Below are 72,089 nucleotides of genomic sequence, written 5' to 3'. Positions count from 1 at the left end.
ATGTCATTAAATAACTGACTTGCACGATTGTGTGTGCCAACAATATTTCGGCAGTAAACACATTTTCAGTGTGTCATACAGGTGCATGTGATTGAACAGACACGTTAGAAGCTGTATACAGAGAACGCCGAGATCATTTTAAGCAATGCATAAAATAGTTCAGAAGACATAATGTTCCTTTACACCAACGTTTCTAATTACTTTGATCTCGGCGTGAAACTCTGTTGTCCATTCTTTCCTTTAGCGCTGACAGAAATTGAATCTGAAGTGGAAATAACTCTCAAGGCAGAAAGAGTTATGCCGTCACCTAATACGGTCCGGAAAACTTTCAACAGTTCATCAGGACGCACGTCAGCCGGTACGAGGTGATAGCCGGCGAGGTTTCTCGGAAGCAGGCGGGCCTCGCTTATGACGTTCTCCGTTAGCTGTCGCCTCGGCCCTCCGCGCACAATTGGCGCCGTGAGTAAAAGAAGGATGACCGGGGCGCCGCCGGTGACGGAGACAAATTCTCCTTTGTGCGCATGCGCATTAGCGCGCGACGCCAGCGCCGCGCTCAAATTACGGGCAGCGGCAGGACTCTCGACGCCGGGGCCCGCGCCAGGACCTCGTTATCCTGCGGACGGCTGACGCAGCACTGCCGGGCCGCGAGGTACCATCAATCCTGCCGCACTCACCACTCGATGTCCTCTCACGTCCGTCAGCGCCGGATTACCTCTCTGCTCTCGCCGACACCTCACCGATTCCGTCCTCCCGTGTCGCTACTTCCGGCTTCGTTGTAACACAAAGACAGTAGGTGACACTCGGCCAGACGGTTCCCGATCGGGAGGGAACCGTTTTACATCCCAGACAGTGTGATGGGAACCGCTGGTTACATTCTGAACAGGGTATGAATGACGCCTGGGGAAACATCATGTAACAACAGAAAAAAAAGATTTAATGAAAATTTGACCAGTATATGGGGCTGGAGGCGTCACAAATAGGCTCACCAACAGACGGGCGGCACACGGCTGTTGATTAATTTGCGTCCGAGACGCCCAAAATGACTCTCTACGCCGGCCGGAGAGGCCGTGCGGTTCTAGGCGCTACGGTCGCAGGTTCGAATCCTGCCTCGGGCATGGATGTGTGTGATGTCCTTAGGTTAGTCAGGTTTAATTAGTTCTAAGTTCTCGGCGACTGATGACCTCAGAAGTTAAGTCGCATAGTGCTCAGAGCCGTTTGAACCATTTTGACTCTCCACGAACATCGAGCTGCTGGTAAGGCTCTTTCACAAGAACGGCGAATGTGTGCCTGTAGCCCTGAATGACCGAAAGAACAGACACAATTGGTGATCTTGCAGCTCTCGAAAAATGAAATTACAATGAAATCCAGACCTTTAGATAATTACAGGCGTGGATAAATATCAACGGGGGCAGTTGAAAACGTGTGCCCCTCACCGAGACTCGAACCTGGGAATTCCTGCATGCATAGCAGACGTTCTATCCGTCTGAGCCACCGAGCACACGGAGGATAGTGCGACTGCAGAGACTTATCTCTGGGACGCTCCCCGTCAAACCCACATTCCCAACTTACTGTCCACTCAAGGCGTTGGTCTGATGCCTGCTGAGGGTCTGGAGAAAATGATTACAACGTTCTGAAAGACAGGTTCTTGTGTATGCAAAGGAAGGAAAGTTGGTTATACGTCTGTCAAATACACTCCTGGAAATTGAAATAAGAACACCGTGAATTCATTGTCCCAGGAAGGGGAAACTTTATTGACACATTCCTGGGTCAGATATATCACATGATCACACTGACAGAACCACAGGCACATAGACACAGGCAACAGAGCATGCACAATGTCGGCACTAGTACAGTGTATATCCACCTTTCGCAGCAATGCAGGCTGCTATTCTCCCATGGAGACGATCGTAGAGATGCTGGATGTAGTCCTGTGGAACGGCTTGCCATGCCATTTCCACCTGGCGCCTCAGTTGGACCAGCGTTCTTGCTGGACGTGCAGACCGCGTGAGACGACGCTTCATCCAGTCCCAAACATGCTCAATGGGGGACAGATCCGGAGATCTTGCTGGCCAGGGTAGTTGACTTACACCTTCTAGAGCACGTTGGGTGGCACGGGATACATGCGGACGTGCATTGTCCTGTTCGAACAGCAAGTTCCCTTGCCGGTCTAGGAATGGTAGAACGATGGGTTCGATGACGGTTTGGATGTACCGTGCACTATTCAGTGTCCCCTCGACGATCACCAGAGGTGTACGGCCAGTGTAGGAGATCGCTCCCCACACCATGATGCCGGGTGTTGGCCCTGTGTGCCTCGGTCGTATGCAGTCCTGATTGTGGCGCTCACCTGCACGGCGCCAAACACGCATACGACCATCATTGGCACCAAGGCAGAAGCGACTCTCATCGCTGAAGACGACACGTCTCCATTCGTCCCTCCATTCACGCCTGTCGCCGATACCCCAGGAGCAATAGTGTTCCTAATTTGCTGGGAAGTGGCGGTGCGGTCCCCTACGGCACTGCGTAGGATCCTACGGTCTTGGCGTGCATCCGTGTGTCGCTGCGGTCCAGTCCCAGGTCGACGGGCACGTGCACCTTCCGCCGACCACTGGCGACAACATCGATGTACTGTGGAGACCTCACGCCCCACGTGTTGAGCAATTCGGCGGTACGTCCACCCGGCCTCCCGCATGCCCACTATACGTCCTCGCTCAAAGTCCGTCAACTGCACATACGGTTCACGTCCACGCTGTCGCGGCATTCTACCAGTGTTAAAGACAGCGATGGAGCTCCGTATGCCACGGCAAACTGGCTGACACTGACAGCGGCGGTGCACAAATGCTGCGCAGCTAGCGCCATTCGACGGCCAACACCGTGGTTCATGGTGTGTCCGCTGTGCCGTGCGTGTGATCATTGCTTGTACAGCCCTCTCGCAGTGTCCGGAGCAAGTATGGTGGGTCTGACACACCGGTGTCAATGTGTTCTTTTTTCCATTTCCAGGAGTGTATGTGGTCACAGAAGGGGTCGAGCAGTGGTGTGCAGACGTGTGGTCCACAGGGAATTGCAAAACATTTTTACAAATAAATCATTCAACATACACCTATATCGCCGGCCATGTGGCCGAGCGGTTCCAGGCGCTTCAGTCCGGATCCGCGCTGCTGCTACAGTCGCAGGTTCGAATCCTGGTTACGGCATGGATGTGTGTGATGTCCTTCGGTTAGATGGGTTTAAGTAGTTCTAAGTTCTAGGGGACTGATGACCTCAGATGTTATGTTCCATAGTGCTCAGAGCCATTTCAACGTATACCTATAACACAGTGTAATTATTCACCTGTATTTTAATTTATTATTAAGGAATTGCATGTGATGAAGTAATATAAAGAGGCAATAAGTGAAAGTCTTTATGAGATTAAAATAAAATCTCAGAAATGTTGTAATTCTGTACCACATGGTTCTATTTTTCGATTTTTAACCCTCCCCCGCCTCCCTCCCGACACAAACACACACACACACACACACACACACACACACACACACACACACACACACACACACTCACTCATACACTTCCCCCAGATACTAAACTGGTGATACCTTGACGTCTCAGAACATATCCAACAAGTCGAATCCTATCTTCTAGTCAGGTTGGCCACATATGTCTTTGTTCCCAAATTCTGTTCAGTACATCCTCATTACGTACTTGATCTGGCCATCTATTCTTCAGCATTCTTCTGTAGCATCACATTTCAAAAGCTTCTATTCTCTTCTTGTCTAAACTGTTTATTGCCCATGTTTCACTTCCACATATGGTTAATCTCCATACCTATACTTTGAAAAGAGATTTCCTGACACTTAAATCTACTCTTATATTCTATAGTAACAAATTTCTCTGCTTCAGAAATTCTTCTCTTGGCATTATCAGTCTACGTTTTAAAAGGCTGTCATCAGTTATTTTGCTGCCCAAATAGCCAAACTCAACTACTATTTTAAGTGTCTCGTTTCCTAATCTAATTCCCTCAGCATCACCTGATTTAATTCACCTAGCTTTTGTTGACGTTCATCTTACATGGTCCTTTCAAAACACTGCCTATTCCAAGTTCAGGTGCTTTTCCTAGTCCTCTGCTGTCTCTGACAGAACTACAATGTCACCGGCAAACATCAAAGTTTTTATTTCTCCTCCCTGGACTTTAATATCTACTCCAAATTTTCTTTTGATTCCTTTACTGCTTGCTCAATATTCATATTGAATAACATGAGGGATAGGCTGCAACCCTGTCTCACTCCTTTCTCAACAATTGCATCCCTTTCAGGCCTGTCGCCTTTTATAACTGCCGTCTGTTTTCTGTACAAGTTGTAAATAATCTTTCGCTCTCTCTATTTTACTACTGCTATCTTAAGAATGTCGAAGAGAGAATTCCAGTCAACACTGTCAAAAGCTTTCCATAAGCCTGCAAATACTACAAACGTAGGTTTGCATTTTCATAACCTACACTCCTGGAAGTGGAAAAAAGAACACATTGACACCGGTGTGTCAGACCCACCATATTTGCTCCGGACACTGCGAGAGGGCTGTACAAGCAATGATCACACACACGGCACAGCGGACACACCAGGAACCGCGGTGTTGGCCGTCGAATGCCACTAGCTGCGCAGCATTTGTGCACCGCCGCCGTCAGTGTCAGCCAGTTTGCCGTAGCATACGGAGCTCCATCGCAGTCTTTAACACTGGTAGCATGCCGCGACAGCGTGGACGTGAACCGTATGTGCAGTTGACGGACTTTGAGCGAGGGTGTATAGTGGGCATGCGGGAGGCCGGGTGGACGTACCGCCGAATTGCTCAACACGTGGGGCGTGAGGTCTCCACAGTACATCGATGACATCGCCAGTGGTCGGCGGAAGGTGCAAGTGCCCGTCGACCTGGGACCGGACCGCAGCGACGCACGGATGCACGCCAAGACCGTAGGATCCTACGCAGTGCCGTAGGGGACCGCACCGCCACTTCCCTGCAAATTAGGATCACTGTTGCTCCTGGGGTATCGGCGAGGACCATTCGCAACCGTCTCCATGAAGCTGGGCTACGGTCCCGCACACTGTTAGGCCGTCTTCCGCTCACGCCCCAACATCGTGCAGACCGCTTCCAGTGGTGTCACGACAGGCGTGAATGGAGGGACGAATGGAGATGTGTCGTCTTCAGCGATGAGAGTCGCTTCTGCCTTGGTGCCAATGATGGTCGTATGCGTGTTTGGCGCCGTGCAGGTGAGCGCCACAATCAGGACTGCATACGACCGAGGCACACAGGGCCAACACCCGGCATCATGGTGTGGGGCGCGATCTCCTACACTGGCCGTACACCTCTGGTGATCGTCGAGGGGGACTGAATAGTGCGCGGTACATCCAAACCGTCATCGAACCCATCGTTCTACCATTCCTAGACCGGTAAGGGAACTTGCTGTTCCAACAGGACAATGCACGTCCGCATGTATCCCGTGCCACCCAACGTGCTCTAGAAGGTGTAAGTCAACTACCCTGGCCAGCAAGATCTCCGGATCTGTCCCCCATTGAGCATGTTTGGGACTGGATGAAGCGTCGTCTCACGCGGTCTGCACGTCCAGCACGAACGCTGGTCCAACTGAGGCGCCAGGTGGTAATGGCGTGGCAAGCCGTTCCACAGGACTACATCCAGCATCTCTACGATCGTCTCAATGGGAGAATAGCAGCCTGCATTGCTGCGAAAGGTGGATATACACTGTACTAGTGCCGACATTGTGCATGATCTGTTGCCTGTGTCTATGTGGCTGTGGTTCTGTCAGTGTGATCATGTGATGTATCTGACCCCAGGAATGTGTCAATAAAGTTTCCCCTTCCTGGGACAATGAATTCACGGTGTTCTTATTTCAATTTCCAGGAGTGTATATTGTCTGAGAAACCATAGGTCAGTGTTGCCTCACCTGTTCCTGCATTTCTGTCGAACCCAATCAGATCTTTTCCCCAGGGTCAGTTTCTACCAGTTTTTCCATTCTTGTGTAAGGAATTTGTGTTAATATTTTGCACCCGTGAATTATTAAACTAATAGTTCGGTTATATTCGCACCTGTCAGCACCTACTTTCTTTGGAATTTGAATTATTACATTCTTCTTGAAATCTGAGCTATTTCGCCTGACTCATACGTCTCGCTCACCAGGTGAAAATGTTTTGTCATGGCTGCCTCTCCAAAGGCTGTCACTAGTTCTAACGCAATTTCGTCTAATCCCGGGGCCTTGATTCAACTTAGGTCCTTCAGCGCTCAGTCAAAATGTTCTTCTCCTATCACATCCCCCATCTAATATTCATCTAGCCCTCTTCCATTGCTATAATATTGACCTCAATCACATTGCCTTGTACACACCCTCTATACAGTCCTTGCACCTTTCAGCTTTGCCTTCTTCGCTTAGGACTGGTTTTCCATCTCAGCTCTTGATATTCATACGGATGATTCTCTTTTTCCAAAGCCCTCCATAATTTTCCTGTACGCAGTATCTGCGCTATGTGATCAAAAGTATCCGGACGCCTGGCTGAAAATGACTTTCTAGGTCGGGGCGCCCTCCGTCGGTAATAATGGAATTCAGTATGGTGTTGGCCCACCCTTAGCCCTGATGACAGCTTCCCCTCTTGCACGCATACGTTCAATCAGGTGGTGGAACTTTTCCAGACCACCCTTCACGCAGCGCTGCACTGAGGAAAGGAATCGATGTCGGTCAGAGAGGCCTGGCACGAAGTCGGCGTTCCAATCTTCATCTAGCCCTCTTCCATTGCTATAATATTGACCTCAATCACATCTCCCTTGTACACACCCTCTATACAGTCCTTGCACCTTTCAGGTTTGCCTTCTTCGCTTAGGACTGGTTTTCCATCTGAGCTCTTGATATTCATACGGATGAATCTCTTTTTCCAAAGCCCTCCATAATTTTCCTGTAGGCAGTATCTGCGCTATGTGATCAAAAGTATCCGGACGCCTGGCTGAAAATGACTTTCAAGGTCGTGGCTCCCTCCGTCGGTAATAATGGAATTCAGTATGGTGTTGGCCCACCCTTAGCCCTGATGACAGCTTCCCCTCTTGCACGCATACGTTCAATCAGGTGGTGGAACTTTTCCAGACCACCCTTCACGCAGCGCTGCACTGAGGAAAGGAATCGATGTCGGTCAGAGAGGCCTGGCACGAAGTCGGCGTTCCAATCTTCATCAAGCCCTCTTCCATTGCTATAACATTGACCTCAATCACATCTCCCTTGTACACACCCTCTATACAGTCCTTGCACCTTTCAGGTTTGCCTTCTTCGCTTAGGACTGGTTTTCTATCTGAGCTCTTGATATTGATACGGATGATTCTCTTTTTCCAAAGCCCTCCATAATTTTCCTGTAGGCAGTATCTACGCTGTGTGATCAAAAGTATCCGGACGCCTGGCTGAAAATGACTTTCAAGGTCGTGGCTCCCTCCGTCGGTAATAATGGAATTCAGTATGGTGTTGGCCCACCCTTAGCCCTGATGACAGCTTCCCCTCTTGCACGCATACGTTCAATCAGGTGGTGGAACTTTTCCAGACCACCCTTCACGCAGCGCTGCACTGAGGAAAGGAATCGATGTCGGTCAGAGAGGCCTGGCACGAAGTCGGCGTTCCAATCTTCATCAAGCCCTCTTCCATTGCTATAACATTGACCTCAATCACATCTCCCTTGTACACACCCTCTATACAGTCCTTGCACCTTTCAGGTTTGCCTTCTTCGCTTAGGACTGGTTTTCTATCTGAGCTCTTGATATTGATACGGATGATTCTCTTTTTCCAAAGCCCTCCATAATTTTCCTGTAGGCAGTATCTACGCTGTGTGATCAAAAGTATCCGGACGCCTGGCTGAAAATGACTTTCAAGGTCGTGGCTCCCTCCGTCGGTAATAATGGAATTCAGTATGGTGTTGGCCCACCCTTAGCCCTGATGACAGCTTCCCCTCTTGCACGCATACGTTCAATCAGGTGGTGGAACTTTTCCAGACCACCCTTCACGCAGCGCTGCACTGAGGAAAGGAATTGATGTCGGTCAGAGAGGCCTGGCACGAAGTCGGCGTTCCAATCTTCATCTAGCCCTCTTCCATTGCTATAATATTGACCTCAATCACATCTCCCTTGTACACACCCTCTATACAGTCCTTGCACCTTTCAGGTTTGCCTTCTTCGCTTAGGACTGGTTTTCCATCTGAGCTCTTGATATTGATACGGATGATTCTCTTTTTCCAAAGCCCTCCATAATTTTCCTGTAGGCAGTATCTACGCTGTGTGATCAAAAGTATCCGGACGCCTGGCTGAAAATGACTTTCAAGGTCGTGGCTCCCTCCGTCGGTAATGATGGAATTCAGTATGGTGTTGGCCCACCCTTAGCCCTGATGACAGCTTCCCCTCTTGCACGCATACGTTCAATCAGGTGGTGGAGCTTTTCCAGACCACCCTTCAAGCAGCGCTGCACTGAGGAAAGGAATCGATGTCGGTCAGAGAGGCCTGGCACGAAGTCGGCGTTCCAATCTTCATCTAGCCCTCTTCCATTGCTATAATATTGACCTCAATCACATCTCCCTTGTACACACCCTCTATACAGTCCTTGCACCTTTCAGGTTTGCCTTCTTCGCTTAGGACTGGTTTTCCATCTGAGCTCTTGATATTCATACGGATGAATCTCTTTTTCCAAAGCCCTCCATAATTTTCCTGTAGGCAGTATCTGTGCTGTGTGATCAAAAGTATCCGGACGCCTGGCTGAAAATGACTTTCAAGGTCGTGGCTACCTCCGTCGGTAATAATGGAATTCAGTATGGTGTTGGCCCACCCTTAGCCCTGATGACAGCTTCCCCTCTTGCACGCATACGTTCAATCAGGTGGTGGAACTTTTCCAGACCACCCTTCACGCAGCGCTGCACTGAGGAAAGGAATCGATGTCGGTCAGAGAGGCCTGGCACGAAGTCGGCGTTCCAATCTTCATCAAGCCCTCTTCCATTGCTATAACATTGACCTCAATCACATCTCCCTTGTACACACCCTCTATACAGTCCTTGCACCTTTCAGGTTTGCCTTCTTCGCTTAGGACTGGTTTTCCATCTGAGCTCTTGATATTGATACGGATGATTCTCTTTTTCCAAAGCCCTCCATAATTTTCCTGTAGGCAGTATCTACGCTGTGTGATCAAAAGTATCCGGACGCCTGGCTGAAAATGACTTTCAAGGTCGTGGCTCCCTCAGTCGGTAATGATGGAATTCAGTATGGTGTTGGCCCACCCTTAGCCCTGATGACAGCTTCCCCTCTTGCACGCATACGTTCAATCAGGTGGTGGAACTTTTCCAGACCACCCTTCAAGCAGCGCTGCACTGAGGAAAGGAATCGATGTCGGTCAGAGAGGCCTGGCACGAAGTCGGCGTTCCAATCTTCATCTAGCCCTCTTCCATTGCTATAATATTGACCTCAATCACATCTCCCTTGTACACACCCTCTATACAGTCCTTGCACCTTTCAGGTTTGCCTTCTTCGCTTAGGACTGGTTTTCCATCTGAGCTCTTGATATTGATAAGGATGATACTCTTTTTCCAAAGCCCTCCATAATTTTCCTGTAGGCAGTATCTACGCTGTGTGATCAAAAGTATCCGGACACCTGGCTGAAAATGACTTTCAAGGTCGTGGCTCCCTCCGTCGGTAATAATGGAATTCAGTATGGTGTTGGCCCACCCTTAGCCCTGATGACAGCTTCCCCTCTTGCACGCATACGTTCAATCAGGTGGTGGAACTTTTCCAGACCACCCTTCACGCAGCGCTGCACTGAGGAAAGGAATCGATGTCGGTCAGAGAGGCCTGGCACGAAGTCGGCGTTCCAATCTTCATCTAGCCCTCTTCCATTGCTATAATATTGACCTCAATCACATCTCCCTTGTACACACCCTCTATACAGTCCTTGCACCTTTCAGGTTTGCCTTCTTCGCTTAGGACTGGTTTTCCATCTGAGCTCTTGATATTCATACGGATGAATCTCTTTTTCCAAAGCCCTCCATAATTTTCCTGTAGGCAGTATCTGCGCTATAGGATCAAAAGTATCCGGACGCCTGGCTGAAAATGACTTTCAAGGTCGTGGCTCCCTCCGTCGGTAATAATGGAATTCAGTATGGTGTTGTCCCACCCTTAGCCCTGATGACAGCTTCCACTCTTGCACGCATACGTTCAATCAGGTGGTGGAACTTTTCCAGACCACCCTTCACGCAGCGCTGCACTGAGGAAAGGAATCGATGTCGGTCAGAGAGGCCTGGCACGAAGTCGGCGTTCCAATCTTCATCAAGCCCTCTTCCATTGCTATAATATTGACCTCAATCACATCTCCCTTGTACACACCCTCTATACAGTCCTTGCACCTTTCAGGTTTGCCTTCTTCGCTTAGGACTGGTTTTCCATCTGAGCTCTTGATATTGATACGGATGATTCTCTTTTTCCAAAGCCCTCCATAATTTTCCTGTAGGCAGTATCTACGCTGTGTGATCAAAAGTATCCGGACACCTGGCTGAAAATGACTTTCAAGGTCGTGGCTCCCTCCGTCGGTAATAATGGAATTCAGTATGGTGTTGGCCCACCCTTAGCCCTGATGACAGCTTCCCCTCTTGCACGCATACGTTCAATCAGGTGGTGGAACTTTTCCAGACCACCCTTCACGCAGCGCTGCACTGAGGAAAGGAATCGATGTCGGTCAGAGAGGCCTGGCACGAAGTCGGCGTTCCAATCTTCATCTAGCCCTCTTCCATTGCTATAATATTGACCTCAATCACATCTCCCTTGTACACACCCTCTATACAGTCCTTGCACCTTTCAGGTTTGCCTTCTTCGCTTAGGACTGGTTTTCCATCTGAGCTCTTGATATTCATACGGATGAATCTCTTTTTCCAAAGCCCTCCATAATTTTCCTGTAGGCAGTATCTGCGCTATAGGATCAAAAGTATCCGGACGCCTGGCTGAAAATGACTTTCAAGGTCGTGGCTCCCTCCGTCGGTAATAATGGAATTCAGTATGGTGTTGGCCCACCCTTAGCCCTGATGACAGCTTCCCCTCTTGCACGCATACGTTCAATCAGGTGGTGGAACTTTTCCAGACCACCCTTCACGCAGCGCTGCACTGAGGAAAGGAATCGATGTCGGTCAGAGAGGCCTGGCACGAAGTCGGCGTTCCAATCTTCATCAAGCCCTCTTCCATTGCTATAATATTGACCTCAATCACATCTCCCTTGTACACACCCTCTATACAGTCCTTGCACCTTTCAGGTTTGCCTTCTTCACTTAGGACTGGTTTTCCATCTGAGCTCTTGATATTCATACGGATGATTCTCTTTTCCCAAAGCCCTCCATAATTTTCCTGTAGGCAGTATCTGCGCTATAGGATCAAAAGTATCCGGACGCCTGGCTGAAAATGACTTTCAAGGTCGTGGCTCCCTCCGTCGGTAATAATGGAATTCAGTATGGTGTTGGCCCACCCTTAGCCCTGATGACAGCTTCCCCTCTTGCACGCATACGTTCAATCAGGTGGTGGAACTTTTCCAGACCACCCTTCACGCAGCGCTGCACTGAGGAAAGGAATCGATGTCGGTCAGAGAGGCCTGGCACGAAGTCGGCGTTCCAATCTTCATCAAGCCCTCTTCCATTGCTATAATATTGACCTCAATCACATCTCCCTTGTACACACCCTCTATACAGTCCTTGCACCTTTCAGGTTTGCCTTCTTCGCTTAGGACTGGTTTTCCATCTGAGCTCTTGATATTCATACGGATGAATCTCTTTTTCCAAAGCCCTCCATAATTTTCCTGTAGGCAGTATCTGCGCTATAGGATCAAAAGTATCCGGACGCCTGGCTGAAAATGCCTTTCAAGGTCGTGGCTCCCTCCGTCGGTAATAATGGAATTCAGTATGGTGTTGGCCCACCCTTAGCCCTGATGACAGCTTCCCCTCTTGCACGCATACGTTCAATCAGGTGGTGGAACTTTTCCAGACCACCCTTCACGCAGCGCTGCACTGAGGAAAGGAATCGATGTCGGTCAGAGAGGCCTGGCACGAAGTCGGCGTTCCAATCTTCATCAAGCCCTCTTCCATTGCTATAATATTGACCTCAATCACATCTCCCTTGTACACACCCTCTATACAGTCCTTGCACCTTTCAGGTTTGCCTTCTTCGCTTAGGACTGGTTTTCCATCTGAGCTCTTGATATTCATACGGATGAATCTCTTTTTCCAAAGCCCTCCATAATTTTCCTGTAGGCAGTATCTGCGCTATAGGATCAAAAGTATCCGGACGCCTGGCTGAAAATGACTTTCAAGGTCGTGGCTCCCTCCGTCGGTAATAATGGAATTCAGTATGGTGTTGGCCCACCCTTAGCCCTGATGACAGCTTCCCCTCTTGCACGCATACGTTCAATCAGGTGGTGGAACTTTTCCAGACCACCCTTCACGCAGCGCTGCACTGAGGAAAGGAATCGATGTCGGTCAGAGAGGCCTGGCACGAAGTCGGCGTTCCAATCTTCATCAAGCCCTCTTCCATTGCTATAATATTGACCTCAATCACATCTCCCTTGTACACACCCTCTATACAGTCCTTGCACCTTTCAGGTTTGCCTTCTTCGCTTAGGACTGGTTTTCCATCTGAGCTCTTGATATTGATACGGATGATTCTCTTTTTCCAAAGCCCTCCATAATTTTCCTGTAGGCAGTATCTACGCTGTGTGATCAAAAGTATCCGGACACCTGGCTGAAAATGACTTTCAAGGTCGTGGCTCCCTCCGTCGGTAATAATGGAATTCAGTATGGTGTTGGCCCACCCTTAGCCCTGATGACAGCTTCCCCTCTTGCACGCATACGTTCAATCAGGTGGTGGAACTTTTCCAGACCACCCTTCACGCAGCGCTGCACTGAGGAAAGGAATCGATGTCGGTCAGAGAGGCCTGGCACGAAGTCGGCGTTCCAATCTTCATCTAGCCCTCTTCCATTGCTATAATATTGACCTCAATCACATCTCCCTTGTACACACCCTCTATACAGTCCTTGCACCTTTCAGGTTTGCCTTCTTCGCTTAGGACTGGTTTTCCATCTGAGCTCTTGATATTCATACGGATGAATCTCTTTTTCCAAAGCCCTCCATAATTTTCCTGTAGGCAGTATCTGCGCTATAGGATCAAAAGTATCCGGACGCCTGGCTGAAAATGACTTTCAAGGTCGTGGCTCCCTCCGTCGGTAATAATGGAATTTAGTATGGTGTTGGCCCACTCTTAGCCCTGATGACATCTTCGCCTCTTGCACGCATACGTTCAATCGGGTGGTGGAACTTTTCCAGACCACCCTTCACGCAGCGCTGCACTGAGGAGAGGTATCGATGTCGGTCAGAGAGGCCTTGCACGAAGTCGGCGTTCCAAAACATCCCAAAGGTGTTCTATAGGATTCAGGTCAGGACTCTGTGCAGGCCAGTGCATTACGGTGATGTTGTTGTCATGCTACCACTCCGTCACGGGCCATGCATTATGGCGCTAGATCGTGCTGAAAGATGCACTCGTCATCCCCGAATTGCTCTTCAACAGTGGGAAGCAAGAATGAGCTTAAAACATCATTGTAGGCCTCTGCAGTGATAGTGCGACAAGGGCTGCAAGCCCCCTCCCTGAAAGACACGCACACCATAACACCAACGCCTCGGCTTTTTACTGTTGCCACTACACACGTTGGCAGATGACGTTCACTGGGCATTCGCCATACCCACACCCTGCCACCGTATTGTCACACTGTGTACCGTGATTCGTCACTCCAGACAACCTTTTCTTCCACTGTTCAATCGTCCAATGTTTACGCTCCTTACACCAAGCGAGGCTTAGTTTCGCGTTTACCGGCGAGATGTGTGGCATTTGAGCATCCGCTCGAACGTTAAATCCAAGTATTCTCACCTCCCGCCTGGCTGCCACAGTACTTGCAGTGGATCCTGATGGAGTTTAGAATTCCTGTGTGATGGTCTAGATAGATGGTTGCCTATTACAGATTACAGCCCTCTTCAATGCCGGCTGTCTCTGTGAGTCAACAGACGATGTCGGCCTGTACGCTTTTTTGCTGTACGTGTCCCTTCGAGTTTCAACTTCACTATCACATCGGAAACAGTGGACCTAGCGATGTTTAGAAGTGTTTAAATCACGCGTACACATGTATGACACAAGTGACTTCCAATCACCTGACCATGTTCGAAGTCCGGAAGTTCCACGGAGCGCCCCATTCTGCTCTCTCACGATGTCTAATGACTACTCAGGTCGCTGATATGGAGTATCTGGCAGCAGGTGGCAGCGCAATGCACCTCATATGAAAAACGTATATTTTTGGCTGTTTCCGGATACTTTTGATCACATAGTGTGAAAGGTCTCTGTTGGATTCCTTTCATGTTAATTTCTTAAATCTGTTGTCATTTACGACATACATTCCACTTCTAAATTTACTATGGTGTTTCTGACTATCTGAGAGGAGACTGAGCAGTGAAACGTGTTACTTTTACACATAAACAATAACGATCTGTCACACTACTACACTTTAAAACACAGTTTATATGTAATTCATGTCACACAGTCTCATACGGAACCTACATCCGCTTTCTTTTAGATACTGTATATGATAAGATACTGTCATCCCCCTTCCCTTCTGTGTGAAAGGATGAATGAAAAAATGTATTTCTAGTTGCATGCTTCATAGTAGCAGACAAGCCTGTCTGCTAGAGAACAGTAGGACCAACGTCGGAACAGGTAGCTACGCTTTCTAAAAGCAAAGAGGTTTCTGTTCTTAGTATGGTCCTGTCCGCCCATTTGTCGTGTTGGTATAGGGAGGTGCCTCTCTGGTCACTTCTGTTTGTATCTGTGAAGCACCATCCGTAAGACCCCAGGTCAGTCTGTCCATGGAGAGCGTCTGAAGTGGTAAGATCTCCGGCTAAGCGCGTGTCTCGCTAAGATCAGCCTAACTGAAAATTTAATCACCTTTATTTCAGTTTTAGCTCTAAAACATCTAATGTTACCTTAAATTGCAACGCAGTGTAATTCGAGTGTGAAGTTCAGAATATATTCCGGTAGTTGCTTTGTCACTACTTTGTGAGTAAAGTGGAACCACGTGTTGATCAGTAACTCTAACTAAGATCATCCATCTTAAATGCGAATGTACGTGAGATTATAACGTCTCGTCTTGACAATAGTTTTCAATATAGCGACTTTTCTTTATGTGGGGTGTACTTTGTGAGACCAGTACCACGTGCTTATACAATTGTTTCACCCATCAGGTTAATAGTAAGACGATAGTAACCAGTTCGAGATTTTTCTTCCGTAAATTGCGTTTCGATCTAATCTATTTTAATTATCAAAATTATTGTGGAGTTACACTATTTTTGTAAACCAAGTTGACCACGTGAAGCTTGCAGTGTAATCATCAAAGTAGCCCTCAGCTATTCTTTTCGGGAAGATTTCACAGAGAGTTAGTATGACTTTAGTATACCAGTGTGTGGTAATTACATGACGGACAGGATTGCTCTACGAACCCAACTTCTGTGGGTGAAAATTGAATCGGTTGGTTGTGGTTAATTTCCTCTTGCATATGTTTCAACGTTCTTCGTGTGTTATTTTATGAATGCAGTGTTGTGTGCAGTCTCCCAATCTTGGCTCCCTATTTGATGTGTTCCATAAGATTACAAACTCACATTTTCACAATCCTAAATAAGGCACCAGTTTAGTTATGAATCAAGTTTAATATGCTGAAATTTCAATGATCAATGTTAAAATAAATTTCCAAATATAAACTGATTTATTTCTTCTTATTTAAATTCTCTTATATATATATATATATATATATATATATATATATATATATATATATATATATATATATATATAAGAGATTTATAAAAAGGAGAAACATATGCAGATTTTCCAAAATCCTTACTAGCCAATTCAGAAATATGGTAAGTGCGAAAGGCAATAATGTCTCTGTCAACAAAACTTTCAAGTCCAGGAACATTTGGTACTCCTGTACCACCACGAACAATGGCTACGGTAAACCATCCGTTACCATGACCAAACGAATCGTTTATATCTAAACTAAAATTAAGTTTGCAACCGACGAAAACAGCAGGACCATCCAGCAGAGCTCGTGCAGCGACAGACTTCACTGGAATACGATTCTTCTTGTCTCCAGCTATTGTAGCAAATTCGATGTTCTCGATGATCTTGTAGACTGTTTGTTTAGAACGGCGGCGATATCTTCTGTACGGCATCTTTAAATAAAAAGAAATAAATCAGTTTATATTTGGAAATTTATATATATATATATATATCACCGGTTTTCGTATGACTATTAAAAGATTATAATTAATGTTAGTCTGGTTGGGAATTTGGTAAGCTAGACTGGATACCTGGTGAAACAGTTGCGCAGTAATGCAAGGTTAACTTCCTCAGAGAGCTCACAGCTTTTAACCCTCTTTTATTGTCTATCAGCACCGCTTTCAGAATAAATTACTGCAACAACGTTACAAATGTATCTGTACCCTAATGATATGTGCTTCTAAATTCTTACAGTTTTCATCTAACGATTCCTGCTTAGCCGTTTTGAACTTCCTGTCAATTTCATTTTTTAGACGTTTTTGTACCCTTTTGCCTGCTTCATTTACTGCATTTTTATATTTTCTCCTTTCATCAAGAAATTCAGTATTTGTTCTGTTACTGAAGGATTTCCACTAGCCCTCGTCTTTTTACCTACTTGATCCTCTGTTGTCTTCACTATTTCATCTCTCAAAGCTACCATTTCTTCTTCTATTGTATTCTTTTCCCCTGTTCTTATCAACCGTCCCTAATGCTCCGTCTGAAACTCTCAACAACGTTTGGTTCTTTTAGTTTATCCTGGCCCTGTCTCCTTAATTACCTATCTGTTTGCAATTTCTGATTCTTATTAACGTTTTAAAAATCCGTAGTGATGTAGATAGTGCTAATTTAAGAAACATGGGGCAGCAAATGTCGGGATGTACCCCAAAAATGTTAACACATGATGTCACATCCAAAATACAGAGGGTATTTTTCCACTCCGTGCGTGAAGGAATGACTGTGCGACGCTATACTTGCATTCTCTTCATAAATGTAGAAGCTACAAAATTATTGTACTTGCTGTAACAAACGAAAGCTGCTTTTAATTTGTGTTCCTTTCATTTTATTTCTTCTGTTTTTGTTTACAGATATTACTTACTAAGGAAACATATGTTATTTACTGGTAATGACGGAATTTGGAAGCTTATACTCATTTACTTGTCAAGCAATAAGGTAGGTTTGTTTTTCAGTGAACGAGGGTCACTCCGAAAGAAATGCACACTATTTTGTTTAAATCCGGTTTTTAATTTTACATGTTTGAAAGTTTTGTAGTGTTAAAATACATCCTTTAGGAAAAATATTTTCATTTCTCCACATAATTTCCATCCCTCTCAACTGCCTTACGCCATCTTGGAACCAGCACCTGTATACCAGCACTGTAAAATTCTGAACCAACCTGTTGCAGCCACTAATTGGCAGCGTGCACAAGGGAGCCATCATCTTCAAACTTTGTTCCACGAAGAGAATCTTTCCGTTTCCCAAAGAGATGATAGTCACATGGAGCCAGGTCAGGGCTGTAAGGCGTTGTCCATCGGAGTTTTGTGATCGCTTCCATGGTTTTTTGACTGACATGTGGCCGTGCATTGTCGTGCAACAGCATAACATCCTGCTTTTGACGATGTGGTCGAACACGACTCAGTTGAGCTTGAAATTTCTTCAGTGTCGTCACATATGCATCAGAATTTATGGTCCTTCCTCTTGGCATGATGTCCACAACCAAGAGTACTTCGGAGTCGAAAAATACCGCAGCCATAACTTTTCAAGCAGAAGGTGTGATTTGAAAATTTTTTCTATGAATTTGCATGATGCCACTCCATTGATTGCCTCTTCATCTCTGGTGAAAAATGATCGAGCCATGTTTCATCACCTGTTACAATTCTCCCAAGAAATTCATCTCCACCATTCTCGTACTGTTGCAAAAGTTCGCTGCACACCGTTTTCCTTGTTTCTTTGTGAGCCGCTGTCAACATCCTGGGAACCCACGTGCCACAAACCTTTTTAACGCAAACAATTTCAGTATTCTGCAAACACTTCCTTCCCCTATAGGAACGTAGCGTGACAATTCGTTAACTGTGATGCGTCTCTCAGCAGTCACCAATTCGTTAACTCTCTGCACATTGTGTGGAGTGTGTGCAGTACGAGGCCTGCCGCTGCGAGGACAATCCTCAATATTGCCGTGCCCGCTTTCATCACGTAACCTGCTTGCCCACCGTCTAACTGTACTGCGATCGACAGCAGCATCTCCATACACCTTTTTCAACCTCTTGTGGATGTTTCCCACTGTCTCGTTTTCACTGCACAGGAATTCTATGACAGCATGTTGCTTCTGACGAACGTCAAGTGTAGCAGCCATCTTGAAGATATGCTGCGACGGCGCCACTCATGGGAACAAGTTGAACGAAGTTTAAAAACAAGCGGAAAGGATGTATTTACACACTGTAAAACTTACACACATGCACAATGAAAACTATATTTTTACAAAAATAGTGTGCATTTCTTTTGGAGTGACCCGCGTACTTTGCAAATAAACCAGCGGAGAACGCGAGACCGTCAAATAAATTAATAAATTAATACCTGAATGTAGGCACATAAATCTCCGAGGCATTGAAAATAAATATTAGGTGCAAGACACATGATTGGAACCCAGAGCCCCAGACGCTGAAATCGCGCACGTGGTCTCGGAGCCACACCGACGTGGGAGCTGGGCTCGGGTTGAAATGACCAGGTATGACAGACCGATAGGTTTCACAGTTGCACTTGCGGCGACCAGTTGGTGACGTTATATGTTTAACATCTATCATCCACTTTTGGGGTATTTTTCGATATTTGTGGCCTCATGTGTCTCATATTAAATTACTTCTCTCGTAGTCATCTACACTCCCGGAAATTGAAATAATAACACCGTGAATTCATTGTCCCAGGAAGGGGAAACTTTATTGACACATTCCTGGGGTCAGATACATCACATGATCACACTGACAGAACCACAGGCACATACACACAGGCAACAGAGCATGCACAATGTCGGCACTAGTACAGTGTATATCCACCTTTCGCAGCAATGCAGGCTGCTATTCTCCCATGGAGACGATCGTAGAGATGCTGGATGTAGTCCTGTGGAACGGCTTGCCATGCCATTTCCACCTGGCGCCTCAGTTGGACCAGCGTTCGTGCTGGACGTGCAGACCGCGTGAGACGACGCTTCATCCAGTCCCAAACATGCTCAATGGGGGACAGATCCGGAGATCTTGCTGGCCAGGGTAGTTGACTTACACCTTCTAGAGCACGTTGGGTGGCACGGGATACATGCGGACGTGCATTGTCCTGTTCGAACAGCAAGTTCCCTTGCCGGTCTAGGAATGGTAGAACGATGGGTTCGATGACGGTTTGGATGTACCGTGCACTATTCAGTGTCCCCAGGACGATCACCAGAGGTGTACGGCCAGTGTAGGAGATCGCTCCCCACACCATGATGCCGGGTGTTGGCCGTGTGCCTCGGTCGTATGCAGTCCTGATTGTGGCGATCACCTGCACGACGCCAAACACGCATACGACCATCATTGGCACCAAGGCAGAAGCGACTCTCATCGCTGAAGACGACACGTCTCCATTCGTCCCTCGATCCACGCCTGTCGCGACCCCACTGGAGGCGGGCTGCACGATGTTGGGGCGTGAGCGGAAGACGGCCTAACGGTGTGCTGTACCGTAGCCTAGCTTCATGGAGACGGTTACGAATGGTCCTCGCCGATACCCCAGGAGCAACAGTGTCCCTAATTTGCTGGGAAGTGGCGGTGCGGTCCCCTACGGCACTGCGTAGGATCCTACGGTCTTGGCGTGCATCCGTGCGTCGCTGCGGTCCGGTCCCAGGTCGACGGGCACGTGCACCTTCCGCCGACCACTGGCGACAACATCGATGTACTGTGGAGACCTCACGCCCCACGTGTTGAGCAATTCGGCGGTACGTCCACCCGGCCTCCCGCATGCCCACTATACGTCCTCGCTCAAAGTCCGTCAACTGCACATACGGTTCACGTCCACGCTGTCGCGGCATGCTTCCAGTGTTAAAGACTGCGATGGAGCTCCGTATGCCACGGCAAACTGGCTGACACTGACGGCGGCGGTGCACAAATGCTGCGCAGCTAGCGCCCTTCGACGGCCAACACCGCGGTTCCTGGTGTGTCCGCTGTGCCGTGCGTGTGATCATTGCTTGTACAGCCCTCTCGCAGTGTCCGGAGCAAGTATGGTGGGTCTGACACACCGGTGTCAATGTGTTCTTTTTTCCATTTCCAGGAGTGTATGTCGCTTCGCAGCTTTTTAATCTTTAATAGGACCTTTCCATGTAATGAAAAATAAGCATCTGCACTTTAAAAAAATATTTTCGTCTAAATAATTTTGCTGTGGAATGTTTTTGGGAAATGTTAAGCCATTACATTTTTAGAACGATGATCTAAAAAAGAATTATGAACTGAAAAAGGTGAAGTTGACTCGCAGTCTTCTGTAAATGAACAGGCTTCATTTGTAAGAACTGTTCATGTTTCTGTCCTGCATTGCGCCTGTACGTAACAGCGACTCTGCCCTTAATTTAAAAACACTGATATTTCATAACAAAAATGACAGTGCTGTCCTACCTACATGTGCACGTAAAAGATCGTGCAACTGGTGACTAAAAAATTAGTCGCTGATGTATAGCTGGATTTTCTCCGAGTACGCAGACTGGAATTTTAATTTCTGGTTCTTCTGCAGTTTATGAGGGGGTTTGTAACACCACAGCTCTTATGCTGTATGGATTTATTTTGCTTTTGTTTTATTTAATGTTACATCGTTGAGCTTCTGTAAATATGTTTGATTGAATAGATGTCACAAAATTGTATACTCTTTTCTTTGATTAATTTAATGTCATGATTTGATTCTATGTAATGTAGTGTATGTCATTTAAATTCTTTGTCCCATTTGGGGGGAACAAAACTTACTGTTTATAATTGTAATTTTGTGTGAATAATTTTTGGTAGAAATGTCAATATGTGCAAATGTTTTGTTTTATTTAATGTATTTTATTATTGTTATGTAAACTGCTGATCCTCACTTAGGGTTCTTAGTTCTTTAGTATATAAAAGGTGTAGTGGTTCCCCTCAGGAACGGAATTGTGTAGCGCGCGCAAATTGTGGTTGGCCCAGGTAGAAAAGGTGGAACTGAGAGTCAGTCGTGGACGAGCTACCAGTCGGGGACGAGCTACCAAACTGTGAACTGCAATGTAAAAGATGCACATTGTGCTGGTTCCGAGAGAGGCTTTTTCCGCTACTTTCCAATGCCTCGGATGGATGGTTAAATAGCTGGAACTATTCTGGAATTTGTATCTATCATCGCCACCAAGAAATGACAGAGTCCAGCAATTCTACGTGCAATTCCACCTACCGACATGCAATCGCCACCACATTGCGCAATTACTGTAATGGAGCACTACAGCAATGTACAGTGAAGGATCAGCTAAATGGATGTGTTAGTGTGCTCAAATATAAGGTAACTTATAACTGAGTTTATGTACTTGCCTTGATTTTTCTCCTTATCATAACACCTCTCAGGTTCCTCTCCGTTTGAACTAAAGTGATTTCCGAGTGTCCCTACTGAAAGAACATTAAAGACCAGTGTTTTTGCTAATTAATGCCTCTTGAACATAATAGAAAAAAAGAAAGTTAATGAAAGTAATCTTCCTAATAAAACTGCTTATTAATGTATTGTTGCCAACTTCAAATTAAGAGTTCGTAAGACTGAGCCTTATAAAGTTTTGCTTCGTAAATGATCTCATTACTGCCTGTTGTAAATCACAGAAGGTGAGTCAGTATCTTACATATATGTTAATTTTGTCTCTCAATGTAGTAAGAGTGGAAAACTGCAGTATGAAACGTTATATACTCATATTTGCTAAGTGTTTGTCTCTCTTGTGTATTAGAAGTGCATATGAATGGTATACCAGGATCCACAGTCTGTCTATTGTGTTAATGCTCGCTAACAAGTAATGGAAAGACCATTAATTATTAAAACCATAATTTCTTTATTGAAATGATAGCGAGAAGCAACCTGTTATTGGATTCAAATTAACTTCATTTTAAATAGTAAAGTATTTAACTGAGAGAGACTTTACCTATATCCAATTAATGATTCTGCAGTGAATAGTAATAATAACGTTATAAAGACCATTTAGTTGGTGTAAGCCCTGAAAGTAATAGTGTGTTCCGGTATCTGTTACAATTTTGCAAATAATTTGTGCTGCTCCAGTTGTTAGCTTCAATCTTAAAACATACGTACGTGTCAACAGTTCACTGCACTCACATGTGACAAAGTATAGGTTGTGTTTATCCATTAAAGTTACTAATAACTATTTTCTTGAACGATAATGTTAATCATTCTCTTGCCTAGTTAGGCTGGCGACCGTTTTCTTTACCCGTTAAAGTACAGATATGCAAAATTTTGTTTGTTACTGCTCAAATATTTCCGTAATTCTGACTTTCATTTCTGATAAGCCACCTCCGTTAGGTACAACACGGTCAACATAACGAAATTCCTCTCAGAGGGTAACACTGCTCTGTTGCTTTATACCATAATTGCTTTGACAAGATAGTTTTATTTCATAACCTGCTTCAAGCTTTAAGGTTATGGTACAGCAGTAGCAGACGCTAGTGTTATAGGCTCTTTCACATTATGTCGAATTATTCCATTTGACGAGCTTCTGGCTGTCTGCGGTACATGAGAACTGTCAGTTCCTTGCCTGCACTAACACCTTGCGCTTAAACTACTCAACGGTATCGACGAAAGGTGTCAATGGAAGGAAGGCTTTCCAAAACGACACCAAGTAGGTTGGAAGCACTGGTAACATACGGGAATCGCATTCTGGAGGCTGCCTGATCATATCCGCATCTGACTGTTAAGGTTTAGGTTATCCGTGGATTCCCTAAAACACTTAAGACATAAACAGGGGCGGTTTCTTCGAAAAGGACACGGCTGATTTCCTTTCCCTTTCTTTTCTGTCCCGAGCTGCTATCATACGGCCCCATTGTCCAATAGGGCCTTAAACCCTAATCCTCCATTTTTCTTCTCAGTAAGGCAACTTGTAAGAGGTCCATGACTAAGGAATTTATTGCTAGCGCACTCGAGCAGATGTAATTTCGATGGATTGCTCACGCACTGCCTGCGATATGTAAGCTATAAGAGAATCTCAGACCAGAGAGCAGTGTTGGCTGCAGTAAGAGTAGTGGCTGTAGTAGTAGTACCTAGCTATCGTGTGTATGTAGTTGGATGGGCCGGTCGTGGGGAGCGGTGGCGGTTCCTGAGCGATGTAATATAAGGTAAAAGGAGCCGCACGTATATGTAGTTTGTTACAACAAAATTTGTACTATTGTTATATCAAGTCCCATGTAAATGCTTAAAATTTTTTTTAATAATAATCCTTTTTATAAAATTAACTTTTTCCCAATCATTCATCTGAATTTAAAGAATTTACTCATTTGTGCAAAGTGGTCATCCCGATTATCGTAAAGAAAATCAGTTCTTTCTTTCTACACATGACAAATCTAGCGGCCAGCATTGCACTGGGCTGTGCCAATAATAATAATAATAATAATAATAATAATAATAATAATTCTTATAGGAGCAGATATATACGCGTTATCCGGCGACTTAATTGAGGTAAGAATTTTCAATTTATTCATAATTATCTTTCAGGGTCATGACTCAGCACTGCTGACGTCCAAATTTACCAGTTTAAATTCACAGTCAGTTAATTATTGAAAGGTTATATATGTGTCACATTTTTTATTGGAAGGTTAGTCACGTTATTATTGCGAGGTTACGGAATAATAAACTGTTGGGAGGTTACACTGAATGTGAATACTATACATATTTTTACGGTTGAGAGGTTACAAAGTGTTTTAACGCGTGGTTATTTAGTATACAGTGCGTGTGGGTAGAAAATGTTCTGGAGTTTCTTATGGGATCCGTCACAGAGGTAGCAAGAACTTAGGTTGTAAATGTTTGATGCAGTAATATTTGCTTTTAAAGTGACACGTAGAAAAGGAATTGAAAATGGATCACTTTCTTTAAAATACGAATTTAAAATTATTCCTTCTTTGAAGCGCAGGAAGTATTCGAAAGAAGAATCCTGTTATATACACTATGTGATCAAAAGTATGCGGACGCCCCCAAAAAACACGTTTTTCATATTAGGTACATTGTGCTGCCTCCTAATCCAAGGTACTCCCTATCAGCGACCTCAGTAGTCATTAGACATCGTGAGACAGCAGAATGGGACGCTCCGCGGAACTCACGGACTTCGAACGTGGTCAGGTGACTGGGTGTCACTTGTGACATACGTCTGTTCACGAGATTTCCACCCTCCTAAACATTAAGTAGTGTGTAAGGCTACTGACCGATGATCTCAGCAGTTTGGTCCATTAGGAACTTACCACAAATTTCCAAATTTTCCAATGTGACCACCGCCCATGTTCGATGTCAACATGCGTCAACGGCAGGTAGCCGCGCCAGCAGTGGACGGTATACGAGGTTTGTTGCGGAGACACACAGAATAGTAGAGTCGTTTTGAAAGTCTCTTCGGGTTTGCTGCCGGATCCTAAACTCAACTTGACTCGATATTTCTGCAATCCAACTGGTCGCCATTTTCAGGAAAATGCTGCTTCTGCTGATGAGTCCCGCTGAGATCTGACGCCAGGTTGCAAATCGGTTTCCTATATAGGCCACCGTTCAGTACACGGCGCATGCGCCGCCCATCACGGTTCCTGCCTTCCTAGACACGGAGGTGACGCCGCCTTTAGTGAAACACTGCTGGCAACGATATATCGCAATCAAGGCCGCACCGAATAACGTTCAGTTTTGATGCGAGATAATACAGGATTCCCCTGTCATGCACTGTGCGAATCGAACGGCCAATGTAAGCTTTCCCACATTGACACGGACTTTTGTAACCACCGAGTTTCCTAAGCCGTGTACTGAACGGCGGCTTATATAGGAAACCGATTTGCAACCTGGCGTCCATTCTCCGGCGGTATTCCATAAGGTTACCGCCCTGCGATTGTGCAGTTCCCGCACTAATCGAAACGCTACGGTTTCAGGTGCCAGCCAGCCAGCCAGCCAGCCAGCGGTAGAGCCGAGCAGCAGCACCAGCAGCAGTAGCACTAGCAGCGGTCCCGACCAGCGTCAGCGGTCCAACCTGTAGCAGCCAGCCACCCCTCCAGAAGCAGCGGTCCGGCGAGCCAGCCAACCGGCCAGCCCGCCCGCCCTCCAGCAGCAGCAGCAGCAGCAGTCACAGCCCCGTCCGCGGCAGCGGCGCCAGCTGCGGCATTCCTGCCAGTCGGCGTCAGCTTCAGCTTCCGCGCCAGCAGCGTGGGACTCTGGTCGTCGTCCGTCTTCGTCTTCGTCCGTCTTCGTCTTCGACCGTCTTCGTCTGTCCCCAGTTTTCTTCTTCTTCTTCCCCTTCCCTTTTTGTCCTGTGTACTTTTCTATATCCTTGCCATCATGTCAGCCCCCACCACCACTACGACCACTACTACCACAGCCATAGTCTACACGTCCCCCTCTGCCGCCACCACCACCATTACATGGTGTGCCCAGTCACACCCCCCTCTTTCCATCCCTCCTCTTCTCACTCTCCCTTCGCCTTCGCTCTTTGTCACCCCCTCTCCAGCTTCTTCCTCCCGCTCCTCTCCCTCTGATCCTTTCCCCCCACTCCCCCAGCCTGTTACTGCAGCTCCAGTTAGGGTGGTGGCCCCATCGCCTTCGCCGTCACCGCCACCGCCGTCGCCTTCACCGTCACCATCTCCGGCGCCATCTGCTGATTCCACGCCGGGACCTGCCCGTTCCCGCCACCTCCCTATAGCTCCTATCCCTCATGTCACCACCCACCCTTCTGCCGCCGTTAAACGCCCTAGTGGCACCGCCACCTCCTCTGCTCCCAAAAAGGCCCCGCCCCGTCCTCCTTCCCCATTCCAGGATGCCATGGATGTCTCCCCACCTACCCCTGCTCCCTCCGCTTCCTCCTCCTCCTCCCCCCTTCTTTATACAAATACCTCCTCTCCCGTCCGGATCGTTCCCTTCTCGAGGCCCAGAATCTCTCCCTCCTCCTCCGTCAACACGTCCCTGGCGCCCCCGTCTCTCTCCTCACTCCCAGACGGGATTCCGTTCTCATCTCCTCCCCCAGCCCTAACCTCCATACTGACATCCTCTCCCACCTCCCCATCACCCGTTTTGGCCCCAACGCTTCCCTCACCCCTGCTCCTTCTCCATCTCCAACCCGCCAACCCCAACCCCCGCGTCGCCCGCCGACCCTCACCGCTGTGATCACTCGGCTCAGACCGACGATCACGGAGGAGGAGGTGTTGGCGGAGCTCAAGGCGCATCCCACACTGGAGGTGCGGGCGGTCCGCCGCATTTTCAACTCGTCCGGCCCCACCCGCCTTATGCGGGTGTTCTCTGAGGACGCCCCCTCCAGCGAAAGTCTATTGAAGGAGGGTGCCCTCCTCTTCCACCAGCGCTATAAGGTCGACCCCTCCCGTTCTCCTCCTCAATCCCTGCACTGCCAGAGGTGTCTGCGCTATAACGCACACCCAACAGCTGAGTACCACGAGGCCCCCACCTGCCCTCATTGTAAACAAACGCACTTCCTCCGGCAGTGCCCTAACCTACAATCCCCTCCCTCCTGCAATACCTGCAATCTCCCCCATCCCACCTACTCCCAAAAGTGTAAAGCCCGACCACCTCCGACCACTCCTGAACTCACTGTACCTGTCCGTCCTTTGGACGCTCCCAGCCCTCCTGGCAATTCCCTTCGTCCCCCCCCCCTCCACCGCTGAGGACATCATCATGTTCCTCACCATTGTCTTACAAAACGTCCACCCTTTCCAGCGCCCTCACACCCTTCAACAGGTCTCCCTCGCAGCCCGTTCCATTTTCCACTTGAAAATGTATGCCACCTACTTCCACAACCAGGCCCATTTCACCTTTTCACCTTCTCCCGTCTTCACACCCTTGTCTAAAGCCCTTTCATGGCGCGACAGCACCGTATCCTTTTCAACAACATCCGCTCCCTTCCCGCCAACAAAAACCTCTTCCTGCACACCCTTGCCACCCACCGCTTGGATGCCTTCCTCCTCAATGAAACTTTCCTCCAACCCCACCACACCGTCCACACGTCGCCCTACCTCCTTCACCGCTCCGATAATCCCCTCCCGATTGCGTGTGGCGGAGTTGCCATTGGTCACCACCGTCAGATCCCAGTACGGCTCCAACCTCTCCTTCCCGACCCCACCAAACACCTGATCCTTAGTCTCTTCTTCCCTGGCATTACCGTCACCTGCGCCACCATCTATGTCCGCCCTAACGTCCCTATTCCCTTCGACTTCCTCTCCCACATTGACCGTACCTTCTCCTCCTACGTGATCGCCGCCTACCTCAACATCCATAGTCGTTCCGCCGCCCAGTTACGGCGGTGGCATCGGTTCCTCTCCTCCCTTCAAGGGGACCTCATCCCCATCCCCTAGCACACCCGTCCCAAATCCAACTCGATGCCTGATGTTCTCCTTTCCTCCCCTACCCTCCTTGGCTGCATAACGGTGGATGTCCTGGAGTCTATTGGTAGCGACCATCTCCCTGTCCTCCTCACCATTTCCGACGGTCGTCGCCCCCGCCCCGACCCTCGTAATGACCCTCCCCCAAAGTAATTCCATGACTATTCCCGTGCCAACTGGAATGCCTACCGGGATACCCTCTCCACCCAGGTCGATAGCCACCCCTTCACCTACCGCCACCCAGACGATGTAACCCAAGAGGCCTCCTTTCTCCAGCAGACCTTGTCTGAGGCTGTGGAGGCCCACGTCCCTACTGTCGCCATCCACCCCCACCATCCTACCTTACCCCCACGGGCCGTCCTCCTCCGTGAATCCTGTCGTCTCTACCGTGCCTTCCTCCACACGCGTGACCTGGACACACTACGACGCCACTGGCAACTCCAGCGACACATTCGTAATTTGCTCGCGGCCAAGAAACGCCAGGACTGGCGACAGACATGCACCCGTTTGAATGCTACCCTACCTATCAACTCGTCCAAGCTCTGGTCAGTCTTCTGTCGCCTTACTGGAACTAAGCCCTCCCCCTACTTTCCTCTCCTCCATAATGATCGCCCATTTCCTGACACCCTTAGTAAGGACAATCACTTTGCCTCCTACCTCTCCGATATATTTTCCATCCCCGACGATCCCCAGTTCGATTACTCCCTCTTCCCGGATGTCCGCGATCGAACTGACACCTCTGTCCCTCCCCTAGCGCCTGGTTTCCAGTACTTGGACAACATTGCACACACAGAACTCAATGCCCCTATCACTACACAGGATCTCATTGCTACACTCCGCACAAAACACAACACAGCTCCTGCTCACGATCGTGTCACCTACCGTCACCTTCGTGAGGCTCCTGTCTCTTTCCTCTCCACCCTGGCCAGGCTCTACAATGTGGTCCTGTCCACCGGTTACTACCCCTACCTGTGGAATACCTCACGTATCCTGATGTTCCTTAAACCTGGTAAACCGCCATCCGCCGTCTCCTCCTACCGTCCCATCAACCTTACCTCGGTCTTCAGCAAGGTCCTGGAATCTATCCTCACCTGCCGCATCCACCAGCATCTCCTCCAGCACCGCCTCCTTCCCTTCACCCAGTGTGTCTTTCGGCCATCCTTCTCTTCTGACGACCTTCTCCTTCACCTCACTCATCTCCTTTCTGAACAGCTTGATTCCCGTCGCTCTGCAATCTTCCTCTCCCTGGACCTCGAACGTGCTTAAGACCCCGTATGGCATTCCAGTCTCCTCTTCAAGCTCCAAACCTTCGCCCTTCCCATTAATTACGTCCGTCTGATCGGCTCCTTTCTCTCCCGCCATCCTTCCAAAGTCACCATCCATAACACAGATTCCTACACCTTTCTTCCCTCCGCCGGTGTGCCCCAAGGCTCCGTCCTCTCTCCCCTTCTGTACCTTTTGTATACGGCGGAAATGCCGCCGCCGTCACCCCCCCCCCCCCCGTCCACCTTCTCCAGTTTGCCGATGACACCGCCTTCCTTGCCCTTGCCCCCATCCTGCAGCGCTCCCAACACCTTCTCCAATCCCATCTTGACCGGTTCACCGCTTGGTGCAACCAGTGGTTGCTCAAGGTCAATCCCGCCAAAACCCAGACGATCATTGTAGGCAAAACCATCCCTTCCTTCCCCCTCCTTGATTTCTATCTCACCATCTATGGCCGTCCTATCGCCCTCACCCCGTCCCTCAAGTACCTTGGCGTCACCCTCGACCGTCGACTCTCCTGGACCCCACATCTCCGGTCAATCCAAGCCAAGGCACGCTCCCGTCTCCATCTCCTCAAGCTCCTTTCCAGTCGTACGTGGGGTCTGGACCCCTCCACCATACTCCACACCTATAAGTCCCTCATCCGCCCTATCCTTTGTTACGCCCATCCAGCCTGGATCTCCGCACCCGCTAACTTTTACAAATCCCTCCAAATCCTTGAACGCCATGCTCTCCGCCTCGCCTATCACATCCGTCTCCCATCCCCACGCGGATCCTGTACAATCTCATTCCATTCCCCCACCTCCTCCTTTTCCTTGAGAGGCTATGGATCCAATACACCTCACGCAAAATCGATCCTCCTCACCCGCTTGTCTCGCCCATCCTCTCCCGCCCCCGCCCGCTGCCGCGCCTGTATTCCCACATCCCACCCAGTCTCCATCTCTCTACCCTCCTTACCCTCTCCCAAGGTGGCTTCCGCCAGCTCCCCCTCACTGATGATGTCCTCCTTCCCTCCATATACCCCTCCTACCAACTTTGATCCTCCTTCCCTCTTCCTGTCTCTGTTCCTTTGGGCATCCTGCCTCCCTCATCCCTTTCTCCCCACTCCTCCCCTGGGCTTCCCCTCCCCTGTCCCTCTACTCCTCCTCCCATCTCCTCAGCCACTGGAGTCTTTGTTCTCTCCTCTCCAGCCCCCCCCCCCCCCGCCATTCGTCCCCTCTTGGCAGGTCCCTGGACTCGCACACGCTACGTGGACTTTCGCGCGCCGGAGATCATCGCCATCAGTGTCTCGTGTGTCCCGTCGTGTTTAGTGTTCAGTGTTCACCGTCGCACTCCATCGTTCACCTGTGCCATCGCCGTCTTCCGTGTTTGTGCGTCGTGTCAACAGTTTCAAGTGTGGACTATCGTCGAGTGTGAACGGCTCCGTGTTTGCCTTTCTGTGTCAACTGTTTTCTTGCCCACCGTTCTGTAACCTTTGTGTAATCTTTCTGTTTTTTCTCATTTTGTATCCTATGGCTGAAGAGCAGCATAGAACGCTGCTGACAGCCTGCCTGTTGTACATGTTTTAAAATTACAATAAAGAAAAACCTGGCGTCTGTTCTCAGCGGGACTCATCAACAGAAGCAGTGACCAGTTGGATCGCCGAAATATCGAGTCAAGTTGATTTTAGGATCCGGCAGCAAACCCGAAGAGACTTCCAAGACTTATTACGCCAGGAAAGCCTACGTAATCACATAGTAGAGTCGTTGTTGTAATGGGAATCCTCAGCGATTTATCTAACTTCCAGAAGGGCATCTGCTATATCCGCTATTGGACGGATACCGCTGCATACGTCAGAAAACAGGAGAGAAGCAGTGACGACGCAAGGCAGGAAGACCACTTGCGGACGGGACTCAAATCCACGCCGGAGTCGAACACCCAGGCTGATCGAACGGCGGATCCGACACAACGAGAGCAAGTCAGAAGCAACCTATGCAACAACGAAGTGCATCGAACCTTCGACACAACGCTGTCAACAGGTCAAGTACGACCCACAGTCCGAACTGAGACGAAAGAGGGAAACCAAAGCGAAGTGTCATTGACGAGTAGTCAGTAGGTGGTGGTGGGGGGGAGGGGTACAGCGACTTCTGTGGATCTTGGTCTTACTGAATGACATGTCCGAAACAACAGATACCATTGGTGATCTTGCAGCTCTCGAAAAATGAAATTACAATGAAATCCAGACCTTTAGATAATTACAGGCGTGGATAAACATCAACAGGGACAATTGAAAACGTGTGCCCCGAGCGGAACTCGAACCTGGGAACTCTTGCTTGCATGGCAGACGCTCTATTCGTGAGTGCCACCGAGCACACAGAGGATAGAGCGAGTGCAGAGACTTATCTCTGGCGCGCTCCCCGTCAGACCCACATTCCCAACTTACTGTCCACACACTACATTTGTAGTGCCCCTTCTACATCTACATACATACTCCGCAAGCCACCATACGGTGCGTGGCGGAGGGTACCTCGTACCACAACTAGCATCTTCTCTCCCTGTTCCACTCCCAAACAGAACGAGGAAAAAATGACTGCCTATATGCCTCTGTACGAGCCCTAACCTCTCTTATCTTATCTTTGCGGTCTTTCCGCGAAATGTTAGTTGGCAGCAGTAAAATTGTACTGCAGTCAGCCTCAAATGCTGGTTCTCTAAATTTCCTCAGTAGCGATACGCGAAAAGAACGCCTCCTTTCCTCTAGACACTCCCACCCGAGTTCCTGAAGCATTTCCGTAACACTCGCGTGATGATCAAACCTACCAGTAACAAATATAACAGCCTGCCTCAGAATTGCTTCTATGTCCTCCCTCAATCCGACCTGATAGGGATCCCAAACGCTCGAGCAGACTCAAGAGGTCGTATTAGTGTTTTATAAGCGGTCTCCTTTACAGATGAACCACATCTTCCCAATCTGTATGTAGAGTTAGCTGCCATTCTTTACACCAATCAAAAATCCTGTTGCCCGCATCTCGTGGTCGTGTGGTAGCGTTCTCGCTTCCCACGCCCGGGTTCCCAGGTTCGATTCCCAGTGGGGTCAGAGATTTTCTCTGCCTCTTGATGGCTGGGTGTTGTGTGTTGTCCTTAGGTTAGTTAGGTTTAAGTAGTTCTAAGTTCTAGGGGACTGATGACCACAGATGTTAAGTCCCATAGTGCTCAGAGCCAGTTGAACAAATCCTGTCCAAGTCATCTTGTATCCTCCAACAGTTACTCAACGACGACACCTTCCCGTACACCACAGCATCATCAGCAAACAGCAGCACATTGCTATCCACCATACCCAAAAGATCATTTATGTAGAAAGAAAACAACAGCGGACCTAACACACTTCCCTGGGGCACTCCAGATGATACCCTCACCTCCGATGAACACTCACCATCGAGGACAACGTACTGGGTTATATTACTTAAGAACGTATTCCCAACATACTTATTACCCGCGGCAGTCGATCTACCGATTCCTGTAACAGATCGTGCAATGAGAGTGCATCCGTACAGAAGAAGATAATTGGCCGGTTAGCCGTATCTATATGAAGATGGTATCTGTTCGGACATGTCCGAAAGAACAGATACTATCTTCATATACGAGGGTCGGAACTTAAATAGTAGCAACTATTCATTCACTACCGATACGGAAGAGTTAAATGTTTGCACCTGTTACTGTCCTTCAAAGTAGTCACCAGCGTTGTGTAGAACCCGTTGCCAGCGATGTGGAAGGCGTAGTATACCGTTGCCAGAGCTTGCTCTGTTGATGGTGCGAGTTCGATGTAAGTGAATTTAGCAGCTGAACGAACGAAAGATAGGGTTAGTATGAGTCGTACAGCGTCCATCTAATGAGTTTACTGATGGTAATTGCCTAGGGACGCCATAATTCCGCAAGCGACTGTCGGCGGGTAGGACCAGCTAAGTAATGTGAACTGAATAGACATGTGGACTGGTACCGATTTTACGGACTGTAACACGCTACGAACTATAAGATTCACTTAATTTTTAAGCATTTTTAAATACATTTTTAGCATTTTTATTATTAAACTCCAATGTCAAAGCAGGAAAAGTTCTTGTTGATAATACCGAAACAACTTAAAAAAGTCCTGAAAATCGTCATCTGAACTTCCTTTTTCTTCTTCGGCGTCATCGTTTTAATAGTAATTCTTCTCTCGCTCTACACAAAGGCTGTTTTATCCACTGACCCAATTGTTTGACAGCTGGCCGTTTTAAAGCTCCGTTCGGCGTGAATTCATGTTGGTTATCACCCATCATCCATTTTTTCCATTCTTCTCTTATATACATTTTTATTGGTTTATTTATCGAGACACAAAGAGATTGCAATTGCGAAGTAAGTCTTCTCGGAATAACAGCACGCTTGAAACGTCCCCTTAGAAAAATTATACAAGACTGTGCTTAAACTGACACACAACTTTTTTTTTTTTTTTTTTTTTTTTTTTTTTTAGCGCAACGCAATCTGACTTCCAAAAATTCCTACGAAAGAATGGCCCTGACTAACATTAACCTATACGTTTCACAAATCACTTACCTCACAAAAATCTTCGTTACTCAAGCTACTGCAATATAGCGAGCGGCACTACTGCCAGCTAAATAAAAGATTCAAACTACTGAAGGCACTAACTACTGATAGGGATAGTTACCAAATAAAAGATTTTAATACAGAACAAACAATGTATTTACCTTAATAGTCATAATATATATAGCAGTTCATGACATCCAGTCTTACAAATTTCAAAACTCCGCCATCTCTCTCCCCACGTCCACCACTTCTGGCAGCTCACATCCAACTGCGCAACGCTACGCGCTGCTAGCATCCAGCTGCCGCTGCCCAACACTACAATCGCAGACAACAATGCAAACCAGCCACAGACTGCACACAGCACAACCATTGACTTTCAGAGCGCTACGTGGCGTTACCAGTAAAAAAACCAAACAGCCTACTTACATAGCCCCCATGCTCCCCATAAAAAAATTTACAAATTGTTTTGGGCAGTGCCCAATACAGATTTGAAAAAAATTTCATAATTATAATAACAAAGAAATTAAATGCACACACTTATCGATACAATGTTGGTCAAAACCAAAATATTCTCACAGTCCATAACAACAGTCCTGATCGTTCATCACAGTAGAATAGCAGTGTTTTTGCTCAATGTCTGAGCAGTAAAAGAAAATGCACACTGAAGTAGTGGATTTCCATGCAGTCTTGAAGAAGCAGTGTTGTCCTTCCAACGGAAAGACAGTGCTGACTCTTGACATGCTGACAGGTAATGGGCCACAACAGAGCAAACCCACAGCAGAGTCAGTCGAAGTTTTGAAGAATATTGGTAGGTTGATCAACACAGAGCAGATCCACTGTAGTCCTAGTTGAGATTATGGTATTGGTGGGCCACCAGAGGTGCAGACCCACTGCAGTCCTTGTAGAAATAATGATATTGGTGAGTCATCAAAAGTGTAGACACACTGTAGTCCTTGTAGAGATGGCCAGCAGCCAACTGTTGCGACTGTGCAGGTGCACAGTCACCATCGAAGAGTCTTGTGGACAATATAGCAAGTCCATGAACCACCACTTGTCCACTCACAAAGAATTTGTTTGACATGTCCTTAGAACCAGCAATGCTGTTGTCCAGTCCCTTGCTGAATTATTAACACACATGCAAACACTATCCGTCCCTACTTCTCACATATTGTCCATATACTATGACCAACAGAATCGTGTGCAGTGAAATGTAATTTACAAGTTACTTAATTTGATGAACTGGTGTCAATTACAATTTTATAACATGAGAATACAATAACAAAGGTGCAAAATATATCATTAAAACATAATAATACAGATAACATTTGCGTTAATACGGGCTTTACAAAAGATTAGAAATAAACATATCAGTGTTAAAGGAATTATGACATAAGTAAATACATAAAAGATCAGATTAACTTTTGAAACAACAACTTCACACATGATCATTAAAACAAAACACAATAAATAATGTCTGAACATATTTACAGAGCAAATAACATGTTATTAATGCAAATTATTTTGAGGATAACAGTATTTCTCATCTTAGTGAATGTAGCTTAGTATTAGAAAAATTCTGCAACATAAGTCATATGAGATAAACACATAAAGACCGGTAGAACATAAATACACAAGGGTACACAAACACATAGTGGGATAACAGAAGGAAAGGACAGGGTTTGTTTTCAGTGTAACATTTGGTACTGCAGTACACCCAAAACTTCATTCTGTAGATCTTTCGTCATATCTCAACATTTGTTTCCACTAAAAATATCCTATCCAAGCATGCTTGCTGTATTTTGTTCACATCCTCTTTCAAAAATAGTTTTTATCCACTGTACAGCACTTTTTTTTACCAAGTCATTTCTTATAGCTTCTCAATGCATTTCTTCCAATTCATCACAGCTCGTTCTCTTTTATAACCTACCCCATCTTAAGCTAGCTTAAAGCTACTGAGCTCAGATGCTAAACTAAGGGACGAGGCAATGCAGCAGCACAAAAACATTAACACAAACAGCAATGACAAAAAAAATGGCAATGGGCAAAGCAAGCCACAGTAAATCTAAATTACCAAGCAATGCAACATTACAACTGATATGAACCAATGTGCAGTAACAAGAAAAATAAATCAGTCGTAAAACTAGCTTAACAGAGTAATACAAAGTGAAATTTAGTAGCACTATGCCTGGCAAACAGCAGCAGGAAATACAATAACTTATATCTAAACATGACAAAGCTCAAGCAGAAAAAATGTTACACTCAAGACAACAATGCAGATAAGGGAAATGTATATTCACATCTTAATGACTATATGATTAAAGTGGCACACTACAAAAACTAATTCTAAAAATAATTACCAAGTACTGGAAAAGAAAATTGTATATGCAGTTACTGTTACTAGTCCCTTCTTATTGTTCCCTCCTTTCAAAGTGCTCCTTTTTTTTAAGTATGTGGATCATAAAATTATTATTTAATAGATCTGTTGACAGAAAGTTTTCGCATTAGCAAATGCATATAATTTTATTTTATAAAACCAATGCTGCAACACAGATGGAAAACAGATATCAAATGAAATAACCAGCTATGTAAAGCAGAGCATAACAATATCATTCAATAGCCATGTGGGATTTCATAAGTAGTAAAAAATTTCTCATCTAAAAAGACAGTAGTCATAATCAGGTGTGTAGACATAAAATATTTCTCGTCATTTCAATACACATTTCAGTAAATATCATAAATTAAGAACTCTACAGTGTAATCATGTTTTCAAGTTTGAGGGTGTCGTATTTACGATGCTTTCTACAAAAGGAATGCCAATAGCGAGGATAATGGCCTCCCTTTTTTTTCACCTAATGGCTTTCTTTTGTCAGACGACTACCTCTCAGCTGGGAGCCCAAAACCCATTACCTCAAGGTCACTTACCTTTCTTACTGAAATATTTATGACAGCAGTTTCCGCTACAGTGGCAGTCTCATATAAAAATTTTCACAGGCCAAGAATTTGCGTTACAAATCTGTAGGAACAAAATCCGATTGATATAACAGTGTCCAAAAAGTTCCGTCGGCATTGTAATACATACACGCATTTACATACATTTCATAACTCTTAAAGTACGATTCTTGGTTTCCAACAACTTTTTTCACAAACAAGAGTCCCTAACCACTACTCATTATTCCTTACCTTATTCGTCGACACTTCTTCAATATTTCATCATAACAGATACATATCATAATCAAATAACTCATATATCGTCAGCTTATTGATCATAAACATACCGCAACAGCATAATACACATAGTCATCGTAATAATAACATCATAACACCTCAGTCAACTCTCAAAATCGTCGTAGTTTCCTCCAATAATTTCAAAACCTAAAAAAAATCTCTGCTCATGTCAAAAGTGTCATCTACCTCAAACGTACTTTAAAAATCATGTTCCCACACCAAATACATTATTCAAAGCTCTCATAGTATCACAATGGTTTCGAAAAATATGAAGGGTTGACAAAGTACAGACAAAATACAATTTCGTAAGTGTGAAGTTATCCAGCAGTGTAATTGCGTAAATATCTGTCACTGACGTAGTAAAAAAGAAAATGTTTATCTCTCAGTTAAATGATCAGATAGCTGTGTAATTCTGTGTTAGAGAAATATGGTACAGATGTGTAAAGTTGTATAAGCAAATACCATATTAGCTAGGGCTCCTTGTGCTTGCCAAACACATGGTACACAAAGTAAGCGTGTACCCCCCTGAGGCTTAATGTACTTATACCCTCAGGTGTTACAGATTACAGCAATGGAATGAAATGTATCACGGAAAACTTACTTTGTAATTCAAATATGTTGAAAAATAAATGTTTTAAGTACAAACTTAATCACTCAAATGCGTGTCCTGTAGCGCTAAATGTGCGTCTTGCTGTAAGACAATCTCTATGGAAATGTCGTAGTTATCGTCCTCTGTAAGCAAAGTTCTGCTGAAGTCAATGTACTTACCTCATGATAAACAAAAGTGAAATGCTCTGCGTATAGATATCGTAGTTACTACGCTTATTGCCGTGATGAAGTAAGTACTGTACTGTAACGTATTGTGCTACAGAAAAGGGTGTCTCATTGTACCTATACCACAAAGTTACTACTAAAACATGTTTTACTTTCCAGAAGAATTCAGAAAAACTGTGCAGATATAAAATACTTAAACCGCAAAAGCAACATTGTAAATTGTCACTCATTAGTAGCGTCATGATATAATCGTGTAGCTGTCACATATGCTAACCACTGTGTCATCTGGTATCTCACAGAAAGTACTTTAAATCCAGAATGTATTTTCAAGTAAACCAAAATGTTGCATTAAAATCTCATTAGCAGTACTGGTAAATGTTCTAAGTATGTCAGCCTTATAGTCTTACCTAATCGTGCAACTAACAAGCAAGAATGTACACACACAATAACACTGTGACGTCTGTTCACTATAACAATGCATTCGTAATTTCTGTTTAAAAAAGTTCTCTTGGTTCATGATTGGATATTTAACTTCAAACATGGTTGCATGTTAACAGATTCTAAGTCTGACAAATTGTACTAGTAGCGTGAAGTGAATAATTTTATGGCAATGACCAAGTTAAAAATAAGATTATCTTTCAATAAACGGTTTTACATGTGAAATGTGGTGCAATCTTTTACTCTTCCTAGTACGCAGAGTTTTAGTTTCAACGCAATTATCATGTGGTTACGTCAGTAAGGAACACTGGAATTTTGCTCAAGGTTAGCTTATGTTATTTTTCTCTGAGCCAGCCGGCGCACGCGGCTGCCTGCGGTGCGAGTCACTGTCTGTCTCTTTGTTGCCGCTCGTCGTTATTGGGATTTGGAGACCTACCTTCTACAAATTCACCTTGTCGAGAGGGCCCTGCTCTGTTTGAATCCATCCAGTTCTGATGCAATTCAGGTCTGTCGTTACGATCATATCGTCTGTCGCCATGTCGGTAGATTCCATAGTTTCTTTCTTGTCGGTCACGTGGTGGAGAATTTCTCTCTGAATTGTAACTGCGCGCTGGACCGTTGCGTCAAAAGTTATTCTGTCTCCCTTGATAATAATTATTTTGGTTTCCATATTGTCTGTTTCTCTGATTGTCTCTGTGATAGTCATTACTACGGAAATGCGATCTTTCTCTGTAACTATTATTACTCCGCCAGTGGTTGTCATATGGGTGGTGTCTGTTTTGGTCACGATTTGCGTTATAAGAATAGACTTGTCGTCTCCAGTTATTGTTTCTGTCGTCACGGAATTGTGACGGATGTGAACTGTAGTGATTGTTTTCCTGTTTTCGCATCCCGCGACTGTCTGTGTCAATATCTAATTCTTGTAAGAGTCCCTGAAAAGCTTCAGTGTCGTCTTTGCAACGCCCTGCCAAAATAACATTCCTTAAATGTTCAGGCAATTTCATTATGCAAATGCGGATGAGTTCTGAAGAGCTATATGGGTTTGAAAGATATTGATTCTTATGCAACATGTCTTCAAAATATTTGACAAGACTGGAAAATTCAGATTGTTCAAAGTGTTTCATCATCATGACGCTATGTTTTACTCGGTCTTGTGTAGCTTGAGACCAATATGCTGAGAGGAAGGCATGATAAAATTCTCCTTCACTGTGACAATTGTGAATGACCGATCGCATTCTTACAGCTGGTTCATTCTCCAAGTAGCCACACATAAATTCTAATCTGTGCTCTAATGACCAGTTGGGAGGAAAACAATGAGAGAATTGATGGAGCCACGCTTGTGGATGAATGTCGTTGCCAGAATTCTTAAATGTTTTGAATTTACGTGCAGTAATGAACAGCTTATAGTCAAAATCATCGTGTCGGCGAGTAGCATATCGCTCATTGTTACGTCGTGTCGGCGGTTCCATCTCAAAATTCGGTGCACCTAGCCAATTTCTTTCATGATTTTCGAAATGCCCTGTGTTATTATTTTGTGGCTTTTCCGTATTTTTAAGTTCCTCTTCCCGTGTTGGAGCGCGAGTGTCCTCTGAAATGTGTAATTTTTGTATTACCTGCGTCAACTGATCTTGTACTTCCCGGATTTCTCTTTTGTATTGCGTATTAATTTGATTCTGATTTTGTTTGAATTTCTTAATTTCTTCATACTCTTCTGTGTCAGTGATGGCTACAGGTCTTGTGTCATTCAGATCATCATCTACCTTTGCAGATAAATTAGTGAACTGATCCGAAAGTTCGGCTACTTTCTCCGATAGTGAACACATTTCCTCAGTGTGTTTTTCTGAACCATGTTTCAGAGTGTCCATTTGTGTTGAAATTGAATCTACTGTGTCCTTTAAGTTTTCCTGAGTTCTTGCAAGTTGCGTAACCGAATCGGTGAATGCAACTGAGTCCATTTTAGCTTGCAAGGTGTCGTGATTTTCAAGAACAGTAGTTTGCAATTATTTTATGGCTGCTTCGTGATTCTGTAATGCGTTTTCATGCCGCGAAAAAATAGGTTGAAAATGCTCACAAATTCGTGTTTTTACGTCATTACAGATTTTTTGACATTTCGATTCAATGTTATGTAACTCAGTAGTTAAATCTTCACATGTTTGTTCAAGTGAGGTGTCTAACTTCCGAATATTTTGTTCCATTGTGTCTAACTTTTGAAGATTATGTTCCACTGTGTCCAACTGTTGCTGTGTTTGTCTGTGGTGTTGTTCCATTGTGTCTAACTTTTGAAGCTTTTGCTGTGTTTGTCTCTGATTTTGTTCCATTGTGTCAAACTTTTGAAGATTTTGTTCCGTTGTGTCTAACTTTTGAAGCTTTTGTCCCATTTGTTGCATTAATTGTAATAACAATGCACTGGTGTCTGAAACATGTTCCTCAATGTTATTTGGCAATGCATTTGAACCGACAATATTCGCAGTTTGAAAAACAGAAAATGTGTCTTGACTTATTTGAGAAAACGGCGAGGACACAAAACCTGAATCTACAGTATTTGCAAGATTGTGTCCTGTCATTTCGGAATCCTGAGGCGAGCTGTTGCCGACCGATCGATCGATAATGCTTCCCTGTTCACTAATTGTTTCACTGCCTACACCATGATTTGCAGCCCGCTCCATTTCCCTATGCACAATTACCAAATTACTACTTTGAACATTAGTTAATTCATTACATGGTGGCGCTAACACACTGCTTTCGTCTTCACTATCATTTCTCAGTTTACTTTGGAGCCTAGTATTACATTTTTCACAAGCCATTATTGTCACAATATTTCACATGACAACACAGAAAAACACAATTTGAAGAGCAAAAATAAGAGAACACATTAACATAGCACTGAAAATAATATCTAGTTAATTGCATGCGCAGCTGCGAAATACTTGGTGCAAACCAACATGCATGCCATAACTGTTTTACTGTACAACAATGAGAAACTACAACTACACAGAAGATTCTCTCTACAATTATGTGCTAGCAATAAACAAATTCTACACTAACTACACAAACTACAAGAAAAAATCAAAAGAGTCCAGTGAGGTATCCTAGCAGGGTCGCCATAAGAAATGTCCCCTTAGAAAAATTATACAAGACTGTGCTTAAACTGACACACATTTTTTTTTAGCGCAACGCAATCGGACTTCCAAAAATCCCTACGAAAGAATGGCCCTGACTAACATTAACCTATACGTTTCACAAATCACTTACCTCACAAAAATCTTCGTTACTCAAGCTACTGCAATACAGCGAGCGGCACTACTGCCAGCTAAATAAAAGATTCAAACTACTGAAGGCACTAACTACTGATAGGGATAGTTAGCAAATAAAAGATTTTAATACAGAACAAACAATGTATTTACCTTAATAGTCATAATATATATAGCAGTTCATGACATCCAGTCTTACAAATTTCAAAACTCCGCCATCTCTCTCCCCACGTCCACCACTGCTGGCGGCTCACCTCCAACTGCGCAACGCTACGCGCTGTTAGCATCCAGCAGCCACTGCCCAACACTACAATGGCAGACAAGAATGCGAACCAGCCACAGACTGCACACGGCACAGTCATTGATTTTCATACAGAGCGCTACGTGGCGGCGGCGTTACCAATAAAAAAACCTTAACAGCCTACTTACACTACTTTCAAGTTATAGCTCTCATCATATGAATACCCTTTATTTTTTCCATTACGAAACCAGCTACTAACAAAAATATTGTACTGTTACCGATGAAACTAATCACTTTCAGTTCAAATTGACTGGCACCATAGACTGCAGTGACGAATGACAGGCTAGGCAATGTCCTAGGTTTGGAATGGTGGGGGTTTGGGAGGGGGGGTGGGGGGGGGGGGAGAGACAGTGTTACCAAGCTTGTGAATCCCCGCAACTCATGTCTGTCGCATCGGTTCAGTGCTACAGCTAGTTGAATCCAATATTGCCAGATAAAGACAGGTTTCCCGTGGCATCGAATATACGGCCATTTTTAACACCGGCGGGAATTTATATCAAACACTGGACATTTTCATATTAATTTCGAGTATGAGATGCCCCTGAATTTTAGAGACAACTCTTCGAAGAAAAAAATGTGTCTTATACACCTTGAAATAGGGTATACTTTTCGTGTCATAGGACCATAGCGAGATCTTCGACGATATGAAACATATAAAATTTAAAAAAGACGCTAATGGCCTTCTTCAGATCCTAAATGAAATTGTAATCAAGAAAATGGAACAGTTATAAAAACTGAAACGTATTTTTATTCAAAGGCAAATCCAAACTAGTCACAAACTTATGAATTAATATGGTATGTTTTGTGTATTAAACCGGGGACCTAGAAACGACGGAGAGGCTTCGTCCCGCGGTAGCCCTCAGTGGTTCACAACACGACAATAGGCCACAGCAGTCCACCCGCCCCACCGCCGACCCACACCGAACCCAGGGTTATCGTGTGGTTCGGCCCCCAGTGGACCCCTCCGGGAACGTCTCACACCAGACGAGTGTTACCCCCGATGTTTGCATAGTAGAGTAATGACGGAGTACGCGTAAGTGGGAAATGTGTTTGCGCAGCAATCGCCGACACAGTGTAACTGAGGCGGAATAAGGGTAACGAGCCCGCATTCGCCGAAGCAGATGGAAAACCATCCACAGGCTGTCCGGCACACCGGACCTCGACACTAAACGGCCGGGCGGATTCGTTCTGGAGACCGGCACGTCTTCCCGCTCGGGAAACAGCGCGTTAGGCAGCGCAGCTAGCCTGGTGGGCTAAATTAATATACTCGTACCGCCAAGTACGTAAGATAATTTTCCAACACTTACTTACACAGATCATAGTGCTGCAATGAAGATCTGTGGGTGTCAGATTTTCTGTAAGCCCCGCATTATTTTATTTCATTATTAGTGGATAGAAGTAATTGTAGGTACTGGATCGAATTCGGGAGAAAAGAAATCTATGACATGTCATGACTAAAACAAACAAGCAAGCAAGCAAACAAACAAGCTCATTTTGGTACTAGAGGGATGTATGGGAGGTGAAATTTGTCGTGGGAGACTAAGGCTTGAGCAGTAAATAGGTTCCAATGGGTACAGGTTTGCGGTAGATATTCAGAGATGAAGAGGACAGAGTGGCGTGGAGAGCTGTATGAAACCAGTCTTTGAACTGAAGAGAAGAGCAACAACAACAATAGCGTATGTCTTGTTTCTTGGTTTTTAACATCCACCTTTTTCAAAACAAAAATATTTCTATTTTCTGTTGTTTAGCCGAACGTGTTTCGATACCTCAGTATTGTCTTCGTTGGGTCTCATTTTATTTATGTAAAATATTAAACTATGTTTTAGTTGGTCTTGTATTTAACGCTAAAAAGTATAACATTTACATTATCTATTTCATTTTGATGGTCTACCTGAAATCACATTAATTTTAAAGAAGGAATTGTGGTGTCACCGCCAGACACCACACTTGCTAGGTGGCAGCCGCGGTCCGTTAGTATACGTCGGACCCGCGTGTCGCCACTATCAGTGACTGCAGACCGAGCGCCGCCACACAACAGGTCTAGTCTAGAAAGACTCCCTAGCACTCGCCCCAGTTCTACAGCCGACTTTGCTAGCGATGGTTCACTGTCTACATACGCTCTCACTTGCCGGGACGACAGTTTAGCATAGCCTTCAGCTACGTCATTTGCTACGACCTAGCAAGGCGCCATATTCAGTTACTATAATTACTTCAAGAATGTATTCTGAACATATAATATTGTGAATCATGTACCGTCAAGAGCGACGTTCATCTTTAATGGGTTAAAGTTAAGTATGAAACTTTCTGAATTTTCATTCCTTGTCATGTTCCAGACCTCACGTCAGTATAGTTCTTCCCTACTCACGCCAGCCTGCGTGAGCTAAAACGCGTGCATTTCGGCCTCCACTCGTAACACGGTGTTGGCTCTTCTGCTAACACAACAGGAATTGTAAGGGTTGACTTTTCTTTTATACTTTTTTAAGGCTAGACAGGATATCTGAAAATTGGTCGGAAGAATTAGCTTAAAGAGTTATTGTTTTTAAATACTTCTTCCGAGAACAGAAGTGGTGTGTATTTTGCAATTACCTCTTCCTTGTGTTTCCTCAGTTGGCTATACGTACACTACCCAGTCACACTGATGTGACCCCCTGTAAAACGCCCCGATGCCCTTCTTTTGCATCGCAGACCTGAGTGAGTGAGATTCTCGAAGTTACTGACGGGTACGTGGAGCCATGCCAACTGCAATGCTATCGCCATCTGCACTAGGTTTCTCGCTTGATGGCCCACGGTGCGAGCAGCCCTATCGAGGCCGTCCCATAGATTCTCGATTCTGTTTAAATCCGGGGTGTCTGGTGGCCAGGGCAGTACGGTAAACTCGTCCTGGTGCTCTTAGAACTGCCAGCTGTGTGACATGCTGCACTGTCCTGCTGGCAGATGCCTTCCTGGCTTGGGAAACAAACCACATATAGGGGTGGACGTGGTCGCCAAGGAAAGATACACACTTGTGTAGATCCATTGTTTCTCCCAGAACGACGCGATTGTCCAGGAAATGCCACGAAAACATTCCGCAGACCAAGAGTCTTCCTTCCTCGTACGGTCTGGATCCTTCCAACAAGTGTTGTTGGATGTTGGCCATCTATGTAATGGACCATAATGCGTTGTTGCACTGGTACGTAATTTCCAGTCTTCGTTGCTGATGAACAACAATCTGCATTGGTGCATGAACCAGCCGTTTCGTAAATCCTTACAACTGTGGCTTTCAGAAAGCCACGCGTGAAAAGGAGTTGGTTTTCGGAATACATATTGATTGGCTCGGAGGAAACTGTTCTGTTCTACACACCTAATCACGTATCAGGTCAAAGCAGTCTGGTCTATTAAACTGTACTATGTTGGTAGCTATACATTTTAAGACTGCTGACAGTTCCCTAAAACTATGTATTCTAGACTAAAGTACACCTTTGAAGAGTAAAGCAAGTGGCTCTAGACCCTGTTTTAGATATTCTTATTTGTTGTATTGATTCTATGAAGTGAGCTTTTGGTTTGAAAAAGAGATGTGTTATTTATGGTAGATTTAATTAAGAAATTCAAGTACTGTGAAGTAGACATATTGTAATATTCTTATTCAAAAATTAAGTAACTCTTTTCATTCGTAGCATGACACGTGTCAGGAATTTATTCCCACTTCCAGGGGCTGTGCGAATGTACATTAGAACTGACAGCACTTCAAAGTGGAATTAATTTCTGAAACACGTCACGCTACGTACAGAAAAATGAAACTGGTTTCTCTACAACAGCTAGCTGTCTGGCATAGCTCTCGCAATTCCAGGCGACGTAAATTACAAGAACTAAGCCCACTTTGCGGAGGATATAAATATAAAAAATGTCGTCGGGATTTTAAGTTGATTTCCTACCCAGTATGCGAGATTGTTAGGCGTCGGCAACGTTCCTTACATCAGGGATCACTGATGTGTTTCGATGCTGGGGAAAGGTGGTAGGAATTCGCAACATTAATGCAGAGAAAAGGCTTTGGAGCAATAAAAATAGAGAGATAGTGAGAAATCAGAACGGAATATGACACTACGCACATCAAAAAGTTTTGCATGACCTCAGTTCGGAGAGTTCCGGAACCTGTACAGAAAAATGGAATAGAGATCAACATAAACGTCTTTTCCTCCATTTTTATTGCTCTTGAAAACCACACATTGCATATTGTACCATCATACAGAGAGACATTCAGAGGTGGTGGTACAGATTGCTGTATACACCAGTACCTCTAATATCCAGCATCACGTCCTCTTGCACTGATGCATGCCTGTATTCTGCGTGGCATACTATCCAAAAGTTCAACAAGGCGCTGTTGGTTCAGATTGACCCACTCCTCAACGGCAATTCGGCGTAAATCCCTCAGAGTGGTTGGTAGGTCACGTCGTCCATAAACAGACCTTTTCAATCCATCCCAGGCATATCTGATAGGGTCCATGTCCGGACAACAAGCTGGCCACTCTAGTCGAGCGATGCCGTTATCCTGAAGGAAGTCATTCACAGGATGTGCATGATGGGAGAGCGAATTGTTGTTCATCAAGACGAATGCCTCGCCAATATTCTGCCGATATGGTTGCACTATCGGTCTGAGGATGGCATTCACGTATCGTACAGCCGTTACGGCGCCTTGCATGACCACGAGCGGAGCACGTCGGCCCCACATAATGCCACCCCAAAACCACAGGGAGCCTCCACCTTGCTGCACTCGCTGGACAGTGTGTCTAAAGCGTTCAGCCTGACCGGGTTGCCTCCAAACACGTCTCCGACGATTGTCTGGTTTAAGGCATATGCGACACTCATCGGTGTAGAGAACGTGATGCCAATCCTGAGCGGTCCATTCGGCATGTTGTTGGGCACATCTGTACCTCTCTGCATGTTGTCGTGGCTGCAAAGATGGTCTAAACATTCATGGTGGTGTCTGTTTGTTCTATATCGTGTCTCCCTACCACTTTCGCCCAACGACGCTCTGAGCGTGTTTTTTAGGGAATTAACTAGTTAGAACCTGGGACCTGTTGCTGGTAAGGAGACGCCAGACCACATATGACATCTAGAATTCAGAAGAGTTCAGTGAGACTAGTGATGATATAACCAAATACTAAATGATCTCAGCCTCAGCTCCACTGCACTCCCTGTAAAAGAATCTTAATACTAACTAAATTTAGTGGAAAGGGTTCAAGGCTTTCCTATTTTTAGTTAGCTGGTAAAATAACGTCAAAAAAGCAGTTACGTTTACCATTGGAAATTTTATTCTACTCACAAAACATTGTTTATAAATTTCACTATTGATAAAAGGAAGTGTTTTAATACAGGATGGTAAAAACCAACTGCGTTCAACAAAAATGTGAACGAATATTCCCTGAATGGGTTTCCAAGTTCTACAATCGATCGAAGGATGACCTATGCCATATCACATCTATAATCTAGGTTTAATTTAAGTTTCACAAAAGAGAAAACTATCAAAATGGTCTACAGTGACCCTCAATTATCTTTAATTACTTATCTAACTTGTGGTAAATTACAGTGGCTGATGTGGCTTCTCAATAACTATATAAAAGAAAAATCATCGCGTTTCAGATCTGTTCTTCAATTGACAAATGTGAACACCATGAGTTTTAATTAACGATCGACACTAGTATTACGCAAAAAAGGGGTGTAACAGATGAGACTTCTGCAGTTCTGAGTGAAGCCTTATGCGCTCAAAAATGCGGCATCGCGTGCGTCCATTACCTTGTCGGTGTTTAGGCAGCGTCAGGGCGACAGCGGCCGGCGCACCAGCCATCCAGCTCGCCGTCTCGGAACTAACTCTCTCCTAACTTCTCCTTGCTACAGTTTACCCAAGTTGTTTTAAAAAAACTATCTGGCTGTGTTTTCATCTGACGAATCAGGGTCTCAATGTTAACCTTAAGCTCCGCCTACAAAAATTCTGTCTATCCAATGACAAACGTTATACTTTTCGTGGTGGGGCAATGTTTTTAAAGTTTGCAACGTAACAGAGACGCTAAAAAGTCTCACGCTAAAACCTGCAGCTGGTGTGGTCCTTTTAGCGTTATCGTAAGATCTATACTGTTCTTCTGGAAGGCTCTATCTTTTAACATGGGCTGGGGGGTGGTCCTTGACGTACCTGAGACGCGAAAAAGTCTCACGCTAAAACTTGCGGGTGGTAGTGGCCCTTTTTGTGTTATCGTAAGATCTATAGTGTTTTTCTGGAAGGCTCTAGCTTTTAACATGGGCTGGGGGTGGTCCTTGACGTAGCAGGGACGCGAAAAAGTGTCACGCTAAAACGTGCGGGTGGTAGTCTTAGAGGTAGGCTGCCGACGGTGGTGTCCAGTCCGTCCCTTATCGTAGGGCCTTCTAGCTTAACACGGTTCTGCTTTTGGCTTCTGTTCTCGGAACTGCATCTGCTTCACGGTGGGAAGGTACGACATGCATTTGGGCATTCTTGTGTTAGTCTGTGGTATTCCATTTGCTCACTCGTTAATCGTATTACTTTGGTTAATTTAATGTCACGATTTATTCGGAGCTACGTGACATACTAGTGGATTTGCTTATCATGTCAGGGTTTTCATGGAAGGTGTTGGATTTGCCTGACACCTTACAATGGACCTTGCCATGAATATCAGGAGTGACATTGCTCATCATGCAGCCTATTACGCACAGTTTGAGTCGTAACACCAAGTACTGTGGCTGCACGAAAAGTATTATTCCACATGGTGGCGTTGCTGTCAGGGTTCCTCCGAGCCATAATCCGTAGGTAGCGGTCATCCATTGCAGTAGTAGCCCTTGGGCGACAGAAGCGAGGCTTGTCATCGACAGTTCCTGTCTCTCTGTATCCCCTCCACGACCAAATAACATCGCTTTGGTTCACTCCTCACAAGCGACTTCTAATCAAGCTGCGGAGCTATGGGGTATCGTCTCAGTTGTGCGACTGGATTCGTGATTTCCTGTCAGGAAGGTCGCAGTTCGTAGTAATAGACGGTAAGTCATCGAGTAAAACTGAAGTGATATCAGGTGTTCCCCAGGGAAGCGTCCTGGGACCTCTACTGTTCCTGATCTATATAAATGACCTGGGTGACAATCTGAGCAGTTCTCTTAGACTGTTGGCAGATGATGCTGTAATTTACCGTCTAGTAAGGTCATCCGAAGACCAGTATCAGTTGCAAAGCGATTTAGAAAAGATTGCTGTATGGTGTGTCAGGTGGCAGTTGACGCTAAATAACGAAAAGTGTGAGATGATCCACATGAGTTCCTAAAGAAATCCGTTGGAATTCGATTACTCGATAAACAGTACAATTCTCAAGTCTGTCAATTCAACTAAGTACCTGGGTGTTAAAATTACGAACAACTTCAGTTGGAAGGACCACATAGGTAATATTGTCGGGAAGGCGAGCCAAAGGTTGCGTTTCTTTGGCAGGACACTTAGAAGATGCAACAAGTCCACTAAAGAGACAGCTTACACTACACTCGTTCGTCCTCTGTTAGAATATTGCTGCGCGGTGTGGGATCCTTACCAGGTGGGATTGACGGAGGACATCGAAAGGGTGCAAAAAAGGGCAGCTCGTTTTGTATTATCGCGTTATAGGGGAGAGAGTGTGGCAGATATGATACACGAGTTGGGATGGAAGTCATTACAGCATAGACGTTTTTCGTCGCGGCGAGACCTTTTTACGAAATTTCAGTCACCAACTTTCTCTTCCGAATGCGAAAATATTTTGTTGAGCCCAACCTACATAGGTAGGAATGAACATCAAAATAAAATAAGACAAATCAGAGCTCGAACAGAAAGGTTTAGGTGTTCGTTTTTCCCGCTCGCTGTTCGGGAGTGGAATAGTAGAGAGATAGTATGATTGTGGTTCGATGAACCCTCTGCCAAGCACTTAAATGTGAATTGCAGAGTAGTCATGTAGATGTAGAGACTTCTGGACACTTACCTTGTTGAGAGGCCTTCCCGGCACAAAGTAACAATTTGGACGCGATCGAACCACGGTATTGACTGTATAGGCATTGTTGAACTACAGACAATACTAGTCGTGTACTGCCGGCCGCGGTGGCCGTGCGGTTCTAGGCGCTGCAGTCCGGAACCGCGTGACTGCTACGGTTGCAGGTTCGAATCCTGCCTCGGGCATGGATGAGTGAGATGTCCTTAGGTTAGTTAGGTTTAAGTAGTTCTAAGTTCTAGTGGACTGATGACCTCAGATGTTAAGTCCCATAGTGCTCAGAGCCATTTGAGCCATTTTTTAGTCGTGTACCTCCTTCCTGGTGGAATGACTGGAACTGATCAGCTGTCGGTCCCCCCCGTCTAATAGGCGCTGCTCATGCATGGTTGTTTACATCTTTCGGCGGCTTTGGTGACATCTCTGAACAGTCAAGGGAGTGTGTCTGTGATGCAAAATCCACAGTTAACGTCTGTCTTCAGGAGTTCTGGGAACTGGCGATGCAGAACCTTTTTTTATGTGTGTGTTAAGCTGAGGGCACGAGGGCAGCCTTCATTCACATCACACAATTAAAACCGACGAGGAGAACAAATATTTAAGCATAGCTACATATACTCTCTCTTTCTTTTTCTCTCTCTTTCTCTCTCTCTCTCTCTCTCTCTCTCTCTCTCTCACACACACACACACACACACACACACACACACACACACACTCACATACACACATACATACACAAACACACACAAAACTAAGAACAAACCGGAGAGAGAATACTGAACCACGAGGAGCATGTCAAGGTTCAAAAAGAATAGGAGGTAGATAAGAGAGAGAGAGAAAGAGAGAGAGAGAGACAGAGAGATAGGCTTGGGTGGATATTACCTCACGCCTGGTGTTGTTGGTCTGCAGTCGTACCGCGAAGTACTTCCGAACACGAAGGGAGCGAAATGGCAAAAAACTAAGAACAAACCGGAGAGAGAATACTGAACCACGAGAAGCATGTCAAGGTTCAAAAAGAATAGGAGATAGATAAGAGAGAGAGAGAGAGAGAGAGAGAGAGAGAGAGAGAGAGAGATAGGCTTGGGTGGATATTACCTCACGCCTGGTGCTGTTGGTCTGCAGTCGTACCGCGAAGTACTCCCGAACACGAAGGGAGTGAAATGGCAAGCTAAATCGGACGACGTGGTTTTTGTGTCGTTTTTTGAGTGCAGGGTTTTATGTCATGCTTCTCCTCTCGACTTTGCATCTATTCTCTTGTTATTGAGGAGATTATAAACGGGAGTTGCTTGTGTCCAGTTTGTGGCGGTGTATTAATCTGAGTAGATATTCCAGTCCAGTGACCGGATCCCGGAATTTTTGAGAAAGTCTTTGGATAGCTATAGGTTGTTTTTCTTATTGACTTTTGTATATCGAGAAGTTTAACCCTGTCTCGTGAATGAAAGCGAGGCTGCTGTCCATTATTTACGCTGTTTGATGGTACAGCAGCGTGAGAACTGATTCGTGTCTGCCTCGAAACGTAATCGGTAATAACAATAATGCCAATGCTCTACGACCCACCGATGTGGTGCTAGTGTCCCAACTGGAAACCTCTTCGGCAGCTTGCGTGTACCTGAGCAAACGGAACCAGGAATACCCACATGGTCATCCATCCAGCCAGGCTCGCCGTTACTGCGGTGACTGGGCGAGGCTGTTGGTTCCATCAGCGCCGCATTCCGTCAACCAACACGTTTCGCGCGCCGCACACTGCTGAAATGCTTGACTTTTGGCGGCAGCTACTACCTCTGATTAAAATTACTTGACAGTTGACACTTCACGCTCTTGAGCTGTCTTTTCTCAAACATAGCGCTCAACGCCACACACGAACTGTTCGCTGTTACCAAACTGTCACAACAAAATCTGGCGTCACAGCCACGTTCGCAAATTTGACCCCCCCCCCCTTTTGTACAGATGAATAGCTGTGTAGTGACAAGAGCTAAGTTCGCGTAATTAAAATGATATTTAATTTACTGGTAATTCGTGGTCTGCGAACTGCAGCGATATGTGGACTTTGTGACCATTATCATCATCATTTGGAAAAAAAACCAAAGATTTTAGAGTTAAGTAATTAACTGTGTAGACAACACATTATTGCAAAAAGACATTTCTTCTGTATCGCTTGATCTATGCCCACTGTCGCTGAGCTATATTATTTAATGTGAGTCTTATTTTTGAGCTGTAGATAGAATAAGCATTAAAAAGTCTAAAAATATTTCTTTCACTACGATTGCATCATTTAAAAGACCTTTTCATTGCCATGAGAATAAAAGCTAAGTATCTGCAGTAAACGTTAAATAATCAAATACGGTTACTTTTCGTTTCGATCACGATCATTTCAAACGCCAATTTGTGCGCGACTATCGTTTATTTGCTACATTCATTAGTACCTACAGTAATTTATTTTCACGAAGTCCGATAACATTTCTGAGAACAACTATTCCGAAAGGAAACTTCAATTCTTTCCACTCTCGTTCAAAGTACCAAACAAATTTTTTCCATGTTCACTGTGGGCCATAGCTACATTATTCATTTTTAATGTACATGGACGGTGGCAGAATTATTAACCATTTTTTGTTTTTTTATGAAAACAGTTAAGAATAGATCAGAAGTATATTTTGACCCCAGTCCTTTTATAACTTTACTGCCTAAGAGTAAGTTTATCGTGGCACGCGGGTATTTTTGGTTCTTTTACTTATCGCAGGACTTGATGAAAATAAATATCTATTAAATACTGCAATATCAGTGTTAAATGTTGTGGGCTAGCATGAGCCTCTGAAATAACCCAATACCACGATAACATACGTACGGACCTCGGCTATTCCGAAGTACGTGCGTAATAACATTTTAAACACAACGCGCGACTCACCGCCTTCTAATACGTAGTTCTGTTGAGCAATGCTGTTTTGAAAAGAAAATGTGCGTGCTTTTACGCAAACTGTAATAATTAAATTGGTTATCAGGGGACTACTTGTCATTATGTACCAAACTTCATAAAGTGACTGAGATAATGTTACGGTCGTTGAATGGAATATTTTTCGTTATTCATTATTCGTTTTTTGCAAGGCAAAACTGGAGAGAATCTCATTTGCCATTAAGCCGCCAAACTTGAAACATACTGAACCCATTCGATATTCTATATATTAATAAATGAAATCTATTTTTACTCTGTTAACTCTAACTCTGAAACTATTGAACGCTCAAAATAGAGAAATCTCTCACATTTACATTTACTATTGTGACATGAATTTCTGATTATAAAATATCGTCAGCGTAATGGCCGACCAAATGCTGTTAGGGGAGATGAGCTCCCTGCAACACGAAGTTCTGAAAATTAATTTGTTCGAACCGCCCGTTTCTGAGCCAAAAATATCCTTTCAGAATGGGAAAACTCACCCCAAAATACAATACCATACGACATAAGCGAATGAAAATAAGCAAAGTAGACTAATTTTCGTATCGAACGGTCACTCAGTTCTGATACCGTTCGAATAGTAAAAATGTCAGTATTAAGTCTTTGAACACGATCCTAAATGTGGGCTTTCCACGACAGCTTACTATCTATCTGAACACCTAGAAATTTGAACTGTTCAGTTTCACTAATCATATGATTGTTCTGTGAAATTAAAACGTCATGTTTTGTTGACTTGTGTGTTAGAAAATGTAAAAACTGAGTCTTACTGTGATTTAGCATTAGTTTATTTTCTGCAAGCCATGAGCTTAGGTAATGTACTGCACCGAGCCAATGTAGGAACACAGCATCCTCTACTACCAAGCTAGTGTATCAGCAAACAGAAATATTTTAGAGTTACCCATAATACTAGAGAGCACATCATTTATATAAATAAGGAACAGGAATGGCCCCATTTAACTGTACCCAACTGAGACCCCATACAATAGCCATTCTCAACACTGTGAATAATGACTTTTAGCTGTCTGTTGTTAAAGCAAGAGGTGAACCAATCGTGAGTTGATCCCCATGTTCCGAAATGTTCCAACTTCTGGAGCAATATTTTGTGATCAACACAATCAAATGCCATAGTTAAATTTAAAAAAAATGCCATCCGTTCGAAACCCTTTGTGTAGCCAATCCAGTACCTCACAGAGAGAAGAGAATATAGTATCTTCAAACGGCTTCAAAAGCCGAACTGTACATTTGAAAGCAAATCGTGTGATATAAAATGATCAATTATCCTTACGTACACAGTATTTTTGATAACTTTTGCAAACACTGGAGGCATAGAAATAGGTCTAAAATTATCTACATTATCCCTTTCTCCCTTTTTATAAAGCGCCTTTACTAGTGAGTACTTTAATTGTTCAGGAAACTGACCATTACTAAAGGAAGAATTACAAATATGGCTAAATGCAGGGCTAACATGTGCAGCACAGTACATTAATATTCTGCTAGACACTCCATCACAACCATGAGAGTCCTTAGTCTTCAGTGATTTGATTATGGACTCAATCTCCCCCTTGTCTGTATCACAGAGGAATATTTCAGACATCAATGTCAGAAAGGCATTTGTCAAGAAAGTTATATCATTTCCTGTAGAAACTAAATTTTTATTTAATTCAGCAGCAATGCTCAGAAAATAAGTTTTAAATACTGTACTTATATCTGATCTATCTGTAACAGAAATATTTTTACTGTGAACTGACTTTATATCGTCGACCTTGTGCTGCTGACCAGACACTTCCTTCACAATTGACCATATGGTTTTAATTTTATTCTGTGAATTACCTATTCTATTTGCATACCACATAATCTTCGCCTTCCTAAAAACATTTTAAGCACCTTACAATACTGTTTGTAATGGGCTACTGTAGCTTGATTGTGACTACTTCTAACATTTTGATGTAATTCTCATTTTGTTCTACATAATATCCCTATCCCACTAGTCAGCCACCCGGGCCGCCTATTACTGCTAGTGCCCCGTTTAGAACGTTCTAATGGAAAGCAACTCTCAAAGAGCATGAGAAATGTGTTAAGGAAAGCATTGTACACTCCTGGAAATTGAAATAAGAACACCGTGAATTCATTGTCCCAGGAAGGGGAAACTTTATTGACACATTCCTGGGGTCAGATACATCACACGATCACACTGACAGAACCACAGGCACATAGACACACGCAACAGAGCATGCACAATGTCGGCACTACTACAGTGTATATCCACCTTTCGCAGCAATGCAGGCTGCTATTCTCCCATGGAGACGATCGTAGAGATGCTGGATGTAGTCCTGTGCAACGGCTTGCCATGCCATTTCCACCTGGCGCCTCAGTTGGACCAGCGTTCCTGCTGGACGTGCAGACCGCGTGAGACGACGCTTCATCCAGTCCCAAACATGCTCAATGGGGGACAGATCCGGACATCTTGCTGGCCAGGGTAGTTGACTTACACCTTCTAGAGCACGTTAGGTGGCACGGGATACATGCAGACGTGCATTGTCCTGTTGGAACAGCAAGTTCCCTTGCCGGTCTACGAATGGTAGAACCATGGGTTCGATGACGGTTTGGATGTACCGTGCACTATTCAGTGTCCCCTCGACGATCACCAGAGGTGTACGGCCAGTGTAGGAGATCGCTCCCCACACCATGATGCCGGGTGTTGGCCCTGTGTGCCTCGGTCGTATGCAGTCCTGATTGTGGCGCTCACCTGCACGGCGCCAAACACGCATACGACCATCATTGGCACCAAGGCATCGCTGAAGACGACACGTCTCCATTCGTCCCTGCATTCACGCCTGTCGCGACACCACTGGAGGCGGGCTGCACGATGTTGGGGCGTGAGCGGAAGACGGCCTAACGGTGTGCGGGACCATAGCCCAGCTTTATGGAGACGGTTGCGAATGGTCCTCGCCGATACCCCAGGAGCAACAGTGTCCCTAATTTGCTGGGAAGTGGCGGTGCGGTCCCCTACGGCACTGCGTAGGATCCTACGGTCTTGGCGTGCATCCGTGCGTCGCTGCAGTCCGGTCCCAGGTCGACGGGCACGTGCACCTTCCGCCGACCACTGGCGACAACATCGATGTACTGTGGAGACCTCACGCCCCACGTGTTGAGCAATTCGGCGGTACGTCCACCCGGCCTCCCGCATGCCTACTATACGCCCTCGCTCAAAGTCCGTCAACTGCCCATACGGTTCACGTCCACGCTGTCGCGGCATGCTACCAGTGTTAAAGACTGCGATGGAGCTCCGTATGCCACGGCAAACTGGCTGACACTTACGGCGGCGGTGCACAAATGCTGCGCAGCTAGCGCCCTTCGACGGTCAACACCGCGGTTCCTGGTGTGTCCGCTGTGCCGTGTGTGTGATCATTGCTTGTACAGCCCTCTCGCAGTGTCCGGAGCAAGTGTGGTGGGTCTGACACACCGGTGTCAATGTGTTCTTTTTTCCATTTCCAGGAGTGTATTTATCATCTATATTATCGGCACTATAAACATCCTGCCACTCTTGTTCCTTGACAAGGTTTGAAAAACTCTCTATTGCTGTTGGATTAACATAGTTAGTAATTAAATATGACACTGGTTTGAGTACAAAAGGCTTTTAGTGTTAAAATTTGTGCATCATGGTCTGAAAGACCATTCACGCCTTTACTAACAGAATGCCCATCTAGTAATGATGGTTGAATAATAATATCGTCTATGGCTGTGCTGCTGTTGCCCTGTACCCTAGTTGGAAAAAAACACAGTCTGCATCAGATCATATGAATTTAGGACATCTACCAACGTCCTTTTTATTCAAAAATTGTATATTTATCACATACAAAATTAATATTGAAGTCACCACATGTAACTAATTTCTTGTACTTCCTACAAAGTAAATCAAAAACCTTCTCTAGCTTGAGCGGAAATGCTCTGAAGTCAGAGTTAGGGGACCTATAAGCAACAACAATTAGAAGTTTAGTTTCACTAAATTCAACTGCCCCTGCACAACATTCAGATATCTGTTCAGTGCAGTGTCGTGATACGTCTATGGACGCAAATGGAACACTGTTTCTTTTTTTTCGTACATAGCCATTCCCCCACCCCTCAAGTAACTCCTTGAAAAACAGCCAGCTAATCTGTAACGTAGTAAAGGAAGCCTCTGAATTGCCAAATTATTTAAGTGGTCCTCCAACGTACCAATTATTTCAGAGTCTACAGTTCACTAGCTTTATCTCTAACACCGCTTATATTTTGATGAAACATGCGAATTCGTTCTCTAGTTGGAATCATTATATCCTCGGAAGGTGAGCCCTTAGTTAGAGGGACTTCCTTTAAGCAGGCATACCTATCAGCTGACTTCAGTCTAAAAAGGTTGGAGCTCTAACACCAACTACTACAGGAATTTTCCATGAGTGACCCCACCACCACCACCCACTACACTGTCACCTATAAGCTTAGCCAGCCTCCCCTTCCCATACCTGTTGAGGTGCAGGCCATGCATAGTGAAACCCGAGCTGCTGATAGACCTAACTGGCACCACTGAGATGTGACCCATGCCCTCTGCCATCAGCGCCATCCCCAGCCCCACGTTAACGCGCTTAATAGCGGCATTAATGTGAGGCCGATCATGAAGCTGAAAGAGTTGCACGAAATGCACAATAGTGCAACCAGTATGAGTAGCTATCTTCACCAGGTCACCACCTACATCATATTCCCCGTCCCTATCAAGACTGTTCCCTGTTCCACCTACTATCACTACCTGATCCTCCTTCCTTGAGCAGAGCAACTGGGATGAGGTGCTACCTTTCGTGACGTTTGCCTACAACACTGCCAAACAAGACACCACAGGATTTACACCATTTTTCCTGGGGCATGGGCGTCAGGCGACTATGACGATGGACACTGTGTTTCCGTTACATCCTGACGACGTGGACGACGACTACATCGGCCAAGTGTTAACCAGAGCTGAAGAAGCTCGGCAGTTACGACTCCTCACGCTGCAGGCTCAAGAAAACGATCGCCGAAGGTATGACGCGAGCCTCTGCCCTGTTGTCTACCAGCCTGGTGACCTCGTCTGGATCTTCACTCCTGTTCGGAAGGTTAGTCTCTCTGAGAAGCTCCTCAGACGCTACTTTGGACCTTATAAGGTAGTAAAACAGATGTCTGATTTTACTTATGAAGTTGAAGATTTCGACCCCGACACAGGACGACGAAAGGTCAGAGATACGGTTAACGTCCTTCGAATGAAGCCCTATAAGGATCCTGGAACCCAGCTCTAGCGACAGGCACAAGAGGAGAGGTGACGAAGAGCACAGCGGCATAGGAAGTTCTAAAAAGATCACCGCCAGGGCGAACATCAGTCATCGGTAGTCGGAGTGTGCAGGACCGATGACTCGTTACCGGGCTAGGACGGCGTAACACCGAGGCGCTGTTTTCTTAAGGGGGGAGCAATGTCGCAGTAGCCAAGTATCACAGTCGATGTGGTGTAGCGGTTGTGATACTAGACTGTTGCACGGAGGGTCGTGAATTCAAAACGCACCTGAACTCTAAAATTTTAATTTCTATATTCGGTTCGAGTACATTCTAGAAGCCAGCCGGAGTGGCCGTGCGGTTCTAGGCGCTGCAGTCTGGAGCCGAGCGACCCCTACAGTCGCAGGTTCGAATCCTGCCTCGCGCATGGATGTGTGTGATGTCCTTAGGTTAGGTTAGTTGTAAGTAGTTCTAAGTTCTAGGCGACTTACGACGTCAGAAGTTAAGTCGCATAGTGCTCAGAGCCATTTGAACCTGTAAGTAGGCTGTTTAGGTTTTCTTTATTGGTAACGCCGCCGCCACATAGCGCTCTGTATGAAAAATCACTGGCTGTGCCGTGTGCAGTCTGTGGCTGGTTTGTATTGTTGTCTGCCATTGTAGTGTTGGGCAGCGGCAGCTGGATGCTAACAGCGCGTAGCGTTGCGCAGTTGGAGGTGAGCCGCCAGCAGTGGTGGACGTGGGGAGAGAGATGGCGGAGTTTTGAAATATATTATGACTATTAAGGTAAATACATTGTTTGTTCTCTATTAAAATCTTTCATTTGCTAAATATCCCTATCAGTAGTTAGTGCCTTCCGTAGTTTGAATCTGTTATTTAGCTGGCAGTAGTGGCGCTCGCTGTATTGCAGTAGCTTGCGTAAGGAAGATTTTTGTGAGGGAAGTGATTTGTGAAACGTATAGGTTAATGTTAGTCAGGGCCATTCTCTTGTAGGGATTACTGAAAGTCAGATTGCGTTGCGCTAAAAATAATATGTGTCAGTTTAAGCCCAGTCCTCTATAATTTTTTTAAGGGGACGTTTCATAAACCATTTTACATTCTAGAAGTGTCAACAAATGTCAAGAATCATTGTACTTGAATGTTTTGTAACTGTATATATATCGTAAGCATCCTGGCCGGAGGCAGTTCGCTCTGTGCTCTTGTATGTGCAAGTGTTGAATAAACCTTCGTTAAGTGAAGCTAGTGTTCGTGATCAAAAGTATCCGGACACCCTAAAAAACATACGTTTTTCATATTAGGTGCATTGTGCTGCCACCTACTGCCAGAAACTCCGTATCAGGTTCTTCAGTACTCATTATGAGAGAGCACAATGGGACGCTCCGTGGAACTCACGGGCTTCGAACGTAGTCAGATGATCGGGTGTCACTTGTGTCATACGTCTGTACGCGACATTTCCACACTCCTAAACATCCATAGGTCCATTGTTTCCGATGTGATAGTGAAGTGGAAACGTGAAGGGACACGTACGGCACAAAAGCATACAGGCCGACCTCCTCTTTTGACTGACAAAGACGGCCGACATTTGAAGAGGGTCGTAATGTGTAATAGGCAGACATTTATTGAGACCTTCACTCAGAAATTCCTAACTGCATCAGGATCTACTGCAAGTACTGCGACAGTTAGGCGGGAGGTGAGAAAACTTGGATTTCATGGTCGAGCGGCTGCTCATAAGCCACACATCACACCGGTAAATGCCAAACAACGCCTCGGTTGGTGTAAGGAGCTTAAACAATGGACGATAGAAGAGTGGAAAAACGTTGTGTGGAGTGACGAATCACGGAACATAATGTGGCGATCCTATGGTTGGGCATTGGTATGGCGAATGCCAGTTGAACGTTTCTTCCAGCGTGTGTAGTGCCAACAGTAAAATTCGGAGGCGTTGATGTTATGGTGTGCGTGTCTTTCGTGGAGGGGGCTTGCACCCTTGTTGTTTTGCGTGGGAGTATCACAGCGTAGGCCTACATTGATGTTTCAAGCACCTTCTTGTTTCCCACTGTTGAAGAGCGATTCGGGAATGGCGATTCCATTTTTCAACACGACCGAGCAGCAGTTCATTTTGCACAGCCTGTGGCGGAGTGGTTAGACGACAGTAACGTACCTGTAATGGACTGGCCAGCACAGAGTCCCGACCTGAATCCTATAGAACACCTTTGAGATGTTTTGGAACTCCGACTTCGTGCCAGGCCTCACTGACCGACATCGATACCTCTTCTCAAGTGCAGCGGTCCGTGAAGAATAGGCTGCCATTCCCCAGGAAACCTTCGAGCACCTGATTGAACGGATGCCTGTGAGAGTGGAAGCTGTCATCAATGCTAATGGTGGGCCAACACTATATTGAATTCCAGTATTAACGCTGGTGGGCGCCACGAACTTGTGGGTAATTTTCAGCCAGGTGTCCGGATGCTTTTGATCACATAATGTACCAAACTACCTAAATCCCGATTATGAAGTTTTTTGTCCTAAGTATTCCACAATCTACTTTCTTGGTCTACACGTATCAGCATCTCATAGTCCATATTTCGTGTGTAAGAATGTCAGCCGATTTGAACGAAGAAAACACTCAGATTTGAATTTCATCAACTGTCGTCCGTTGATGTTGAACATCGGCATCGATATAGGTGCCATTGTGACCGCTGCCTTAGGGGAAATGGTGGGCAGATTACATGAACCGTTGCTAACCGTACTTCTAAAAAGAAGAAAAAACTATCCTTTGTGCAGTGGATATAAGGAGCAGTTCACATCGCCGGCTAGTTTTACACAATCTAGGCGCTTTTTATGTCATTGTTGTTTCTAAATAAATGTCACACTATTGTCCACTTTCAGTTTTACATGTACGCTAACAGTGGCTCAGTAACCTTCAAAATCAAAACGACTTTTCGCCGCGAACCTTTACGTAAGTTTTGAAGTACGTTAGTTGATCCTTGTTTGTATAAAAATTCCACAACAGGCATCATTAAAAGGCGGAGAACTTACGTGCTCGAATACATCGAGGACATAAGAAGTGAACGAGTAAAGTTATACTTCATTTGGCGCAGTAAGTTGTTTTTTAAAATATTTATTACATTGCGTTCAGAAGTGTCAGTACTTCATTATCTAAAACCTGCGATATATGGTTCTTGTTAGCACAGTCATGGGTGTCTTGTCAATTACCACAGTGATCTGTCTCAGAACGAAGCTCCAAAGTAGAAATATATGTGTAATTATGTATTCAAATACTGCGGGAGAAATACGTAAATGTGTTTCTCAAATCACCTTCCTGGAGCGTCAAATCGTTCGATCATTGAAGAGGACCAGAAGGCGAGAAGGAGTCGCAAAAAGTGCGCTTTCTTCTGAAAAACATGGTCACGATAGAATCGATAAGTCGATATTTGTGAGAGAGCTCCCTGCTGCTGGCCGGCGCGTGATTTAAGCGTCCGCAGCGAACTGCCGCACTCATTTGTCTCTGCGCAGGCGCAGTGGTGCTCAGGGACGCCAACGGCGCTGCCAGAAATACGAGCCGAGGTCGACCGGGTGCGATCGTTCCACCCCACCCTCCCCCACTCATCCTTCCGCAAAATTCCCTCACGCCACACCACACGTGGCGGTATCTATCGCATTGGACAATATGGCTGATCTACAGCGTCGCAGCCCAGAAATTCGCGGCGGAGGAAAAAAAAAGACGGACGAGCTGCGCAGCCAAGCGAAACGGCGTAAAAAGGGAAAAAAAGAAAAAAAAAGAGGAGAGACGTATCAGGCAAATTTCTGTCGCTGGAGCGCGTCGTTTGTCCACGGCGCCGGCGTAAAGCTGGAATCAATGCGGTGCAATGCATTAGCCAGGCACGGGGTGGCGGTAATTTCATTCTGGGGCATTCTATCAGGCATTCGCCGCGCGCCGCCGCCGCGATTCGTTTAAATAAGTCCCCGGGCCGCGGCGGAGGGGGAAACGGCCGTTACCGACGAAGCCCGCGTTAAACTGATTCGCTGCCATCTGCATGTGGCGCCGCCAAGCGCCTCCAGGCGCATACTAACGAGCCGCCATAATGGAAGTGTCTCGGACCACACAATCCCGGCGCCTGCGGTGATACAATTTAGAATTTTAATTTCGGGCCAGAGGGGAGCAGGCGACATGCCCGGGCAATGTCTTCGTCAACGCCTCTCCCTGCTGGGCGGAAGAACAGTTTCCGCTGGGCTTCAGAGAAGAAGGGGGCTTGTTAATGTTAGCTAATTCTGAAAAAGAACAGCGAGTAATTTACGGTGAGTAGTTTTCCTCTAGCGGCTGTGCTAATGCTGCAGGACTAAATAGAACGGTGATCTGAAAACAACACAGAGGTTGTTGACTGTTTCACTTTACTTAGCTAGGGAAGTGAGACAAACTGACAAGAACCATCATGGCTTTTACTTTTACTACTGTTGTACCAGCAAGCATTCTAAAGATGGTAAACTCAGGTGCTTTGAGCAAAAACGGCATTTACACGGCTACACAGTTCTGGCGCAATGGGGGAATCGTTCTCTACAGTAAACACTCTCACTATCTCAGTTTAATAGCCCTTGTGTAAAGAAATTGTTTACCTGGGTGCATATTTTGTTTATTCAGGTAATTTTTATTGTTCAGTTACTGTCATTATAACTAGTGAAATTTATGGAAACGATGGCAACTAGTAGGTTCATGTTTACCCAAGTGTTCAAAGCTTTTACGTGGAAGTGATGACTGTCATTTTTAATTATGGTAATTTATGACAAGAAAACCTGATGACCACACTGTGCTGCTACTGGTCGTTCTCCCCCCCCCCCCCCCCCTCTCACTGCCCCTTACAAGGGAACCTTCCCATCGCACCCCCCTCAGATTTAGTTATAAGTTGGCACAGTGGATAGGCCTTGGAAAACTGAACACAGATGAATCGAGAAAACAGGAAGAAGTTGTGTGGAACTATGAAAAAAATAAGCAAAATATACAAACTGAGTAGTCCATGCGCGAGACAGGCAACATCAAGGAGAGTCTGAGCTCAGGAGCGCCATGGTCCCGTGGTTAGCGTTAGCAGCTGCGGAAAGAGAGGTCCTTGGTTCACGTCTTCCCTCGAGTGAAATGTTTATTTTTTTATTTTCAGACAATTATTATCTGTCCGTCCGTCCGTCCGATGTGATCACTTTTTTGGGAGTGATTGTCACATCCACAAGAAAACCTAAATCGGGCACGGTAGAAGAATTTTTTTACCCATTCCCAAGTGTACAAGTTAGGTGGGTCGACAACATATTTCTGTTGTGACGCACATGTCATCACCAGTGTCGTACAGAATACATCAGACGTGTTTTCCTGTGGAGGAATCGGTTGACCTATGACCTTGCCGATCAAATGTTTTCGGTTCCCATTGCAGAGGCACGTCCTTTCGTCTACTAACCGCACGGTTTTGCGGTGCGGTCACAAAACACATACACTGATCTTATTACAGTGAACAGAGACGTCAGTGAACGAAGGGACAGATCATAACTTTGCGAAAATAAAGAAAGTAAACTTTTCACTCTAGGGAAGACTTGAAACAACGACCTCTCATTCCGCAGCTGCTTACGCTAACCAGGGGACCACAGCGCTCCTAGCTCCACAGTATCCTTACCTATCTTGCCCATAGACTACTCAGTTTGTACATTTAGCTTATTTTTTCATAGTTTCACACAACTTCTTCCTGTTTTCTCGATTCATCTGTGTTCAGTTTTTCAAGGCCTATCCACTGTGCCAACTTATAACTAAATCTGAGGGGGGGGGGGGGGGGGGGGGTGCGATGGGGAGGTTCCCTTGTTAAAATCCCCGAAGTTGTCACTCTTAATGTGGATGTCACTAGAGCAGCAGCAGCAGCAGTGAATTCAGACGATGCTGCAATTTTCCAGTATAATATTGCACCCAGCAATACTGGTCTAGTTTTCACGAATGTTCAGCACCAACACTATTTTCTCCAACACACAACACTATTTACAGTATTTTGGCTAATTTTTACCTATTTTTCTCTTAAGAATATGCATATTTCTTTCCTATTTTCTGATTACCCTGCACTTTATAAGAAGATACATGTAAATATGAGTTTCGTTGCTATTTTTTCCCTATTTTTAGGAAGATACATGTAAATATCGGTTTTGTTACTAATTTTACCAATTTTTTTAAGACAACACACATCTATTTTACCGATTGTTAGGAACACACATGTAAAATACGCGGCTTAAACGTTTAATAACGCCACCAACGTATGATTCTTATTACACTTTTTAGATAATCTATTGGGGTTTTGTCAATTCTTCTCAGGATTATGCAAAATACTTGTGTTTACAGGAAGGCAGGCTTAAATTCGAAACTTTAAATGTGTAGCAACTAACACCACCCTGCGATCACCCCAATGTATGACATTATTCACTTTCTTAAAACTTTTGTCGATTTTCTTCACAAATAGCAGCTTTTCTTTCGGAAGGCATACCACAACGAGAAATACACGGTAGGCCCACATTTCTCTTAAAATGAACTTATCCCCCCTCCCCCCCCCCCCCCCACACACACACACACATGGAAAGATATCTGTTCTACTCGCAAAGCATGCACTAGACCGATGGAGTCTCATACACACATCAAAAAAAGTTTTGCACCAACTCGGTTCCGTGAGTTCCGGAACCTGTACAGGAAATAGGAATAGAGATCAACATAAACATCATTTCCACCCATTTTATTGCTCATGAAAACCACACATTGCATGTTTTACCACCATACAGCAAGACGTTCTGAGGTGGTGGACCAGACTGCTGTACACACCGGTAACTCTAATATGCAATAACACGTGCTCTTGCATTGATGCATGCATGTATTCGTCGTGGCATACTGTCCACAAGTTCATCAAGGCACTGTTCGTTCAGATTGACCCACTCCTCAACGGCGATGCGGCATAGATCCCTCAGAGTGGTTAGTGGGCCACGTCGTCCATAAACATTCCTTTTCAATCTATCCCAGGCATGTACGATAGGGTTCATGCCTGGAGAACAAGCTAGCCACTCTACTTGAGCGATGTCGTTATCCTTAAGGAAGTCATTCACAAGATGTGCACGATGGGGGCGCTAATTGAAGTCCGCGAAGACGAATACCTCGCCAATATGCTGCCGATATGGTTGCACTATCGGTCGGAGGATGGCATTCACGTATCGTACAACCGTTACGGCGCCTTGCATGACCACCTGCGGCGTACGTCGGCCCCATATAATGCCACCCGAAAACAGCAGGGAACCTCCACTTTGCTGCACTCGCTGAACTGTGTGTCTAAGGCGTTCAGCCTGAACGGGTTGCCTCCAGACACGTCTCCGACGGTTGTCTGGTTGAAAGGCATATGCGAAGCTCATCGGTAAAGAGAAAGTGATACCAATCCTGAGCGTTCCATTCGGCGTGATGTTAGGCCCATCTGTACCGCGCTGCATGGTGTCATGGTTGCAAAGATGGATCTCACCTTGAACGTCGAGAGTGAAGTTGCGCATCATGCAGCCTATTGTGCACAGTTTGATTCGTAACACGACGTCCTGTGGCTGCACAAAAAGCATTATTCAACATGGTGGCGTTTCTGTAAGGGTTACTCAGAGCCATTATCCGTAGGTAGCGGTCATCCACTGCTGTAGTAGTCCTTAGGCGGCCTTAACGAGGCATGTCATCGACAGTTCTTTTCTCTCTGTATCTCCTCCATGTCCGAATAACATCGCTTTCGTTCACTCCGAGACGCCTGGAGACTTCCCTTGTTGAGAGTCCTTCCTGGCACAAACTAACAATGCAGACGCAATCGAACCGCGGTGTTGACCGTATAGGCATGGTTGAACTACAGACAACACGAGCCTGGTGGAATGACTGGAACTGATCGGCCAAACCATGACCGCCAGTGAAATAGCATGTTGTTCCACTTCTGAAAATCAGTACAGTAGAGATTCTGCATGCCACGGGTTCTACAAGTCCTTGACTGCGCACAGGTCAAACGGTGGTTTACGGGCAAGCAGTTGGTGTCCGATTTATGTTCTAATGGGTACAAATCAGGCACCATTTTCTGACCAAGACATCAATCTGAGTTCACTATAAATTGTAGTACGATTCTGACCTTGCAACACGGTCTATTGTCCTGCTGGAAGATGCTATCGCCGTAGGGGGAGGTCTCAAGCATGAAGCGATGCAGGTGGTCAGCAATAATGTTCACGTACTTCACTGCTACCATGATGCCTTCGATTACCACCGCAGATCCCATGGAAGCCCAACTCAATGTGCCCAATAGCGTAATTCTGCCCTCACTGGCATGCATCCGTGGTGCAGTACATGTTTCATGCAGCCAATCACCTGGATGACAACGTGCGATTAATTCGACTGGCGACTCTTTTCTGATGATCAACGGCGAAAAATTAGTGATGATGTGCCGATTGCAGTCTTGACTGACGATTTCGCTGGGTCAACACAGGGACACATAGGGGTCGTGTGATGTGGAGCTCCATGTTGAAGAATGGCCTTGGAACAGTGAACTCCGAAATATTTGTGTTTGCACACTGTACTCTTCTTACGCCACGAATCACAATAGAGCAGCGATTAGCAGTCTAACAACACTTAATTTCATAGTCACAAACACACAATACAACATGTCAAAGATACACTGTCCTAAGATTCCCGGCGGCGTCAGGGATTTTCTCTGCCTCGTGATGACTGGGTGTTGTACGCCGTCCTTAGGTTAGTTAGGCTTAAGTAGTTGTAAGTTCTAGGGGACTGATGACCATAGATGTTAAGTCCCATAGTGCTCAGAGCCATTTGAACCATTTTGAACCACTGTCCTAAGAGTAAAAAACAGTCTCTCACTTGCCCGAAGTACATCAATCTGTGACATCCGCCCCACCCTGGTCGACCTCTAAAGGTACGGCCAGCTGCACAGGACGAGTAATGATTAGACTTTCTGGTGTCCGGAGTATTACCGTCCTTACCCTGCAGTCTCTTCCTGGTAGTACCTTTTCTATCCTGGCCTTCTTCCACATATGTCGCGGACGAAGGTCCTCTTGGATAAGCACGATGCCACCCGGGCGAAAGGGGATGACTCGTCCCGATGGGCGTTTAACTTCATTGTAGTTCCGGAGCTCCAATAGGTATTCTTTAACCCAACGGTTCCAAAAACTGTCAGAGTTGCTGTCCCAGTTGGAATTCCTTTGTTAAATTCGTGCTCGCTGAAGGCTCTTGTCCCGTCGGAATAGTCGTAAGTTTTTCTCCCGTCGGAAAATGGGAAGGTGTGAGTGCATCACAATCACCTCCTGGTGTGATTTGCCTGGAGTTCACCGCGGCTTCAATACTGATCGAGCTGGTGTTCAGTCGTTCCTCAGTGAGCTTTGCGAGTCCCAATACCTTCCGTAGGCAACGCTTTATAGTGCCCACCATTCTTTCCCACCATCCTCCCCACCAAGCCGCCCGGGAGGCAATGAATTTCCAAGTAATACCATGGTGGGTGAGGAACTGATAAGGTTTTGTGGTGGTTAATGCCTTCCAAATTTGGGCTAGTTCAATACTCGTGGCATGGAATGTTGAATTAAGTTCCCCTGGGTTGGACTGCTGAATTGGTTTTATGGCTTCGAGATAATCTAAGTGGGCTTGAATTATTCGATCCTTGTTGCCATAACGCACTGCGTACGTCTCGGCCGTCACCGCAATACCGTCCACTAGATGCTTTGGTTCTCTCGAGAGATAACCGCAAAGAAAAATGTGTTTATTATTTGTAGTTACCGTCGGATCGTTGTCAAGCGACTGCTCAAACTGCTCCCAGAATCGTGCCCATGTCTCGAGATCGCCTGAAAAAGGCTCAAGCTTGATCGGCGGAAGTTTTAGTGAAGCTGTGGGAATACTCATTGTTACAGATTGTAACGGCGGATTGTCGGAAATATTTATGTCTGCTACCGATTTCGCAAGCTGTTTCTCTATTTCGTGAGACAATCGAGAAATTGTGAGTTTCGCGGTGTCTATATAATCTTCGCATTTAAGAACATCTTCTTCGTATTCGTCATCGTAAAACAACTCTTGAATATCCTCATCTAATTTAATGAGGCGGTTCAGAACGCTTCCAAATCTGTCATTGTAATAATTATAATCCGCGATTTCCGATGTGCCTGACAACCTAACAGCTTCTGCTACGAATCGCGTGATGTTTGCTCTTTCTCTCACACGTTTTCTCTTTAGAGAGTGTAGTTGTGCTTGCCCGAAGTACATCACTCTGTGACAACTCTGTCTTCAGAGCTACCCCAGATCGCTACCTATCCTGGATTACACAGTGGGGGATCCTCCGATCTCTGCGTTTTGTGATGAGACGTGGCCGTCCAATACCATGCGGCCTGCTCGTTATTTCGTCATCCTTCAACCGCTTTCCCTACGTGTTCACGACAGTAGTACGCCAGCAGGCTACCAACTCCGCCGTCTGAGGGATTCTCGTCTCCAGCCGCAGCGCCACAACAATGTGTCCTTTGTCAGAACCGTTTATATCAGTGGATTTTCACATTTAGGGCCCGTATTTTCGCCATAATGACTGCCCTTTCGTCTGTCTTCCGATTACATTCTTTCTTTACAGCAACACCAGCAGGAGGCATTCGACCAGGCGGTGGTCAGTTCGGCAATGGTCATATGGTTTCAGCTGATCAGTGTACAACGTCTGTATCTAAAGATTATAGTAGTGGCAGAAAATTTCCGTACTCTGCACAATAATCCCTACTGTACCGTGGAACACACTGTGCCATCACCGCACCACACGTGCCTGAGTGCTTGCACGTAATGAGTCGCTCGATCGACAGCCACCCGTAGGAGCACAGCAGCAGTGCCATTCCGTAAGTGTAAGGAGGAGAAATGCGTACCATCACGTTTCCGACTTTGATAAAAGTCCGATTGTAGCCTATCGCGATTGCGGTTTATCGTATCGCGACACTGCTGCACGCGTTGGTCGAGATCCAATGACTGTTAGCAGAATATGGAATCGGAACGCCGTGCTGGATCCCAACGACCTCATATCACTAGCAGTCGAGATGACAGGCATCTTATCCGCATGGCTGTAACGGATCGTGCAGCCATGTCTCGATCCCCGAGTAAACAGATGTGGACGTTTGCAAGGCAACAACCATCTGCACGAACAGTTCGACGACGTTTGCAGCAGCATGGACTATCAGCTCGGAGACCATGGCTGCAGTTACCCTTGACGCTGTAACACAGACTGGAGCGCCTGCGATGGTGTACTCAACGACGAACCTCGGTGCACGAATGGCAAAACGTCATTTTTTTCGGATGAATCCAGGTTCTGTTAACACCATCATGATGGTCGCATCCTTGTTTGGCGACATCGCGCTGAACGCACATTGGAAGGGTGTATTCGTCATCTCCATATTGGCGTATCACCCGGTGTGATGGTATGGGGTGCCATAACGTTTACGTCTCGGTCACCTCTTGATAGCATTGACAGTACTTTGAACAGTGGACGTTACATTTCAGATGCATTACGACCCATGGCTCTACCCTACATTCGATCCCTGCGAAATCCTACATTTCAGCAGGATAATGCACGACCGAAAGTTGCAGGTTCTGTACTGGCCATTCTGGATACAGAAAATGTACGACTGCTGTCCTGGCCAGCACATTCTCCAGATCTCTCACCAATTGAAAACGTTGGTCAATGGTGGACGAGCAACTGGCTCATCACAATACACCAGTCACTACTCTTGATGAACTGTGGCATCGTGTTGAAGCTGCATAGGCAGCTGTACCTGTATACGCCATCCAAGCTCTGTTTGACTCAATGCCCAGGCGTATCAAGGCCGTTATTACGGCCAGAAGTGGTTCTTCTGGGTACTGATTTCTCAGGATCTATGCATGCAAATTGCGTGAAAATGTAATCACGTGTCAGTTCTAGTATAATACATTTGTCCAATGAATACCCGTTTATCATCTGCATCTCTTCTTGGTGTAGCAGTTTTAATGGCCAGTAGTGTATTTATCGAGAGAAAATAAAAGATGGAACTTCGGCTGCTGAATGTCTCTCGTAAAACCCTTCGTACATTCCCTAATTTTCGAAAGATTCATATGGGAGGCAGCTATATGTTTTGCTCACAACTCTTGGGAGAAGTGGTAACGAGATCACATCTCCACCTCCCCTTTTTCATTGTTTCGCTTACCCTTCCATATCCTCAGAATCTTTCAGTCTTCGATATATGGCAGGTGCATCCACCTGATTTTGACGTGTGAGGTTTGCCAGCGAAGTCACAGACCCTTGCTGATTCTCTTGAAGTCCCAGCACGTTGCGACAGCACTATTCCATTCGCTAGTATGCTGTGTAGTCCTCTACCTGTCTCTGGCTATGACATTGCAAGTGCTGCTCTGAGATGAAGAGGTTGACACAGGAGAGAGAGGAAAAAAAAGGAAAACAGTGTTACAATTCTGACCTCCATCGTATTTTCATGATAATAAAATAATATAAAATAGAGGGCATATGAAACCATAGTACTTTTTTTACTTTGCTCTATTCCTGAATGCAGTAAGGCAGACAGTAATTAATGTTGATACGAAGCACACTCCGCCATCCTCTGTTTAATGTACAAGGAGGTTATATCATGGGAATACTGCCTGCAGTTCTTCGCATTTCCTTACAGTTTTGGATACTGATTTGTGTCTATGGAAGAAGTACGTTCTTGCTCAGGAGCCAAAATAGAAGAGAGTAGTTTTGTTGGAAGCTCGAGTCTACAGCGTCCTCGACCAGCACCAACTAAACCACAAACTGTTACAACTCTCTGCCAATAGGCGAATGGTGTCAGCAACTTCAGGCATATACGCAGTGCCACCTCCCTGTCGCAGCGCCACTTAGTTGCCTGCAGCAATGCCCTGTTGGGGGCATTTAAACGATCGTTCAGCAACAGCATTGTTAGTGATTTTAATGCGCATGTGAAATCGTTTTCTTTTCTGTTCTTTGATAAGTATACTGTCTCTGGCAGTCCGGAAGTAAACTTTAACATGGCGAATAAGTGTTGTGTTCCTGGCTGTGACGATAGTTCCGACAAGAAGAAGAAAGTTCATATTTTTAAATTTCCAGTCGATGAGCATACCCGAAGGAAATGGTTATCCGCGATCGCGGGCTAATTTCGTTCCTAGCAAGCATTCTGTGGTAAATAGTTTTCATTTAAGGCCTTACATATCGACGAAAGTACACGGCAGTTTAAGATTATCACATCAGCATGTATACAGTATATTATTTTTTTCTTCATAGGTCTGCCACTTGCACATTTGCGAAGTTTGTGGGAAAAACAAGCAGTAGTCTGGAAAACTGGGGCTGCATTAACAGCACTGCTAAATAAGCCACAGCTCAGGAAAAATGCAACACCAAGCCAACTTCCAAACTACCCTTCGTATACATCTAACGTCATGCCAAGAGTCAGAGTCTCCAACTGAAAAAAAAAAGAGGGAAGCTGCTGCACTGAAAGCTTCCGTAGAGGACAGCGTTAAATCACTAGAAGAAAGCCATTTCATGAACGAATAAAGAATCTTGACTGCGTTACTTGTAATGAAAAGTGGTCTACAGCAGTCAAAGATTCGTATATGCCGATGAAACGTCCACCTTCAAAAATTATGAATGGCTCTGCAGGCAAACTTCTACGTTATTTGATACAAAGACAACTGAGTAAAACTGAACGTACTCAGTCAGTTCTCTTTTTAGTTATTCTGATCATCACTAAACTGGCATACAATATTTTTTAGCGCAACGCAATCTGACTTTCAAAAATCCCTACAAAATAGTGGCCCTGACTAACAATAGCCTATACCTTTCATGAATCACTTACCTCACAAAATATTTGTTACTCGAACTTCTGCAATACAGCAAGCGTCAATACTGCCAGCTAAATAAAAGATTCTAACTATTGAAGGCACTAAGTGCTGATAGGCATAGTTAGCAAATGAAAGATTTTGATGGAGAACAAAAAATGTATTTACCTTAATAACGGTCAAAAGAACCGCAGAAAAGCCAAGTCTAAATGCAGTTGTTCTCAGACGATACACCAGAAATCATACGGGGAGATAGAGTTAACAGGGGACGCCAGGCGTGTCAGAGGGGTCACAAAAGATAACGACGCAGCCAGATAGCCGAGGCGGCGGTCCAAGCGGCCAGGCAGCTGCGCGTGATAAGCAAGGAAGCAGACTCAGCTATTAAGATAAAAAGGGCGCTCTGGGCAGGTCCCTTAATAAGCAATAACTTACAGTATCAACACTCTTGGCTAGAGGGAGAAGTCTGGGAGCGGAGAGAGAAAGAAAAAGGGCCCTAGGTGGGGACCG

Source organism: Schistocerca gregaria, chromosome 2 (genome assembly GCF_023897955.1).
Source record: "Schistocerca gregaria isolate iqSchGreg1 chromosome 2, iqSchGreg1.2, whole genome shotgun sequence".
Taxonomy (NCBI): domain Eukaryota; kingdom Metazoa; phylum Arthropoda; class Insecta; order Orthoptera; family Acrididae; genus Schistocerca; species Schistocerca gregaria.
Note: the sequence above shows the minus strand (reverse complement) of the source record.